Genomic DNA, 72,089 nt, shown 5'->3' with positions numbered 1-72,089 from the left:
CCTATTTCCGTTGTATACACCACAATTGAAACATTTCCTTATCCCTCTTTTTGTTGACTTGCCTAGGCCCGAAAGAAGTTTTAGAGAAAAATTGTTATCTGAATTAAAATCACCGTATGGTAAAGAAGGGTAAATTTGCGTCTTCTTTTCCATATTGTGGTATTGCAGTGCTTAAATTAAAAATAGAATATTTAGGAATGCAATGACCGATAACCTCACTTTTATTTAATAGTCTTCTTTGGAACCGAACTACAATCGAAATACAATTTAATTGTAAAGTAAGCTTTCTTACCATTTACTGAACTTTTCTTCCAAAAAATCCATATTTGAATATAAAGTTAAGTGTAAAAATTAAATAACAAAGAATTAACCAATCGACTTGTTTCTTCTTAGAGAATAAGACAGATGATTGGTTCAATGTTCAATTGTATGATAACGCTTCTATTTCATCCAATTATAATTGCGAAATTGTCAAGAGTGGTTTAGCTGTTTAAGCAAGTTTTTGAAAGTATCTACCCATTCTTTTTTTAATTGATCGAAAATGTTTTTTTTTAAATAATAGAAATATTTGTTAGCGTATCATATAAAACTAATGTTAGCATCAGTTGTGGATTTTATAGGTAAGTTGCAATACTCTAAATTTTTATAACATAAATAACGTAATAAAAATGAAAGAACTGGTAAAAATTATACATTTATTCAATACATCAGTTACATAGGTACAGTTTCACAGAAACATAAACAAGTAGAATTTGTTGTACATTTATTTAGGTACCAACACATATCACCGTGACATGCAGGTGTTTAATTTAACGAAGTCTTAAACAGTCTTTAAAATGTTTACGATTTCTGCAACAGCAGTCTCATCAGTTACGTACAAGGGCCCGTCTCCGATAGTAATTTCACTTTCCTCTTCAGATTTTGAATCACTCGGTGCTTCTTCTTTGACAACCTTGAAAGAACCATGGATTTCGCTTACTCCTGTGTTATCGACTACGAATTTTACGTTATCCTTATTAACTCCTCCTCCAGGCATAATGATGATCCTGTTTCCAACTTGTTCCAACAATTTTTTAATCAGCTTCACCCCCATCTGAGCCGTCTTTTGTTTGCCACTCGTAAGAATTCTTTGGAAACCCAAGTCAATGATCACCTCAACCTCAATAGTGGGCCTTTTACAGAAATCAAATGCTCTGTGGAATGTAACCGGCAGAGGATGGCATACTTTAATTATCTCGCGACAAAATTTCATGTTGACTTCTCCGTTTTCGGTTAGAGCTCCAAAAACAAATCCGTCAGCGCCATGCTTTCTCAAAATCCTAGCATCTTCTTTCATAACCTCTATTTCCTCCAATTTATAAATAAAATTGCCGGGCCGGCATCGCAGTAGACAGTAAACAGGAATATTTCTGGAATTCATATTTTGAATTTGAATGAGTAGGCCAGGAGTGGGAGTCAAACCGCCCTCTATGAGAGAAGAGCACAACTCAAGCCGGTCGGCTCCACCGGTAATCGCATTTTCAGCCGACTCAATACTGTCAACACAAACTTCTAAAACCTTTGACATTTTCTTTAACCTACAACTATTTTTTTCATTATTCACCAAATACGTTGTGTTTTCCGTGAACCTTATTACTTACCCTACAAGTAAAGGAGAGTACACTCTAGGAAGTTATTTAACGGACAGGGGATTTTTTAGAAAGGCTATTTTGTGGAAATTTGTGGCACAGACATTCGAAAACCGCCACCAGTAAATTTCACTTCGTTAGCGTCTCCGCGGCTGCGGTTCAGTTCTCGGCTTGTTGTGACTGCCATGCGCTGCGTTCGATTTGCCTTTTTCTCTTCCAAATATTTCCTCTTCAATTCAGCTAATTCGTCGGTGACCCTCTGGAGATCTGATTTGTACTCTGCTGCTTTTAATTCGGCCATGTTCAATTCAGACACTAAACTCTGTAATTAAACAACCAGGTTATTTTTATCTATACCCCATTCGAGAAGCGTTATCAGTACACGAAATCCTATTTGCCATTCACAAAGGAATGATAAAGCTTTTCGTTCGTTTTTTAGCAAAAATATGAAAATTAGGCGGTACAGGTTTCATTAAACAGAAATTTACTGGTAAGAAAGTAATGTAATAAATGAATAATATAAATTTATATTCAAGTTTGATTATTTTTGTCTATACTCCATTCGTGAAGCGTTATAAGTACATGAAATCCTATTTATTGCTAATCACAAACGATTGTTAAAGCTTTTCCTTCGTTTTTTAACAAAGGTATGAAAATTAGTCGGTACAGATTTCATTAAACAGAAATATACTGGTAAGAAAGTAATGTAATAAATGAATAATATAAATTTATATTCAAGTTTGATTATTTTTGTCTATACTCCATTCGTGAAGCGTTATAAGTACATGAAATCCTATTTATTGCTAATCACAAACGATTGTTAAAGCTTTTCCTTCGTTTTTTAACAAAGGTATGAAAATTAGTCGGTACAGATTTCATTAAACATAAACTTACTGGTAAGAAAGTACCTAATGTATTAAATGGATAATAATAAATTTATATTCATGTTTGGGATGATTAATTCAAGTAATATAATTAAAAAAAAAGACGTAGCTAAGCCAACACAACAAAAAAGGCTAAAAAAAAAACAAAAGATAATATGTAAAGGACTTACTTTGAGTTTGTCGCCTCTAATTTTCAGCGCCCTCTGTGTTTTCAGTAACTGCTCCTGAATTCCCGGCCCCGGTTGTTTCGCTAACACCCCTTTCAGGTTTAAATACAAATGTTGTGCTTCTTTAAGGTGTCTTTCCCTCTCTACGGCTTCAGACGCCTGGTGCAGTAATCGCCTGCGAAGAATTTATATTGATGCATTATTGGAACGTTACATAAGCTCTCTAGTGGGGCGTGCGATCGACGCTGGTAAAAGGGACGGCGGAATAGAGCTTATGACGCGAACTGCATGTATTTTTGAAGTAGTAAGTAATACCTTACTTTATTAAGAAAATTAATTAATATCTTTTGCGGGACATATCAGGTATAGCTATGTGCATGCTATTGTTTTTGATAATCTAGTTCAATAAAAACACTTGAAAGCTAAGCAACGGAAAAAAAAACAGTTCCTACAAAATTTCGTAACTATTTCCAAATACAGGTTTTATCAATTAAGTCGGCATTATCTGGAGGAAGAGTAACAATTTGATATTTTTAAAGCTGTAACCTTAAGAGTTACGGCTTCTTGTATCCTTTGGGTTATATAAGAACGTTTGAAAGTTGTTTTCCTTACACTGTTCTTCACGGAGGCAGGCAATGAGTATGCAAGTGCCATTTCACGAAAAAATACTCATTGCCCTCGTATACGTAACAGTTAAATGAACCCTGTGATTAATGCACGTAACTAGAAAATGTGAAGGTCAGCAGTATTTTTATTTCGAGGGCGTTTTTAATTATTGAGCCTATGTAACTATTCACCGTGTTTATCGATTGATATTGATTGTCACTTCAGGGACAAAATGGCGTTTTTTTCCTCACGGCTGTTAGATACAAATGACAAAGTATTGTATAGTCGATGAAAGTTGAAAATTTAAATTCAATTTTATTGTTAACGATTAAAGAATAACATACACTTTTAATGACAGTGTTATGGTAGTTGTGGTTTTTAAAATGTATACAATTTGTATACAGGGTGGCCAAATGAAAACGAAACAGAGCCATTTTCAGGAACTGCGTCAAGATTGTAGAAAAACGCTCAGACCCGTCGATTTTAGATTAAAGGGGGGCATTTTTTGCTGGTATTTTTGACTCCGCCACTTTCACCCCCAAGCATCGCCCCAAAATATTTAAATGGCATTGGGGGTTGAGTAATATTTCTTTCCAAAGCTCTTACACTTCTCTTTACAACAGACTTTAAATTTTATAATTCCGCCCAATATTTATTAAGAATTTTGATTTTAAAGTTGAAACTTATGTACAAACAATTAGTAACGGTAAAAATGTCAGTCATTCGAGTTTAGTACCTACGCCAATGGTATAAATTTAGTATTTCTTGCGTTACATTGGTTTTTGGCGATTTGTTATCAATTTCGTAAAAAAACACAATTGTAAAAAACCAGAAATGAATGCTATACACACAATGAACGTAAAATTAGGGGTTTCCAAATTATTTTCGTATTATTTGGAAGCGTTGGTTGGTAGTTTATTTAATTGTGTTTTTGAAAATTAAACACTATGGTTTATTCCATTGCGGAAAGGGTAGATATCATTTCGCTTTACTTTATGAACAATACATGTGCGAATAGAACAGCTCAGCTATTTAATGAACAACATCAACATCGACATGTCAGGAGGAAGTATGTTCTAGAGTTAGTAAAAAAATTTCAAGAGACAGAGAACGTAGCCAATAAAAAACGAGAAATTTAAAAACCTGTAGTTAATGGAACTAGCGAAGTTGCAGTTTTGGGACAAGTTCATCTTGATCCTACATTAATTACGAGGCAGCTGGCATCTGTGTCTGGGATCAATCGAACTAGCATACAAACCATTTTGAAGAAGAATATTAGTCCAGGAACTTCATGAGGATGATTATGACCGCCGTTTTCAATTTTGCGAAATAATGAGTGAGCGAGCAGGGAACGATCCACAGTTCCTTTTTAACATCTGTTTTTCATTGGGATTCAAGCCCAAGAGATTTCACGAGATGCATACACAGTAACCGGAAAAATTAAATGTATGAACTGGAATTTTCGGTGACCGGCTGGTGGGTCCTTTTTTTCTACCTGGTAATTTGACTGACCAAATGTATTTGCGATTACTGGAAGACGCTATTGACCCTGCTTCGACTGATATTATTGAAAATGTTTCAGAGTATGATGAAGATCATTTGATTTTTCAACAGGACGGTGCTCCTCCGCATTATGCGTTAATTGTCCGTCAGTATTTGAACCAACGTTTTCTACGGAATTGGATTGGGAGAAGAGGCAGCATTGAGTGGCTTCCACGATAACCGGATTTATAGCCCCTTGATTTTTTTTGTGGGGTTACCTAAAAAGTAAAATCTATAAAACACAGCCAGCGTCGCTGGAAGATTTGCGTCAAAGAATCGTCGACTAATGCCGTCGAATCACTCCGGAATTGCTTCGGAATGTGCGCGAACGTTTCGAACAAAATCTTTACTTTTGTATGAAAGCGGGCGGTCATCAGTTTTAGGCCAGTCATTATAGACATGAAAGAGCCTGTTTCGGGAAAAAAATACTATTAGAAGTTTCTCTGCAGAATAATGTTCGGAAACCTGTTATAAATAAAATATCAAAAAATCAACTTGAGACCAGTTGGGAAACTTTGTTTTAACAGTGGTCAAAGTTATGGAAAAGTGGTTTTTTGACTCACGTAAAAAAGCTATTATTCATAGCGAAAAAAGTTTATACAAAACAGGTAGGTATTAAATAAGCCTATAAAATGAAAAAAGTCCGATTAAATTCCGATAATTTGTTTATGGACAAGAGCTCAAAAATGGTCGAAAATTGCCGTTTTTTTTTCAATTGCTAATAATTAATGCAATTTTCATCGCAGACACTTGTAATTCAGGATTTTTAAGGCTTTTTACACCCTTAATAAGTGGTAAAAATTTCAGCCCGAAAGCTCCATTGGTTTGGCGTTGGCGGAATTTGTTATCTAAGAAGATGCTATTTTTAATTCATTTTTCCCAAGCTCACAGGCGTTGTAGGGTTTTGATCATTAGTTGTTTTTGTACCTAAATAGTTGTATTGACATAGGCATTTACTGAGAATTTAGTTTTTCAAATTTAATTTGTTTAAAATTGACTGAAAAAATGTTAATATTTATTAAATTGTTAAGATAGGTAATTATTATAAAATAAAATAGTAACCTCTACTTTAGTTTTCTTCGAATTTAAAAAAAAAATTGTTGTTGATTAGAAGCTGAGATAATTTTTTTTATTTATTTAATCGCAGTGACCTTAATTATTAATATTAAGAGCCGAAATTTGGAGAGAGTATCTATTAAGAGCTATATTTTCATGTCCTACATTAACATTAAGGTGAATTCAACTATTTAATTTCGAAAAAGTCTCGTCTAGCGAACGAGTGGGGAAGGCGAGGCTTAGCATGCGCGCTTAACGATGTAATAAATATTAACATTTTTTCAGTCATTTTTAAACAAATTAAATTTGAAAAATTAAATTATCGGTAAATGCATATGTCAATACAACTATTTAGGTACAAAAACAACTAATGATCGAAACCCTACAACGCCTGTGAGCTTGGAAAAAATGAATTGAAAATAGCATCTTCTTAGATAACAAATTCCGCCAACGCCAAGCTAATGAAGTTTTTGGGCTGAAATTTTTACCACTTATTAAGGGTGCAAATAGCTTAAAAAATCCTGAATTACAAGTGTCTGCGATGAAAATTGCATTAAATATTAGCAATTGAAAAAAGCGGACAATTTCGACCATTTTTGAGCTTTTGCGCATAAACAAATTATCGGAATTAAATCGGACTTGTCTTATTTTACAGATTTATTTAATATCTACCTTTTTTGTATAAACATTTTTTTCTCTATGAATAACAGTTTTTTTATGCCAGTCGAAAAACTACTTTTCCATAATTTTGATCATTGTTTTAACAAAGTTTCCCAACTAGTCTCGAGTTGATTTTTTGATATTTTGTTTATAACACGTTTCTGAACAATATTCCGCAGAGAAACTTCTAATAGTATTTTTTTCCCGGAAAAAAACTATAATGATTGGCCTATGTGAACATTTAATCAACTAAGTAGTAAGTAAGCAACTAAACATAATTTAAATTTTAAAATATAAATTTTTTTTAAAGTATTGGGCGGAATTATAAAATTTAAAGTCTGTTGTAAAGAGAAGTGTAAGAGCTTTCGAAAGAAATATTACTCAACCCCCAATGCCATTTAAATATTTTGAGATGATGCTTACCCTTGCTTGGGGGTGAAAGTGGCGGAGTCAAAAATACCAGCAAAGAATTATGTCCCCCTTTAATCTAAAATCGACGGGTCTGAGCGTTTTTCTACAATCTTGACGCAGTTCCTGAAAATGGCTCTGTTTCGTTTTCATTTGGCCACCCTGTATATACTTTTGTTGAATTTGAAGTTTTTGCAGTAGGTCCATAAGCTCAGGGTCTGATCCTTCCAATTTTCTCCATCTGTGAATATTCAGAGGATGTTGCGCTTCTTGCTCCAATGCCTTACATTTCAGTCTGCTCTTGGTTAAGTCCCTTTCCAAGTGGAATATTTCTTGACGCAGATCTACCATATTGGACATGTTTTTGGACATGAGAGTTTTTTCCTGTCTCAACCTCTTCACCTCAAGCTTCAGAAGTTTTATGTCATCCAACCTCTGATCGTACTGAGTTTCCCCTGTAAAATAGTTAAATCTGTCAAAATTTCAATACCTTCCATTTTATTATCTTGATTTACCTCTAGCCAGAGTGGTTTGCAAAATACGAATTTTTTCATTCAACAGAGCTATTTCGTCGTTCCTTCTGACCAATTGCGAACCTAATACATCCCTCTCGTTCATAAGTTGTTCCAAGTCCTTTGACTGATCTCTTATCGTTTTTTCGTTTTGCTACGAACAAAGAAAACTTGTATATCTGTTGTCGTTAAATTGAATTCCTCGGTTGGTTTACCATAATAGTTTTATGCAATCTCTTTTCTTCATCCTTGAGTTCCTTTATATCTCCTTTCAAAACCCTGATTTGGTCCAAGCTCGACATTAGTTCTATCCTGAAAATATCTAATCTTTACTGTAATCGATAAAAACGTATCAATTTATACTTTAAGTTTTCTTTTTCTTTGTTTATCTTCCTCATGATGTTCTCGTCCTTTACCAGGAGTTTCTCTTTTACGCTAATGTCTTCTTTCAGTTGCTCTGTCTGGTGCAGGACAATTTTGAGTTTCTTTCTCAATTCTTCGCATTCGGCATTAGATTCTTGCAGATTTTTTTGCAAAGCGTTTCGTTCTGATCTCATTGTTTCGTAGAGAGTATGTTGCTGGCGCACGTTGTCCTCTTGATCCGATACATTTTTCTTTAGTTCCAAAATATAAGCCTACGAAATAAAGAAAAAAATTTATAGAAAAGTAAAAAAATGCGAGAAAATGGCTAATAATGTTGAATAATTAAAAGGTTTGATGTCTTACTTTCTTACTCCTAACGTCTTCGACGTGCTCCTCGATGACTCTAGAGAGATCCAACTGTTCCTCAGCTAATCTATCTCGTTCCCTTTCCAACTGGCTCATGATCTTTTTCAGCTTGCTGTTCTCCAAGAAGAAAGTGTCCAGTTCCACCTCGAGCTTTTTTCTGCTCTGTTCTTGAATCTGGATCAGTTTGTTCAGGTCCTTCTGTATTCCCTGTTGCCTTTGCACTGTTTTGTTTAGGACATCTTTTTCTTTTGTTAACGTTTCAATCGTCCTCTTGTCTTCATCGTAGAATTTCTTGATCTCCTCGATTTGTCTTTCCATCGTCATTAGTCTCACACGTAGATTATTGCGGTCTGCAGCGATTTCGTCTTCCTCGTGTTGAATAGCGCGAATCTTTTTCTCTAATATCACTCGTACCTTCATCAGCTTAGAATTTTCTAATTTCATCTTTGTCGATTGATCTCCAAGGTTCTACAAACAAACGCAACTTTTTATTATAGATATATTAGGCTGTAGTTCGAGCTATTAATACCTTACATTCCATAGATTTTTCATTCAGATTAGTTTTGACTTTATCTCTCTCGAATAGGGCATTGTTATAGTCATCTTGAAGCTTCGTATGTTTCCCTGTTAACTGTTCCAAATCTTTTGCACTTTTCTCGTATGCATTTCTGTACTCCCTCACTTCTTGTTCATAATACTCCATTTGTTTCGTAATGGTATCCACAAGCGTGTTTAAGTCGTTGATGCTCTTATCTTTATCATCTAGTTTCATTCTCAGATCCCCTATGTCCGACTCTAGTTTTTCCATTGCTCTCTTTTGTCTATTGATTTCGCCACCTGAATCCTATAAAAGTAGAAGCAGGTGTACTTACACGTAGTTGCAAATACTTTGTTAACTCTACCTCTAGCTGCCCCGCAATTTCATTCATTTTCAGGTCAGCTTCAGAGTTCTTTCTTTCCAACTCTTCCTGATAACTAAGAGCATTTGCCAATTTTGTGGTCAGTTGGTTCACCTCGTTGACGAGCCTGTCTCTTTCTCTCTCTAATCCATCTTTATGTTTGCTCATTTCCACTTCCCTAAAGCCGAAAGTTTTTTTAATGATAAAATAATACTTAAAATCTACTTACTCCTCGGTGTCCTGGCTCAACATCTTCCTGTTGAACTCGATCTCCTTGTTAAGGTTCTCTACCTGCCTCCTGAGGTTGTCTATGATCTCTTGTGCAAGCTGTTCCCTGGCATGAGCCTCGTCTGCAAGTCGCCAAGCGTGTTGGATTTGTTCCTTGAGATTGTCAATGGTCTTCTTGTCTTCATCTGCTAGTTTCATAGCCAGGTCCAACTTGTTACCTTTGTTCTCTATGTCTTCCTTTTGTTCTGTTGTTACCCCCTCCAACTCTTTTTGTTTAGTGAATGCTTGATAGAAGGCTTCAAAGAGTTTGGTATAATCGCCAGCATATTGGGCAGATTCCGGGCTTTGTTCAATGAGAATGAGGGTCTATATAAGGACAAAATTGTTACCGGAAAGGTTACGCTAAAGGAATATATTTGTGGTTAAAAAGTTTTTTTGCTATCTTTCATTTTATTTGGCAAATCTTATTACGGTATGCTTTAGTACAATTTTTACCCTAGCAAGTCTTTATCACGAGTGTTAAATTGTCTTCCTAGTATGACGAATTTTATGAGAATACCAGCAAATATCTTTTTTTACTTCAAATGAGTTACTTTTTAGACATTAATAACGAATTTTTCTGCCATATAGTCCAACCAAATTACACTTAGAGAGAAAAAAAATTGTTACCTGGACTTTTATAAGTGGATATGGTAAATGGGCTTATAATAAACGTAAAAAAAATAAATGCGTGAGCAGGGGCGGCGGAGGGTTGATTTGGGGGGTTGAAGAGGGGTGAAAAATGGTATCATTGAGATTTCTGGCGAAAGTTGATGTCAAACAAAAAAGTATCCAATACAAAAGTTATAGATCATGAAAAAATCTACAACTCTTGTAGAGGGCACTTTTGAAGATAACCTCAAAATTTCCGAGAAAAATGCGAAAAACAGGTTTTTTTCTTTTTTTTCGTTTTTTATTTCTCATTTCCGCAAAAATAATTTAATTTTGACGAAACTTGGTGAAAGTATACTTTCCTGTGTCTTAAATAACCACAATTTTTTTTAGATAAAAAAATCAAGAAGTTTCCGAGATATTCATATTTTCCGGTCCGAAACACTTTTTTTTCGAAGAAAAATTCTACTTAAAAAAATCATCGTACAGAGTTCTGCCGGTAATTATTTTTTTTTTGTTTTGACATATACTTTTTGGTGAAATAAAAAAAATTGGAATCGCACTTCAAAAACATGCTCAAAAATGCAAAAAAGAAAAATGACTCTTGAAGAAATGAATTTTTCAGTAATTATTGTTGATAGTTTGTTTAAATTTATAGAAAATTCAAAAACTGATTACACCATTCGATTGTACGGAAAAAATACAAAAGAAACTGTGTCTCATTGTTTGACCCGAAATTTTATTTTTGTACAGTATTGCTATGAACATAATTTTTTTTTTTTTTCGTAGGATCGATTAATGTACTTATTTTTTTTAACTTTGAATTGAATTCATAGATGTATAAGCGACTCTTTAATTAAATTATGTAATATTCAGATTTTTGCTTTCAAAATTTAAAAAATATTTACAAAGGATATTTGCAGTTAATAATACTAGGCGAATCTTGATCTTTTTGGCAACTTTTTAAATTGATCTTCATCGTCCTATCCTTCATTAAACTGGGTTTCTTCCTGATCTTCAAACGTTTCTTCGATATCACTTAATTCTTCGGTTAATTGATCTTCCGGGTTCAAGCAAAGACTGGGCTGCTCGATTTCATTTGAAATGTCTTCGGAATCACTGAAATTTTCTGAAATTTTGTCAAGGTTCAAACAATTGTCCGAACCATGACATTTTGTACATAAATCTGTACATCGCAGTCCATGTTTTCGACACCCGCATCTATTACCGTCACAACTGGTTTCGCAGCTGCAAGAGATTGTTTTTATTAAATCTTCAGGAACGACTGAAACTTCTGTAAAGCGAGGCATGAGTATTTTGGAATTATTCGCAATTACTTCTTTCCAGCCCCACTTGGTTGCAGTTATTTTGTTTCCAAGCCACGTCTGAAGCTGAAAGTATGCTCTATAGGAGTGTTGTGTAGCTGCTCCGACAGTTGGTGGTAATTTTTCTAATTTAAAAGTAGACTTTGCAGTTAATACTTTGTATTGCTGAAATCTCAAATCATCCAGAGATAATTTATCATTTGTGCATTTGTAAATAGACGAAATTAATTTACAACCATTTCGAACAATGACTTTTGATTCTGCATTAGTCTCATAAAAAGGTTTTACCAACGGTAATAGATGCGGGTGTCGAAAACATGGAGTGCGATGTACAGATTTATGTACAAAATGTCATGGTTCGGACAATTGTTTGAACGTTGACAAAATTTCGGAAAATTTCAGTGATTCCGAAGACATTTCACATGAAATTGAGAAGCCCAGTCTTTGCTTGAACCCGGAAGATCAATTAAACGAAGAATTAAGTGATATCAAAGAAACGTTTGAAGAACAGGAAGACTGGGTTCTAATGAAGGATCGGACGATGAAGTTCAAGTTAAAAGGCTGCCAAAAAGACCAAGATTCGCCTAGTATTATTAACTGTAAATATCCTTTGTAAATATTTTTTAAATTTTGAAAGCAAAAATCTGAATTTTACATAATTTAATTAAAGAGTCGCTTATACATCTATGAATTCAATTCAAAGTTAAAAAAAATAAGTACATTAATCGATCCTACGAAAAAAAATATTATGTTTATAGCAATACTGTACAAAAATAAAATTTCGGGTCAAACAATGAGACACAGTTTCTTTTGTATTTTTTCCGTACAATCGAATGGTGTAATCAGTTTTTGAATTTTCTTTAAATTTAAACAAACTATCAACAATAATTACTGAAAAACTCATTTCTGCAAGAGTCATTTTTCTTTTTTGCATTTTTGAGCATGTTTTTGAACTGCGATTCCAATTTTTTTTATTTCACCAAAAAGTATATGTCAAAACGAAAAAAATGATTACCGGCAGAACTCTGTACGATGATTTTTTTAAGTAGAATTTTTCTTTGAAAAAAAAGTGTTTCAGACCGGAAAATATGAATATCTCGGAAACTTCTTGATTTTTTTATCTAAAAAAAATTGTGGTTATTTAAGACACAGGAAAGTATACTTTCACCAAGTTTCGTCAAAATTAAATTATTTTTGCGGAAATGAGAAATAAAAAACGAAAAAAAAGAAAAAAACCTGTTTTTCGCATTTTTCTCGGAAATTTTGAGGTTATCTTCAAAAGTGCCCTCTACAAGAGTTGTAGATTTTTTCATGATCTATAACTTTTGTATTGGATACTTTTTTGTTTGACATCAACTTTCGCCAGAAATCTCAATGATACCATTTTTCACCCCTTTTCAACCCCCCAAATCAACCCTCCGCCGCCCCTGCTCACGCATTTATTTTTTTTACGTTTATTATAAGCCCCTTTACCATTTCCACTTATAAAAGTCCAGGTAACAATTTTTTTTTCTCCTATAAATGAGTTATTTTGATCGGTCTAATAAGTATGTGCGCTGAACTAGATTCAATTATTATTAACTTTGTTTTTAAACTTTTCCTTCATGTCTAAAAAGTTACAAATAAAAAACAAGGAATCTATAATTGGACAGTCTCACCATCCCTCGCTCATTGCTTTTAACTTTCTAAATATAAAACGAAATTTATAGGTCACTGTCTGTGACTACACATAGGCACACCTTCATATGCATATATTAATCTTTTAATCTTTTACATAACATTTTTATTCTTCACATAATATGTATGTAATGCTCAGACAAGTTTTTTAAGCTTGTCGTTATATTTTAAGACTAATAAGAAAAACTGCTATTATAATGTAGATTATATTATTTTTTATTAGTCCGTTTCCCTTATTGTGGATACCTGGACATTATCTTCAACGAATTTAATAATGTGCTAATATTAATTTCTAATGTATAACTTGCAGTGTTGTATTTTTACCTTATTAAATTCTGACTCGATTATGGCAAAATAATCTTCTGGATTTCCGGGATCTAGACCTTCTTCTGCTTCTGATTCTTCTTCATTTCCTTCGATAAAATCACTTTCGTCTTCCATCGTGGTAATTTAGTAAAACAAACAGAAAAAGAGTACGTATAGTGCGTTACGGTGACAGGAGCTTCTTTTATGTTCCTTGTCAAATTTTGTACGTCCGCAATTATTGAATGTTTTATTTTTATTTCCATGGCACCTGCGAAAGTATTGCACCAAGTGCTGTAAAGGTTTCCTTGTGATTTCTACTACTACAGCTTTATCACTAATAGCGTATTGATCAAACACATGTAGCTGAGATATACAGGATCTTCCGTTTTTCAGGTTTTAGTAATAATTAGAAATAAAATGTGCATAGATCACAAAAATATTTGCCTATACATTTAAGTTTTTCGCTATTGAAGTAGGTAGTTAGGTGCTACTGTCAGGTTCATGAATTTATAAAACTATTAATTGGACTCTCTTGCGTGTTATTCAGTTGTTTTACAAGTTAACCTTCAATTTTATTTCTGTATGTAAAGTTGTTTAAATTTATTAATTAATTTATAAGAATAGATTTAATGTATTTATCGATCTCGGTTATATGAGTATTTAGTTACACTGTTTATTATTTTCTTACGTGACCATAGCCTTTCTTTTCTCTGGATGAGAACAAAATAAAATTTGATCTAGTTTGAACTTCTTGAAAGTAAAGATGCGAAAATTGCACCAATAGTAATCATAGTATACAGTAAAGTCAGTAAATCACACTACACCACTGAAATTACAGGTATGCATGGATTTTTTATGTGAAAAATAAGTCATACTTAGTTTTGAAGTCGTGGCAGAATGTTAAGGTTTTGATATTTTTTAATAATTACTTTGTTTTAAAGGCATTACATTTTTTTACATCTCATCTCATAAAACAAAACACTTTTAAATAGGATAAAATATGCAAGAGATAATAAAGAATTTTTTTTTTATTTCTCAGGAATCCTATAAATAAGTGTTAAAATGTTAACCACAATACTTAACTCATGAAAAGCAATAACTTTTGTCCAATATTTTTTCTAGAAAACCACTTGATTTTTAAAATAATGTGTTTTCATAAATCAACGAGCAACCTGATTAATAAACAAAAATATATGTACTTAATTAATTAATATTAATTATCTTTTTAGTTAAGTAGGTATATAATTAATAATTAATTCGGTTGCTATTGAAAAATAATAAAATATTTAAGTAAAAATGATCAAAAGTAAAAACTGAACATTTTTTCACTTACCAAAAAGTAATAAGCTTTATTTCCGTAAGTTTTTACACACATTTTATTAAAATATGTGTGAATTCTGCTTTCATTGTTCTGGAGGCATTCTGTATTCGTTCTCGTAGTTCCTCAACAACTGTAGTAACTAGAATAGAATATACTGTTTCAAACGATCCCATAAATAAAAGTCGCATGGAATCAAATTCGGTGATCGGGCGGACCGAGCACGTGGAAAACTTCAACCAATCCACCGACCAGGAAAGTGTTGATTTCTCGAAGACCTCGAATAATTCGCACCATCCTGTAGGTAGCACGTATTTCGACATCATCCAGGTACACTACTTAAAATTGTCGCAATATTCAGAAAAAAGCTGATATCACTGCTCTTTATTTTTTTATCTTCAAAACTGACCCGTTTGGAACATTATGCTGTAAAGCCAGTCTACCGTTGGTTACATAAAGTTCATCCTTAAAAAATCTGCGTTCCCGAACAATATGAACAAATGTGCGTATATTTATTGTATATTAAATGCTATATGGGTGGTCTGAGATAATTCAGAAAATAATCTGTATAAATTCAACGAGGTTTCGAAATGTTCCCATGTGCTTCATCACAAACTAACAGCATGTCAACATGTCCACTATTTGGAAAAATCCGGCATCATGCACAATCACAATTGTTAATACTTCGTCGTGCTTATTACACTTAATACCTATTAGGTCTAGTAAAAACTTTCAAGATAGTGAATCACTGCATTAAAACATTCGTGTATATCACTCACAGCTTGACCAAACTCAACTTGTCCGCAAAATGCGCAGATAAAAAAAAATCTGCAGTAAGAGAAACAAATACAGGAGACCTTACCTTACCTTATGTATAAAAATTTTACGTAGGTCTCTTAAATATTGTTATTTAATAAAGGTTTAATATTGTATATTTAAATATATCAGCAAATTATCGCCGTATATATTCAACGCGTAGATGCTTAAAACTTTGGCACTTATTTCTAGGACACCCTGTATAGATTTGCCTGAAATTCCATACAGTGTGTGAATGAAGAGAAGTCTTCTATTTGGAAGAATTTTAACTCTGTTACCTAATTTAATCAGTTTTTTTTTGTAAAAACTGAGATTTTCTAAAAAGTAATATGTAGCGGGTGATTAAGTTTTTTATTGTAAGTATTCATGTTATAATTAGTTATAGATGTTATAGATAGAATAGGTAGGTACAGGGTGTCAATTATTTTGACGAATCGTTATTTAGAAACGACAAAATTCAGTTGTTTCCGCAGCTGGCTATCATTTTTCAGAATAAAGCTAAGGCAAGTTCGGTATTGACGTTTAGATGCTCTAGACCAGGGGTCGGCAAACTTTTAAGCCGGAAGAGCCATCTGCAATAAAAATATCAATTTCATGAATTTCAAAGAGCCACGAATTTTTATTTCTGCTTTTACATTTTATTTCAAATTTAAATCGGATACGGAAGTTTATACGCGTCTTTATGTGTATCGTTTGCTGCTTGTCTGTCCGCTTTAACTTTTAATTTTTAGAGGAAAAGAGCCGCAATTCTCTCTTGAAAGAGCCGCATGCGGTTCGCGAGCCGCGGTTTGCCGGCCCCTGCTCTAGACATATCTCTTTGTCTTTTCATTTCTTACAATTAGAAAAGAACAAAACACATCTGGAGCGTCTAGATCACAAAATGTCTAGATGTTAATACCGAACTTGCCTCTAGTAGGTTTCATATTTTTTTAAGTCTTTCTAGTAATATTTCTAATGAAACTATAGACTTCCTTATATAGCTGAACGCAGACAAAAAATATTTTCCAAAATTGATAAAAAAATATATAGTGTGTCATTTGAACAAAAACAGTTGACTATAACAATTTGACAATTATGTTACCATGGAGACAATCTAACATATCGTTTGATAGAGTTTGAACGGCAATTTAAAAATATATAGGGTTTGTTATAGCTGTTTGTTAAAATAAAAGAAATACGTGGCCGCGAATATCAAACTGAACCACCCGGTATATTTTTTTCTTATAGTCCATCTAAAAATGTTTGAGAGTTGAATGCCGCGGAAAGATTCAGCTTTTTCCTTAGGCAAAGACATGTGTGTTGTTTTTGGAAAAAGTTTACAAATAATATCAGTATATGGTAAATACGGAGATAAAGACTATTTGTTTTAATAATATATTTAGGAAGATAGATATACATACATATACTTCTGCGCATACTGTCAATGTCCCACTTCTCACCACACCGTTTCGTGGTTCAAGAGCTCAGTTTTACTACAAAATGCCGAGGATCCGTCTCCACAAAAGAAAAAAGAGAAACATGGCTCGTAAACAGGCTTGTTCTCAAAACAATGTAATACTTTTTTATATAGATGCACGTCTTCTTGAGACAAATGTTTATAAAGCAAGTTTTTATGCCAAAACGGACCTCTTACTACTAGTCCAAGCATTATAGAGAAATGCTTACAGAAATTATTACCTGGACAAAAAAAATATGACCGTATAGAAAATTAAATTTTAAATTGAGTTTCTTGGTTTTAAACTCGATCCAATATGGCGAACATGGTTAAAAAAATCGCAAAAACGGTTTTTCTGAAATAACTAAAAAAATATAGCACGGATTGAAAAATTTTAAATGAGAAAGTTGTAGGTTTTAAAAAGATCTATCGACTGATTTTTTGAAAGTATCGATTGCTTTGTTACTTTTCGAGATATATCGAAAAAACCGTTAAAAATATTCTCTTTTCTTCTATAACTCGTTTACATTTACGTGCCCATATTTGCTATTTACTGCAAGCATAGCCCGCGGCAAGCCAAAAAAGTACATTTTTGAAAAATTTAAAAATATTAATTATTTTTCGATATATCGATTTTTTGAAAAAAAGGCGCTCTCGTAAATTGGCTAGATCTTCTCAGCGGATAGCCCTACAGTAACGATTTTCAGTTTATTTTCTTCGTAAAGAGTTATGTTATCATGCTGTTAAAAAATGTTGACGATTTTATTAATTTTAAGGATCAAAAATGGCTGAAAAAGTTGCACTTTTTTTGGGTATGTTTTTTTCAAATAACTATTTCAATTTTTATTATTTTTTTGTACTTAATCTGAGGTAGCTAAATACGAATATTATAGCATTTTCGCCTTAGAACCAAAATAGACCCGTAAATGTTTAGTTTTCTTTCTTTAATAGTCATTTTCATAAAATAAAATTTGAAATAGTAATTTGAAAAAAACATACCCAAAAAAAGTGCAACTTATTCAGTCATTTTTTGATCCTTAAAATTAATAAAATCGTCAAAATTTTTTAACAGCATGATAATATAACTCTTTTCGAAGAAAATAAACCGAAAATCGTTACTGTAGGGCTATCCGCTGAGAAGATCTAGGCAATTTCGAGAGCGTCTTTTTTTAAAAAAATCGATATATCGAAAAATAATTAATATTTTTAAATTTTTCAAAAATGTACTTTTTTGGCTTGCCGCGGGCTATGCTTGCAGTAAATAGCAAATATGGGCACGTAAATGTAAACGAGTTATAGAAGAAAAAGTAACAAAGCAATCGATACTTTCAAAAAATCAGTCGATAGATCTTTTTATAACCTACAACTTTCTCATTTAAAATTTTTCAATCCGTGCTATATTTTTTTAGTTATTTTAGAAAAACCGTTTTTACAACTTTGCGATTTTTTTTAACCATGTTCGCCATATTGGATCGAGTTTAAAGAACAAGAAACTCAATTTAAAATTTAATTTTCTATACGGTCATATTTTTTTTGTCCAGGTAATAATTTCTGCAAATTTAGAATGCTTGGACTATACCCTCTGCCTATGACTAGTGGTGATTTAAAATAATGTCCTTCAGTTTCTACGGAAACGCTAGTGAGAATGAAGTGCACTCTTTATGCAGGTTGTCCCAGAAGTAAGTACCAAAATTTTAACCATGCATTTAACTTATCACAACTTTTGTCAAATAATTTGTTCCGAGAATTTCTTAGTTTGAGATGGTTTTTAAAATTTTAAATTGATGTCGACCACTGAAACATAAGTCAAACACCTTAGTTGAGTGGAACATTCACATACATACTCTGGTATTTCTTTAATTTATAAGTAACTCGTTACTGTTAGTTGAATGGGTATGAAACACCAAATGCTGCTTTCAATGGATTAATTACTTGGTTAAAATTTTGATGTTCATTTCTGGGATACCCCTTAATTAATTATAATTTTTGGTCCTTCAGGCCGGATATAACTAAAAAAAATTGATTGCAAAAATTATTTTCTTAACTTTTTAATATTATTTTGTTAAAGGTAAAGGATCCAGTTATAAATGATTTTTAATTCAGTTTTAAGTAAAATGTGTAAAACAGGAAATTATAAAATATAAATTCATTTAATCTCATTTTGCTGATAGAATAAAGGAAACACGGTATGTTGAAAAATAATTTTTATTGGAGACCTTATTAATCCCATAAACCATATAAATAAAATATACAAGTTTATCACAAAATACTTCAGTACAACAAATTAAAAACTATTGAGAGCAGTTACTTTTAGTAGTTTTTATTTTTGTACTTACTTAGTTTGAATTGTAATATAAACCTCGAAGTAATACTCTCGTTACAGTTAAAAAATCAATACTTCACAAACAAAATTTGGCTACAGTGCTATCAAAAAAAGTCTAGTAATATTAATCTCAGTATATTATTTAGTTAAATCTATAAACATTTCAAAATATCCTGTACTGTATGCAAAACTTCTCACTCATCATCATTAAATTGTCTTACCAATCTCTATTCGATAGAATGAACCGCTAATGTTCCATATGTGAACCTCATAGACATTCTCTCGTAATAAATCTGGCAAAAGCTAAAGGCGCAGTGTACATTACAAAATATTTCGTATTTTCCTAAAACTATGGTATATTAAGGCAAAACTCGAAAATCTTAATAGTAAATAGGAAATGTTGATGTAACATATTTCTTCTTCAAAATATTTTACCAAGAATCCACATATACTACATCAAGTTTTATAAAATTTTATTCATCTAATATAATTTACTAATAATAAAAATATGAAGTACTCTTTCTCTCTCTTCCTCTCTGTTAGCAGCAGAAGCCTGCCAGCTAAATAAAAATCAGCATGGCAAAGAGTCACTCAAGTAAATATGTAGTTAGTAAGTTAAGTCATTTTTATTTTAATGTTCTACTAATGATGTCTTGTCTATAGAAAATTTACTAACTTGGACATTGTTAATTATGCTTAATAGTCGCTAGTAGTCAACACAGCCAGCAGCTTCCTTGGTCAAATCTAGAAGGCCTACAGATGTAAATTTCAGATACTATGCGATAGAACTCAGGAAAGAGTCAGTCAAAGTGGCCTGTCAAATTACCAGATCTGATTCCTCTGGATCATTTTTAAAAGATTTATTCATATAAATTGTAATAGTCTATTGCGTTATTTTCTATGTCCCAGTCATAAATAGTCGATATAATGTAATAACTATGTCCTGTAGGCATCATAATCATTAAGAATAAATATCTCTGAATATCAGAAAAACCTTATGGCTGACCTCATTTGACATTTCATTATTTTATACAAACCAATTATTAAATGTATTATAAATTTGTCAATATCAGACATTGGAATGGCCGCCTAGCTCACCAGAAACGGGGTCGAGATTTCTTTTTTTACAAGCTTTGAGCAACATAATATACGAAATAATCACAGATTAAAAACATGCCAGGATTAGGACTTCCATTTTAAAGTGAAACGTATGACATACAATTCACTCTCTTTCATCATGCTTTTAAGTACAAAGTGGAACAACCATAAAAGTAATCACATGGTAAATGGTGTTAAATTGTATATGAAACATTTATTACAAACCCTGACGGGTTTGACGTGCCCAAATTTGGGCAGAGGTACACTGTTGGATGAACACCTAGCGCAGAATACTTTCCCACAGTTCCTGCAGTGATGCCGTCTCTTGACCACTGTGAAATTAGCACCACAGCTCATGCATTTTGGAGCCTCCACATCCGGAATCCAAACAGGCGGCCTCTCCTGGGCTTCATAGTGGTTGATTTCGGGCTCTTGAGCAACTGCAGGATGAAGGTTGACGAAGTCTTCCCTTAAAGACGCATATCTATAAATGTTAGTGTTGTCAAAAGGGGAAATGTTTAATGGTGATGACAATTACCTGGTAAGGTCCGAAGATAGCGAATGCAGACTGCGTTCGTCTGCTTGGATCTGCCTTGGATGGTTGGAATAATCAGAAACGGGACAGTCCTCGTTATCCAAGTGGAAGTACACATTGGTGTCAAATAAGGCTTCTTGAGCTAGAATGTTGGGGTCCACAGAGAACTCGTTCTCTATGACGTCATGTTCAGAGGGATGGTACTCGATGGAAGCTTCTAATGTGCTGTTTTCCAGACTTTTGGCAGGTTCAGTGGCATCGGAGGCATTTATGAGGAAAACGGACTTGAGGATGTTGCGCAGATCGCATGCAAAATTGGTTTGAAGTTGGTCGGCCACTCCAGCGATGCAGACAAAGAGGCGATGGATGAGATCCTCACTTGACCTGGAACAATGATTTGGTTTATTAAAAAATCAGACACTAATAATACAATCAGAATTTCAATAACAATTTTTTTCTGCAGTAGAGAATACCAAATGCTTTGTTAAAGCAACAATATTGTCTTGATTGTTATTATTTACTCCAGCAGTTAGTCAATCAGTCATACCAGATCAAATTCAGGCTGGTATAGAGCCGTTTGGGTGCATTGGTATGGCAAGGAAGTCAAAACGATATGATTTTAGTATGGGTACCAAGGCATGAGGGACATCGAGGCTGAAGAGTTAGCCAGAGCAGGCTTATCTACAGCCCTTATAGGGTGCATGGCTAGCTATTTTATTAAGATACTTATGCAGGAATGGGTGGAAAATATAGTCCAAAAGCAGTGATAAGAAATCCCTGGACAGAAACAAGCCAAGAAGGTCTTAAAACGACTTCCGATAGAGTTGACTATTGAATCAAAGTAGTATATCAATATAAATAATGGTGTAACTACTGATATTAAATTGGAGACAACCTATGTAGAATCTGTTAAGAGAAAACAAAGAACGCATGTCTGGAGAGATCTAGAAAGGGTACGCTATCTACTGTTCGGAAGAGAACTGGTAGGCATGTGGAGCTGCTGTCGAAACTGTGAATCCAAAATAAGGAGGTAAGGTTTAAGGAATTCCAAGATTGTAGAGGTTCATAGTTGGTCCCAGTGGAAAAGGATGATGTATTCATACATCTTACAATTTACAAACATATGTATTATCTAACAATCAAAATTCTAACAAGTCGACGAGAAGATGATTACATAACCTCAACTACCAGAATTAATTAATATGTGAATGACACAATACCAAGTTAATAAGAAAAATATAGATGTAGGCCTAAATATACAGGGTGTTCCGAAATTCATGCAACAAAATTTGGTCACAGATTCTTAAGACAAATTTAAGAGACCCGTATTTTTTATTTTTGCCAAGTGGCCCTCCTCTTTACATACAGCCCCCTGAAGTCCGCCCCTAAGAATAATCTTTTTTTTATATATTATATTTATATTTTATATCTCAGAACCCTGTTGTACGAGAATCACTGAATTTGATACACAGGGGTTTTATGACATGTGGAATCTGATGGTGATACGTTTTTTGGCGGGGAACCCCCTTAAGACAATTTTTCGTGGGCCCCCTTGTCTTTGGAGCCAAAAAAATTTGGTCGCATATTTAAATTTCTTAAAAATTATCAGTCCACTAGAAAGCCATTAAATTTAGAAACTTTTTGTCTCTTTATACTTTTTTCGTAAAAAGCAATGTTTTCGAGAAGAATGTCAAGATGTGATCAAAATGCATATCGTGATTCGCCATTTTACTCAAAAACATTGCGTTTTACGAAACAAATATCAAGATACAAAAAAGTTTCTAAATTCAATGGCTTTCTAGCTAATAATTAAAAAAAAAATCAAATATGCGACCAAATTTTTCTGGTTCCAGAAACAAGGGGGCCCACGAAAAAGTGTCTTAAGGGGGTTTCTCGCCAAAAAGCGTAGCATTGTGAGATTCCTCATATCATAAATCCCCTGTGTACCAAATTTAGTGATTCTCATACAATATGGTTTTGAGATATAAAAAAGACTTCTTAGAGGCAAATTTCAGGGGGCTGTAACTCCGAAAGAGGGGGCCAGTTGGCAAAAAGAAAAAATACGGGTCCCCTAAATTTGTCTTAAGGATCTATGACCAAATTTTGTTGCATGAATTTCGGGACACCCTGTATACTAAAAACATGTCATCGAACTTTCGAGAGATGTTATTACAGTAAGAAGTATTCTATGCTACAAGTGGGAAGCACTATGTTAAACTTGAATTAAACAAAAATAAAAGTGAAAAAAACTCGGAAAAATGTAGGATTTAAAACTTTTAAAACAGTAACTTTTATTTATTCTTCCGTTTCCAAGAGCAATTATCAACAATCGCTTATACGCAAAAAATAAAATTGTTTAATAATAATACTAAATGAAATTATACATTTCTGCAAAAATAGCTAAATTAATATGGTTTACTTAATTCAGATTTTGACCATTATTATAATGTATATTTCTCAGAAATTTCTTCACATCATATTTTTTTATATTTATGCTTTAGCGGAATGTACTCTTACAATACAAATATTGTTTTAATCAGAAATAACAATGTTGCCAGGTTTTAGATAATACCAATCGATTAAACAGAGGTTATACAAACAATCAACTCCCAATACTCCCACTTATATCAATAAAAAATCGGTTTTAATTTATTTTTGCAATTTTATACCCTTCGGAAATAAATTCAAGTGAGACTAACGCAACTGTCGATTACAATATACATAAATTTCTTTGAATGTTTTCAATTTTAACAGAAGGATTACAATATAAATGAATTTGCATCAAATAGAAATTACGTACCTAGTATTTTAGTGTTTTTTTTTGGTTACTGCTATATTTTTCTCAATTAACCTTATTAAACTACCATCTCGGCAGACCGGGCGGCATTCCAACTCGGACGCGTCGTCCGTCGACCCTGAATTCTGCGATATCTGAATTTCGTATACGGAAGCCCGACCGAAGCTCTGAAAATAAAAGCCGCGCCACAGAGTTCAAGAAGGTTCACACCCCTCCTCCCACAGAGTCACGAATGACGATATGAAAAACGTATAGGGCGTGTAAGAGTACCGAGTATCGTGCGCTTTTATTTAATGTTATACAGATTATCTTATTAACACAGCGAAATTACTGCTGGAAGTGGCGCAAATTGCCTGATTTTGTCGAGAGTAATCATTACTTCAGTCCAAGTGAATCAGTGATAATTTTTATGTAACAAGTTTTTGAAATAAAGCAGTTGCTGCAAAAGTAAATGAATGGCATTAATGAAATACTTGGTAGTAATTAAGTAGTCGGTTACATTTCAACTACAATATAGTCTAAATACGAACGGCAGATCAATAGTTAAAAGTTAGGTTAAATAATAAATTAATGATCAAAACAAACGAAATGTTTACGGTACAAATAGCTGTGTCCATTAACAAGCAAAGCTTCTCTAAAGTGTAATATGCGTACTTAACGAAATTATAGTCCGAGGATATGAAGTAAGTACGTTTTTTGTCGCGGGAAAAGCGTAGGCCGTAACACAAATACATTTCGAGCCCTAGTTTATTGTTGACGGAAAAGTGACAAAAGACAAACTCTGAGTTGGCGGGCCGAGGAAATGAGTTTCCCAGTTCGAAAACTGCCAGAGGTTTTCCAGACAAGCCACTACCCGTTGCCCCGAAAGCGATTAGTTTTCGATGAAACTAAAATCCCATTTCCATTTGATCTGCACTAAATGAATTTGAAATTAAGCAACTGTGAAACTGTAGAAAAATATTCGGTTGGCCGTGATAACGGATATTTTTCTGAAGAAAACAAATGTTTTGCGGTTTGCGAGCCGTAGGATATTCAAAGCTGTTTCAGTGGAATTTTTTCTCAAAATAGGTCATCACTGTTATTTCATAAAAGTAATTAATGCAACCACACGAAAAATAAACATTTTTATCAACATAAATTGTGGTATCCAACTAAGGATCTATTCAGAATTATTTTTATTTATACCAGTTATTCTCACTATTTTTAAGAACCGTATAATTTACGCCTAAGAATTTTCCCTTTGGTGTAGTCTCGTTAATTGCAATCCTATAGTAGTCAGAATTTTATTAGATTCCCACTATTTTCAGTAAATTCTTATTTTTTAAATTTCCGTTCATTGCTAAAATTTATCCAAAACACTTAGATACGGTATTGATAACAAAACGCGATAAAAAATTATACCAAAATCCAATTTTCTATTGCTTTATCTCAAAACGCATGATAATACGGGTTTTCACGCACCCGACCTCAACCCAATAGACTTGGCATCGAAAATCCTAGTCGTTTCAGCGCTCAATTAGCGACAACCGCGAGAAAGGACGTAAAATTCCCAAATAACCGACTTAACTGTTTTATCTCTTAATCTCTTTCATTGTTACAAACCACTTCACGGATTACCTCATGAGCGTCAATTAATTAATTAGCCCTAGACAAGCCAATTACGGACAACAATAGAAACGAATTAAATGTACTAACATCCTATTTGAAACAGTATATGCAAGTTGAACTTTCTCCGCGGCCTTTCAACAAGTGGTGGGGTTAAGCGCGGCCAACTATGATGCGAACTTGTTAAAACGCTTCATATTTCATATACCTTCTTTGCAGTTTCTGTTGTAGTTATGAAACATTCCAAAATGTATTGAATACAAAAATATATTTCCGATTCTCTAAAATAGGAGGACATTTTTGCCGTCGCCTTGAACAATGTAGGCAGACAAAAAAATATTTGTACCTTCGGATATTTGTAGACGTTTATATCGTTGAGTTTCTGTCGCATTTTATCCAGTGAAAGAAGCAAGAACATTAATAAAATTTATACTATTTCCACATTGAGCCAATCATATACACGTTTTGAAGGAAAAGAGGGTCCCGAATTAAAACTACAGTGGGATACGGAACCATCGATCTTCTAGTACTAGATACTGCATAGGCCCAATTTGTTTTGTTCAAGGGGGGTATCTTAAGGTCCTTTACTTCTGATTGGCTGCTTATTCGGGCATGCTCGACATTATTTGTTTACATCGTAGAAAATATATTCTAATTAATGACTTATCTGTTCGTCTAGAGTTTTACTTACAAATTTTGTTGTGTATTATAAATGTTTTGAGTGTGTGAAGTAATTTTGTGACAGTTATTAATACCATATTATCATATCCGTCCGGAAAGTCCTGCTTTATTTGTAGCAAATTTAGAAGAGGATCGGCCATATCGTTTCATACATTAAGTTTGAAAGCATACATGGGCGTAGATTCTTTTAGGTGTAACACACCTTTGAAATACTATTGAACATTAATATAATTTATTTACGATATTACATGATCCGTTTAATGAGCACCCATTACAATTAGTAAAACTAATTTAAAAAAATTATTTCAAGATTTAGAGTGCATCACATTTAAGTTAAAAGATAATGTACAAAACAGAGTCAGAATGCTTACTGACTAAAACAATTTTATTTAAAAATCAATAAACAATTTTTTTTATTGATAGTGTCACAGTATTAATTGCAATTAGAATTATTCAATACTAAATGTAGGTACTAATATATTTATTTTATTTTGTTAATACTTTTATAATATAAGTACAATAACTTACATATGTAGTTTATATCCTTTATTGTGTTATTTATTCATTACTTTATATTAATAGTAGTTCTTAACAATTAATAAAAGTTTTATCTTAATAGGTATATGTTATTTGACACTTATTTGCTTAAAAGCGAGATGTTGGAAGAGCACTGTAAACTTTAACTTTACATTACCATCAAATTTCAAAACTAATAAGTTACTCACATCAGTCTCAGAAACCGTCTGCTACAAAAAATGCTTTTTGAAAAACATATTAATAAAAGTAGGGTGAGATACAGTACATATTTTAACATAATATACGAGTATACTATGTAAACTTAGATGTTGATAAATTAGTCATCAGTAAATAATTATACTAAAATAGTCAAATGAAGATTTAGTCATTCTGTAATTTTCCCCCATAACAAGAATTGTACACTATAATATTGTATAAGTCAAATGAAAAAATTACAATTTTTACAAAAACTGATTTTGCTACAGTTCCTATAACCCCATATCATTTGCAAAAAAATATATATTTTGCTAACCACAGCCTTTATTATGTCAAGATGTACTGCTTTAAAATTAAGTTTGACTCAATTATTTCCGAAGATAAGACTTCTTGCATTTAATACTAAATTGTAATTAAAATTCCTAATGAACCAATCTAATGTACTACGCCACTGGTGTATAGGACTAACGTCAAATATTTGTTCCCCGCCCCATCCCGCAGAGCTCCATGTCCACGACTTTGCGTATCAAAACAAACTCAATGCTGTTAGATAGCCTATGCCGTATCTAGTACTAGAAGATCGATGTACGGAACGGTTGATCGCCGCACAATAGGGACAGATGCGAGAAAACGGAGCAATCTGTACCATCTGCCTACTAGACGTGCACCTTGTCTTCTTCTCCAGACTAATTTTTTATCTACCTCCGCTGCTGAATAAAGATACCCTTACTTTATAGAGTTGTAGGCGCGACATGAAAATGTATTTTTTTTTTTCAAAGCAGCTGTAAATGATTTTAAACTATCTGGAGATCAACTGATAATGTATACCTACGTGCTTGGATTAAAACAGGGACAATAAGGAATTAAAAATATCAATTATACTTTTCCTAACATTTGTGACCGTCAACATTATTTGATTTATTTATTCAAATAACTGATAAAATTCTATGGAAATGAGACGATAACGTAATTACGTCATAACAAGTGCACATATCAATTAGAATTGTTTGAACAGTTGAAACAACAAATCAAATTTCGTTGAATTTGTATAGAATGTCCCATTTAAACTGTAAACTAGCAATTTTGTTAACACATAAAACTTTTCAGTATAGAATAATTTTATTGATGTCTGTTAATTTAAATATGCTTTTATCAATATATTTAAATTTCAAAATTCCCGGTTCATCTTAAGGAGGTTTATCTGATATGGAATTGGCAAACAAATATTCATAAAAAATTAATATAAACTTATTAATATGAAGAAAATCCTCAAAAAAAAAAAATGACTAGTTGGATACCTAAGAGACGAGATATTAATAAAATAATTTTTCACGATTTAGTACGAAGTCTTATGAGAATGTAGATTTTTTTGGTCTTTCCACTTACAATGCGCAATAACTGACGAACAGCAACTTGTATAAATAGGAAACCGATATCTAAGGAACCGTATGACAGCTCGTTGAAATCGATTAGGTACTTGTAAGATACATAATTTATAATAATTCTCGGTCGGCAACGCCGCGGTCTCGACGTAGCGTATTATTTGAAATTCGCAGATGTGACATATGATGCATATTTCTAGCTTAGTCATCCAAACAGAAATAACAGAATGATCGAACGCGAGCGAACGAACGCCGAGCTGAGCGCGCCAGCCAAGTGCAACGTTGTCAAATCTAAATCTATCCGATAAACCTCCTTAAGTAAGGCATCCTCACCAGCAGAGTTGGAGAGAGAAGGAAAAAATGGATGGTAAAGAGTTAAAATAAATTGGCTTTGCTTACCTGTACTTAGCCCGAACTTCATTCCTACTTGCGAATTCGGCGGCTTGCAGCGCCAACGCTATCTCCTCGTCATCGGCACAATTGCTGTTAAACGAAGAGGTCTCCGAACTGCCAGTGCTCGAGGAATCCTCGTCTGCAATGCTGTCTGTCGTCCTTTTTATCACTTTTTTCTTCCTCACGGGAAAGGCCGACCTGGGGATTAATCTGCTTCCCACAGGGGAAAGATCCGTTTGAGCGTGTAGGGCTTTCCTGCCACCAGCAGTATCTGCGGGTATCTTGGAGTAACACCTGCACATCGCCGAAGAGGAGTTCCCAGCGCATTGGCAGTTCTTCGTCTCGTTCAGGTCTAGGCTTGGTGATCTGTCTAAGCTGGTGGTTTCAGTGCATATCCCCGAATCGTTGGGCGATTCTAAGTCCTCGGCGTTCAACTTGACTTTGGACGTTTTGGAAGCGACCACCTCCTCGGTGGTGAGGATCGAAGACAGTGTTGCCGCTGCTTCGGATATCACCTCCAGGGAGTCGTGATCTGGAGGCGAGTCCCCTCTTACAGCGTTAGCCAAAAGATTGGGTACGCAACTGTGCGCCACGCTGTTTGCGATTAAATAGCCCGATGTGGAGGGTACATCCACTGTTACAGTGGTAGGGCTTCGTTGTATAGTTCCCTGATGAACACTTATTTCCTCCTTAGGAGGTCTTTCGTCTTTACCAAAAGTAGAAATGTAATCATTACAGAGGGGATAGTCGTTATAAAACTGTCCTATGAAGTAGTCCAAGTCACTCTGCACGTCTACGTCACTCACCGCCTTCACGTCACTAATCTGTTCGTTATCACACAGCAATTTCTCTAGCATGTACAATTCCCTCTTGTTTAAGGTCCACAACAACTCGCGTATCTTATGAAGCAAAGTCCTAAACGGTCGGAACATCTCGCTCATCTCCTCCACGGATTTGTCGATGCACAGGGGCCCGTTCGGGAAGATGAGAAGGCCGCTAACTATCGCCAATCGGGGGATGGTGAACATCAGCGCGGGATCACAATCGTCGACCATCTCCTGAGTCAGCAGCCTCATCTTCAGGGCCCGTTGGAGGGTCTCTGAGAAGAGTACGCCGATGAGCTCCTGGAGCTCGTACTCCTGGGTGGATTTCACAGGCACCATAGCACTCACGTAGGCCAGTTCGAATTCCGCGAAAAGTTTATCGAAAATCTTGAGGCTCTCGAGCAGCATCTCTGTGACTAGTTCGTTGGAGTCGAGCTTGATGGGGCCGTTGGGGGTGTTATTTCGAAGGCAGGCGGCCCGCAGGAGATTCCGTACATTCTCCAGGCTCTTGGTGACGGCCTTGGCAAGGGGACGCATGGCGGTGCTCTCCGCTTCTCGGTTCATTATAGAGGAACCGGCGGCGAGACACTGCAACAATTTTATGATTAAATTAAGTGTAAAAACTGTAGAGATTGAAATATGGAATAACAAAGAAGTCGCAGTAAGAAATATTAACAAGATTGCCCAGTTGTTTTTAAAACGCTTAGACCAATGGTATTCTATCTATAAGATTTATAACTAGAAAATGGTATACCTACATTTTTAAGCTAATTGAAGATTATTTTTTAATCGATTTAAATCGAGTTTAATTTTAAGAGCGACTATAAAGTACATGGAGGTCCAGAACTGATTGGCCCTTATAGGCTATTGACTATGTCAAAAAAAGAGGGTACAAAGGAACTACAACGTATCAGAAATTTTATTGTTTGATATGTTCAATTGACCCTAAAAAATGATAAAACCGCGGAGTGCTACCTTTTAAAGGGGTGCGTTTTTGAGAACGAAGTAAAAAGGTGGTATTTTCAGTTTTTTGAGTTTTCAAAAGGTCTCATTTCGATTGGAAATTCAATTTGCTACAACTTTTCTGTTGACAACTATAGTGAAAAAAATGAATAGTTTCCGAGTAAAACTCAAAAAACTGGTGTAAAATTTTGTTACTTACATATTGTTTCTTGTGTATTTTTTTTTAAATTGGAGAGCACTTGCAAATTATGAACAACTAATTGAAAAGTTTATTTCGGACAAAAGCAGAAGAATGGACTTACACAATAAAAAATAATGTGGAGTACATTCAATAGTACTTAAAATTAAACTACCCAATTATATTTGATTTTTTTTCAATACTTTGTCCATAAATTTTTTCGCCCTGCCTGGTATGGAAGTCAAAGCCGCCACGGAATCTAAACGCAAATAAGTAAAAATAAGGTTATACATAGTCTTAAAGTTTGAAAGAAGCGATATTATACATATTAAAAATTATCTATGGATATTTAAATTGAACATAAAGCGAATTCTTAGGCAAATGTCAATGAATACCTCGCAGCGCTCTGGTATTTATAAAATGCAGGAGTAATTTTCCACCTAATCCCACGGTTATTAATTACCTAATAAATTTCCAATATCGGAAATATTTACATTGACGTAGAACTCCCAAGTTTAATGTCTAAGTTGACCTTTAATGGTTCATAGAGATAACAATATCTGACCTATGAAGTGGACGTGCCACCTACTGATACGGCTGCTGGATGAAAAACCTAACCCAGCCGCTGAAGGACATATCGAGGCATACGTTAAATGTTAAAGGGTACCATTTTTGTAGCGATAAAATATAATTACGTCAAGATATAGAGTTAATTCATCAACAATTTTCCACGAATTTCCACGTTAAAATGTAGATAGGGGAAGTGCGGCAACAGAGGAAACGTCTCGATTTCTTTTCTAAATTCATTTCAGTTAGTGATAGAGGTTTATTTACGTATGTTATTTAAAGTTTGTTGAAGAACTAAATATTTAGCATTAAAAAGTATGTTTTTCTAATATAAAAGTTAAAATTTTACTTCTTGAAACAATGGACTCATTCCGCAACACTTAGTTTACAATTTAGTTGAGAATGGTGACAAAATCAAGTCAATAGTTTTAATATTAGTCGCGATAAATAATTTATATTCGTAAAATATCTTGAAACTGTCCAAACCTCAGAGCATATACGTGAAGAAAGCACCGCGTATTAAAAAGTGTAGACGCTGTAGAGAGAAAGGCCGATAGTTTGGGTACTCGCTGTCTCTCTCACGTTAATTTATCACGTGCCTGCGTGAGAGAGAAAGATAGTACCCAAGCTATATCTTTCTCTCTCTGTCACTCGTCTACACTGTCGCCGTACACGTGCTTCCTACATTTAGTGTAGGCTCTAAGCAAGAGGCTTTTAGCTTTTTGTCTCAAGCTATTTACTTGTAAAAGTTTTTTTCATTATTTGTCGTAAGTTTAAATTTTTCCATGTTTATTGATAGAAGGATCAGTTAGTGATTATTTTCCTTAAACTATTTTTACCTAACCAAAAATCGCATATTCAAAACAGAAGATTTATATACGGTTATATTTAGAAAAAATGGCAACATTCTGTTACGTATTACGTGAGAAAAGGGACAATATGATGTACGTGAGGCCAAGACTATGTGGGATAACTGCTAACGCGTGGCATGACGTCACAAGTTTCTGTGCGTTTTCATTAATTAATTTGAGGGAGAAATTGTTGAAAACATATTCTAATTTTTTGCACATAAATTAACTACGATATATATTTTCTGATTATGGATTAAAAAACATGTTGAATGATTCCAGTGGCTGCTAATGTATAATGTATGTCACATCTTGTGGCAGTAACATAACCTATATCCCAGGACCAAACCGCTAGGGCATTGCGTGTATAATATTCAGGCATTGTTGGGAATTACAGGTCATTAGAATTGTAAAGTATTAATAGACATAAATAGGTATTTAATATGTGTAGTGGGCTTGTCTAGGTACTGTACCAATCTTAATGTAACACCGTTACATTGTTAACAATGTCGTTGTCAGTTTTTTTAAAAATTATTATAGCATTTCAGCAGGAGAACGATTTTTTTTTTCTAAAAAAAGGGGTGATCCAAAAGTAACCCACGATTTGAATTGTGGGCCATTTCTATTTCGAATGAATTTTCACAAACTTCACTCGCTCATTCGTCGTATAGCGCTCAATGTTGTCTAACTGCAACGGGTTTACTACAACACGGACCCTGACAATGCTGCCGATTCTTAAGGCGGGTATCCACTTGTGGCAATGCTCCGTAACGTAACACGAACATGTTACGGCCTGTTGCAAAAGGCGACACGGTTCGCTGCGAAAGTATGTGTGGTTTTGGTCGTATCATTCATTCCGTAACGTAACAAAATAAGGTTATGAGACGACACAGAAACATAAACTCGCAGTATGAACCTGACTGCAATAATGGATACCCTGCAAAGGGATGCTAACAGGTTCTCCATTTTCATCTTGCAATGCTCCACAGGTCGTCCTACTTCGTCTGCGATTTCCGCCCCTGCTTTCTAATTTTATGATCGGGATCTTAAGGATCCCAAAATATAGACTTTTTATGATACAGTTCTATGAGGTTTTGAATATTTTCTTTACTCCACTCCATGGCACAAACACAGAAAAACACACTCTTCCTAGTCACTGCATAAAACAGACCATATACAAAAGACTGACGAAACAAAAAATAAGACAAAATCACATGTACAATAGGCAACATGTGGCAGAAAGTACTGTTGCATCCCTTTGATGCGACGACTAAAAACCGACAACTGATGGTTTGTCCCGGATTAGTTACGCATGTCAAATTGGTTACACGTCCCATGCAACAATTTCCCGTCTCGACTAGCTGTAACGTAACATGTTGGGTGTTACGTTACGGGGCATTTGACACAAATGGATACCCGCCTTTAGGAATGCAAATGGCGCACAATTCAAATCTTGCGTTACTTTTGGGACACCCTATATATATATATTTTTAACAAAATCTATTCAGTTATGTTGAAGAGAATATTTTTAAAACTGGATATTTAGATCATTTTCAATTAAAACCATTTGTGTCGACAACTTGGTTCGTGAAATCCATCATTCAAAAANTATATATATATATATATACATTTCAAAGTATGTATATCAAGCAAATGGAATCTGCATCAAAGTTAATAGTAATATTTGTTTCTCAGGTCACTAAGAACAAAAAACTGTAACACTGTTGCCTCATTTCTCCTATGTGTAGCACTTTCAAGATATTGGACGAAAGAAATGAAATTGAATTGTTTGTGATTATATACCATGTCTCAAAAAATAGGTGCATAATGTGAAACTTTTTTAATATACTTACATGAAATTTCTCTTTAGAAGTAATTCCTTCATTAGAAACTTCAATTAAATGCAACAATAAAAAAAGTTCCACATTATATTCCCGAGGCGTAGACCAAGAACTTTATGTAGGTACCTTTTTATCTATACTCTGTTTGGAAATGAAAGAGAGTAATAAAACCCCGAGATAAGAACCGGCCATGGGCGTGGTAATATTTCGTTTCAGGTAATTATCGGGTAACACTAATGCTAACAAAAATGACAGGGATTGGAAAATCGACTATCTACAGACTTTTAAAGGAAACAAAAAATGAACAAGATACTGTAAATCCCCCAAAATCATCTACAGGGAGGTCAAAAGTCGTTATAGATGATTTCTTCAAAAATGTCATTCGCAGAAAAGTACACTCATTTTATTTTAAAAAAGAAATACCAACGCTAAACAAAATTTTAAGTGAACTTTCAGAGGACAACGATTTGCCAAAAATCAGTAGAAGCAAATTATGGGCCGTCTTACGAGAGTTGAATTTTTGCTGGGAAAAGCAGAACAGGAAGTCAGTTCTTATCGATAAAGATGAAATTATTTGTTGGCGAAGATCCTACTTAAGATCAATTAGAAAATTCCGTGACGAAGGGAGGAATATTTATTATCTAGACGAAACTTGGGTCAACGAGGGATATACTGTAACAAAAGTATGGCAAGATAAAAATGTAAAAAGTTTTCGACAAGCATTTTTGGATGGACTTTCAACAGGGTTCAAGGCACCTTCAGGTAAAGGGCGAAGATTAATAGTGACACATATAGGTAGTGCCAGTGGTTTTGTAGATGGCGGTTTACTTTTATTTGAATCTAAAAATACAGGTGACTATCACGAAGACATGAACGCAGATGTTTTCGAAGAGTATTTTACACAGATGTTGGATCTTATTCCTCCGGGGTCTGTAATTGTCATGGATAATGCCAGTTACCATTCACGGCAGACCGAGCGGACGCCTACGACTGCTTGGAGGAAAGCCGATATAATTCAATGGTTATCCGGAAAAAACATTTCTTTTGAAACAAATATGGTGAAAAAGGAACTTTTGACACTTGTCAATCTTAATAAAGATCAGAAAAAATATGTTATCGATGAAATGGCAACAAATCGCCAAATAACGGTACTACGGTTACCACCTTATCACTGTGAACTTAACCCAATCGAATTAGTCTGGGCGCAGGTAAAAGGAGATGTAGCGCGAAATAATACGACGTTTAAATTAAGTGACGTGAAAATTTTGTTAAAAAATTCCTTGGAACGAGTAACTGCAGATAACTGGCAAAGATGTATACATCATGTACAAAAAGAAGAGGAGAAAATGTGGGAACTCGATAATTTAATTGACGTTACTGTGGAACCTATCGTTATCAATCTAGGAGACGAAGATAATTCATCAGAATATTCAGAGGATGAATTTTAATATACCTACTTTTTTATTTTCTTTATTGTACATTTATACAACACTACATTTACTCACCATAATTTGAATTTTCAAAATACATATATTTTTGTGTGGAATAAAAGTCTATTCATTAAATTTAAATAAATATTTTGATAATAATATTGAATAATTTTATTTGAATTACTAAAAACCCTCTTAACCCGGTTATGATGCTTAAAGTAGCCTCATGTTTTGAAATGCTGTTTTTATATTGTTTACTTATAAGAGAAATGGACCGAGAAATTGAAGCGGCATAGACAAAGACGGATTGTCGGGGATTAAATTTTAGCTACCTGCTACAATTTAGTACAACCCGGTCACACAAAGTTTTTTTAAAAGTACACCTCATCTATACCGATAATACATAATATAAAAATATTGAATATAAGCACCAGTACTACATTTATTTACGATTTGCATACATAATAAGTTTTTATTACTCTCTTTCATTTCTAAACAGACTATAGGGAGGTAATTTTTTTTCTCATATTTGACAAACACATTTTAAGATGGTCTACCCCCCAGGTAAACCCTCTCACCTCAGCTCCAAACCACAGCTGCCCTGCCAGGTTTTCCTGGAGGACGTCTTCTGGGAACTTAACCCGAAAGTCCCTGTTAGCCCGCTCGTCACCTATCAGCACGTCCATGATGGCGTTGGTGACGGTGAGAACCTTGTCCTGGGCCTGGCGCAGCTGGTTGACCAACGTGGTGCAGCGTTCAGGATCTTTGCGACCGTCGAAGCTGTCCAGTTCGTTGGCCACGATGTTCAGGTCTTCGTCTGCGTAGAAAAACTGGGCCAGCAGGGATTTGTCGTCCCTCTGGAAAGAAATAATTATGTATATTAAAAATTCAAGCTACTTAATATATTTTGTCACATAATGCGGAAAGTGGAACTTTCATATTTATTTATAGTGATTACTAAAGAATGGGCCAAATTTTATCAACAGTTTTTACAATAGGGGTATTTGGGTGGCCAAGCAAAAATGCTTCCACGGCTTGAAGAAGTTCCACTTTATTTAAGAAGAGACACGTGGTTCATGCACAGCGGAGCTCCGCCGCATTTTTCTCGGCCAGTACGTGCATATTTAAATGCAATGCTAAATCAATATGTTGTTTCAAACTCGAAGATCTCCCAGAAAACGTGTGTGTCACTGTCAACGGTGCATTCTTCGAACAATTACTTTAGATCATAATTACGTATTTTATTTGTTTTATTGTTGTAATAACACGAAAAAACTCTTGATTTGTATGGCTTTTAATTTCTCGTATTATCAAATTATTAAAAACAGTTTATCAAAATGGAAAATTTACGTAGCAAAATTTCAATGTTGTATGCTTTAGATACGTTAAAAAAAATCTAGTCAAGCAAAATATCAAAGCAGGACTGGCAAAATTTGTTTCTCAACAAGTAAGGCCAAACCCATAAGGAAATTTTTCAACACTAACATTTTTTTTTTAGTTACTTATTTAATAACGAAAATATAACTTGTAATAACTTCTTGAATTTAATTTACGTTATACTTAATGTTATCTGTATTCATATATTTCTACCAAAATTATTAGATACCTAATTCTTATTGATATTACTCCAAAAGGAATTTGAAATCGGTGTTGTATTAATATGTTGTATTAATTAATATACGTTTCAATTAAACAATATTCCAATATCAATTTACAATCGGTAAAAAATGACATCGTTCGATAACGTCACCGAAATACGAGTAATCACTTCCTCGATTTTACAGGTAGATCGATTTCGACATAAACGTGCAATTAAAAAAACACAAACCGCTTGACCAATCAATAATTCAATTGGCATTGTTCGCATGAGAGTTGCATCGCCAATCCGTAGTAGGCCGTGAAATCGCCAAATTCGTTAAAATTTTTTTCACGGAGCCGCGTGCGGATCGTAACCTTGCTGGCAATGCCGGGGCAGCATTGAAAGGCTTCCTCGTAGCCCACTTCGACGCGCTGCCTCCGAAAACTATCAATCTTCGGGTGTTATTGCGCTACCACGGGATCGAAAATAAGCCCGCAACGGTTGGTCGATTTTAGTCAAAGTTTAGTCATTTGTTAATTTTCAATTAATCATTTTCTGTATAGGAAGTAGATGGTGCCAATGAATGCTTAATTACTTGATAATTAATTTTGTAATATAATGGTAACGTCCTACTATACAGAGCATTTTTTTTAATAAGTTAAAATCGAGCGTATGTTTTAAAGATCTATCGTAATGAATGAGGATGCCCCACCAGCGAGGGGTGGACAACTCCCTTAAATTCGTGTACATTCTTAGCTCAGATCAAATTAAATCTCTATAAATTTTATTAAATCACAACAGTTGTCTTTAAATTAATTTATATAATTTTAGATCTATTTAAATCACCTTCGGAGGCGTTAAATCTATTAAAATTCCTTTAAATTCCTATAAATCATTATAAATCGCCAAAAAATATTTATAAATCTATTAAATCGTGATTTAAATTTTCATAAGACCATAAACTTCCTCCTTAATACGCAATAGCCAAAACAAGCATAAGCAAAGTTAACGAAATTCGCTAGCTTTAAGTGCTTTCAGCTCTAAGCACTTTTCACATTGTACATTACAATGATGACATATCAAAATTCATAGTGGTATTTTTGGTATCCAAGAAAAAAATTTTTAATTTTATTAAGGTAATGTAATGAAATGCTTAAATCCACTTTCTCTACAAATTTTTGTAGAGGAAGTGAAGTTCATTATACGTTGGCATCTGAATTTGAAAATTTCGACAAGTAAAAAAATTGGGGCAAATTTTAGCCAACGACCCTCCCAATTGGGACGCCCCTGACTAATATTTTTCAAAAATTTTATCATAATCTATTTCGACTTTTAATGCACGTTGATGGTGTCAGAATGCATAATTATCCTTCAACCCGTTTCGGAAATATTTAAAAAAAATTTCTTGAGGTCCCATTTAGGGGCTATCTTAGGAAGCATTTATCGACCCATATTTATATGTATGAAAACATATTTTTATTGTTGGCAATAGAATTAAGTAGTAAATTATTGGACACTAATTATGAGACACCCTGTATATGGCTAAAAAAGAAGACGTTCAGGACGTAGAGAGATTTTATTTTTTATGGACCAATTCTCATATGTGGAAACGAACCTTTTACAAATAAAAGATATGATACAGTACAGATTGAGAAAATGTATAAAGATTTTAAAAATATATAGAAATATAACATAAACTTTTATTAAACATTATTTTATATTTGCAGCTTATTTTCACGCGTATAGTGTAAGTAAGCAAATATCAAAAAAAAAACATTGATAATTGGAAGTTGCTTCCACTTTGGTAATTTACATTAGTAAAATCATTTTAACTGAGGCAAAAACAATGTCAGTAATATTGACTTGTGTTAAATTTCTGGTCCAATCACTTTTAAATCAATATAAATCACCATCCAGTACCTTAAATCTAACTAAATCTCCTTAAATCCAAAGAAATGTCCTTAAATCAAATTTAATAACTTTTTAGTTCTCAATTTAAATCTCTTAATTTCTCAATTAAATCATGTTAAATCTGGATAATTGAAAAATAGGACTTAAATCAGTCCTAATTAATTGGGATTTAAAATCTGTGTACAAATTTGTATTGAGTTATCCACCCCTCGCCCACCAGTCTATCATAATATGTCCTAAATATTGCAAAGTTTTTCAATTCGTGGGAGAGAATCCAGCTTGACAAGACCACGTTTCACTGTCTATTGCTATTGGATAAAAAATAATGCACTAGTTACCAAATATACAGGATATCCGACAAGTATCTACAGACCGACATGAATAAGTTTGCATCTGAGATAGCTCCGTCCACAAATATGCACTGGACACGGCAAGCGAAACGCTCCAGAAACCGCTATCCCAAATCGCCACGCCTATGTCTTATTCCTTTTAGCCGAATGCGTTCTTTCTCAATCCCGAGCAGCTCTGCCAGATAAAAACAAACTTATTTGTGTCGGTTTGTACTAATCTCTCGGAACCGTATAAGGGATGTCAAAATAACACTAGCATTTGTTTTTCTAATAGTTGCTCCTATCGGGCTCCAAATGAGTATCTAGAAATTTTCTCCTGGCATTATATATTTTTTTCAAATTTTGTTGTACTGGTTTTTTACCATTAGAAGATATCCACAAACTGATTATTTTTGACAGATATGCTATCGAACAGTAACAATTTTTAGATGCTCTGAATATTTTTCTTTAAAAAAGGTACTCTTCACTTATGTCGATAAAATGAAGGGTTCTTAAGATAAATCAGTTTTTGAAACAATAATAACAACAATTAGTAGGTATAGTGTTTACGAAGATAGTTGAAGCCGTATAAAAACTAATTTTAGGGGTGAGTCATCCCCAATGAATACCTTGCAGTGCTTCAATTAGCTTTAAATCAGAGTCAAAGAAGACCACTAATAAACCGAGGGGTGTGCCACAAGTAATATTTGGTGTACGTTTGAGATATTATAATTTAAAATTACTTTAAAAGTATAGAAATTATTTATTAAAGTATAAAAATTACCAAATTTTTTGGTAAATTACAAAAATTACAAAAAGTATGTATGAAATTACAAAAAGTACAAAAATTATCTGATAGAGTACAAAGATTTTTAAAATTATTCTTTAAAATTACTGAACTTAATATTTCATTCAGTTTTCGTGAAAACATCGTAGAGATACGGACTAACTTCTGTTGCTTTGTCTACATTTACCTACCTAGGTACTGTTGAAAAAACAGTCTAGTTTGTTCATAGTGAAAATTTGTGTGGTAAAAAAAAACCTAAATCATGTACCAAATTTGGTTCTTCTGCGATAAAGTATTGCAGAGATATTAATTTTTTTCGAAATTTAGGACTCCACTTTGGGGGCTAATAACTGCTCAGGGGTGCAACTTTGTATATAGGTGTTTAGTTAAATTACAATATTTTGGACACCCCTACATGCATCTGCCCTGTGTCGGTTCTTATGCGAAACACCCTGTACTTCGAAAATCGTTTATTTTATAGAAATAAATGAAGAATGCTTTTTCTTTTAAAAAAATCTTCAGAGTATCTAAAAATTATATGTATTTTTAGTGTAATAGCACATCTGTGAAAATTGAAAAAAAGTGTTGTAAAATTAAATCAAGACACCTTATCTGTAAAACACTACCTACGTCGAAATTTTATCAAATTGTATAAGGTATGGTTTCAAAGTTAGATGGAAAAAAATTATAGGAAGTTTTACTATTATTTTGATCTCTATACTGAACATCTTATATACAAAATAAATGCACAACAACAACGCTATCCAAAAACATTTTAAAAATACAAACATTTTAGAGGCGCCATACGTGAACTTTAAACTTGTAGTATCAGTTAGATTAAGAACTAAGTGACAAAAGCAAAAGCAACGTTGTACTAGAACTTTTTAATGAACTTCTATTTCATTGGCTGATGTGATCAAGACAAATGATGTACTCCATAAATTTTTATCTTTACGAATTCTTTTAAAGACTTTCGGCATCTGAAAATTAAAAAAAACCTGCACCCTATTTTTTCTGGACTATCGAATAAGCAAATAAAAAAAATATAGGACGTTACTTTTTACGACGACACTGGCTGTTTGTCATCAAATTATTGTTAGTAATACGTTCCTGGAAGCAAATAGTTTATTTTATGTTGTTATTTTAAATAAAATTTGGGAAAAAGCCAATACTTCTGTAAACTGCGAAAAAAATATTTTCCGCTTGTGAATATATTTTTGAGATACACAGAAGTGAAGTACAATAATATTTCTCGAAATTACTAAAGTTTTTAAATACTTGCGTTGTTGCATTTTTGCTACCTGTAACTTAAAAAGAATTACAAATTTGAAAATAAAAAAAATACTATAACAAAAACAAATAATTAATACATATTTACTATATACAAAACAAAAACAAAAGAAACAATACATTAATAGATATTTTTGTTCTGTTAAAAATCACAAATATAGACGCAATAAAACAATCAAAATTCTTTTATTCAGATATCTCCTATAACATTTCGTGTGCACATGTAGAAAAAATCAATTTTTTTATCTGCCGGAATGGGGCGCAATATCGTTAATGGGAATTCAAGGATGGAGGTTATCGACCTCAGCCAGGCCCTTTAACAACAAATTGTCAGATAGTGACCATAATTTATTCTAGACATGTCCTAGTTTTATTCACCTCAATCTGTGAGGGCAATAGGCTGAAAATTGGAAAACCAGCGAGCATTCAGATGCTTTTTTCTTGGACATCAATCTTCAAATGAATCCTAGAATTTAAAATTCAAGGAAATAAAATTTTAAAATTATAGTTTTGCAAAAACACAAATAATTAAAATTAAACTAGATAAAAAAATCGCACTTCGATGAACGGTCGAATTTAGAGGAGGAATATTTCAAAAAATCAGTTTTCCTAAGATATAATTTATTAGAAGTAAATAGAATAAACAAAATGTATATACGAACAGTGACTCATTCGTATTTTTTTATAGATATAAAATTACTTATATCTATGAATCATATTATGCACATCTATCTCTTTCTAAGAGAAAATTGAGGAATATTATACATAAAATACAAATATCAAAACCTTAGATTATTTCAGATAATTCCTATAAACTCATTTGCTCCAATGGCTTTATGATACTTACTACCTGACATTTCTGACCTGGATTTGTGTTACAATAAATATAATAATAATAAACACATTGTCAATAAATACTTTGATGAAGGTATCTAATTTTGTGGAATATCTTATTTGTAAATAAAAGCAAATAAGTTTACTTTTAAACAAAGGATCAAATAACTTTATCCTCGACTATATTGCAGACGATACTTTCTAAACCCTAGGCTGTAACTCATAAAAATATAAATTGTTACAAAATGATTCATGGTAAGTATAGAATTATTTCACAGCATAGTCATGGCGTCAATAAACAACGAAATATAAATAAATCTGTTCTATTTCCAAAAACAAGCCTCTAAAACAATGTTTTTGTTTTTTTTTGACACATTGCCAACCCAAATAAAATAAATACTATTTTCGCTTGTGTAATTTTCGTTTACCATCTTACGTAATTTTTTAATACGTAATTTACGTTAAAAATTAAAAATATTTGCAAGCAACACTACGGGGTCGTGGATTCCAGACTTCTGAAATTTTTTCCGATCAATTTTCATATATATGTCTCAGAAAGTAATCGAGATGCGTAAAGGTCAAGTTTTTTGTACAGTCTTACAGTTTGAAAGTGAAAAAAATGTTTTGCGAAAAACGATTTCGATTTTATCCAAATTTGTTATATTTTACAAGAATATTTTCATTCAGCCCTAGATCCTGCACTTGAAAATTATAAAAAGATTCTGGTAGACAGGTTTCGGAACTCTGTAATTCTTTCCGATGAAATTAAATGATATGGGGTCAAATCGAGGTCATTTTCGAGTTTCCCTTACTTAGTTTGTCATGTCAAAATTCCCTGATTTTTCTCTATTTTACGTCTAGGTACGTGCAAAGATTGTATTATTTTGACCAAACATATTTAAAAATCTGTGAAATTCATTAGGATTGACTAAAAAGATTATACACATTGGAAATATCCATTTACTTAATTTTATGACCAAATTTTCCATTTGTTTGGACCCATTAAAATAATTGGGAGGAACAAATACATATTTCACGACCAAAAATGTAAACGATTTATAAAAATACTGCTGATATTCTGACAAAGATAAATATAGAGTAAATTTGCAATATTAATTATAACCTCGATTATAACCATTGTGTAAATTTTACTTATGTACATATACAGGATGTCTCGCATAAGAACAGGGAGGAGCATGTAGGGGTGTCCAAAATATTGTAATTTAACCAAACTTACCTATATACAAAGTTGCACCCCTGAGGATTTATTAGCCCCCAAAGTGGGTACTTTACCGCAGAAGAACCACATTTGGTACATGATTTAGTCTTTAGTCTTTTTTGACTATGATTTAAACTTAATTGAAGCACTACAAGGTGTTCATTGGAGATGACTCACCCCTAAAATAGTACCGAACTTTTTTTTCATTGACCCAATTGAAAAATAATAATATTTATTCACAGCAAAATTTAATTTAAAAAATTTTTTTACTCATGTTAAATTTAAAAAAACTATGGATTTCAAGAAAAACCGTATTAACTGAAACAAGATTTTATCAGTGTTTATTAGAAAATAATCGAAAAGTCAGTAGTAGGCAATGAATTTACCTTTCAAACTTGTCAGTTAGTAATAAAATTATTTTATTTCAACAATTGCCTCTGATTGTTGAAAAAACAGCAATTATTATTTTTATTATTTATTTGTGTTTTTTACTTAATACAATATTCGCTTATTTAAAAACTCCCTAGGTACTTGTTTTCTTTTTGTTAGGGTTTCTGGTCGAGACTCCTCGAAGCGAGAATTCCCGGGAAATCTGGCCTTACTCGAGACGAGAAAAAAGTGTCCAGTAATCGAGAAATTTAAAAATCACGCGCGTCTTAAGTTCTTGTCTGGAGTTCGTTTCGTTCATACGTTCAATTCGTTTCTCGACAAATAACTGAGCGGTTAAAGCGGTTTCTCGACTAGCTCATGATTTATTTATTAAGTTTTTAAGGCCTTAGTTGACTTTGATGATTCTTATTTTTTTAATGTACCTACCTAGTTATAAGTCTGTGTAGAAATTTTATTATAAGCAGATACCTAATGTTGATGTTGATTCAGAAAATATTTAGTTCCTGTTCCTTTAGTTGATTATTTTATTTTTGTTTGTTAATTAAAAGATTGTGATTATAAGTCATAAATTAATAGCAAGAACGCTTCTGTATCTTTAAATTAAAGCTTGTTTTTTTTTATTTCTTCAGTTAAATTAGTTATCAACTGTTTGTTTAATTAAAAGATGCAGTCTTTCAATTAATGACTGCTAATAATTATTGGAAGAAAGCTACGATTCAAAAACATTGAAATAAACATAAGTATATTGAGTGTTTAATAAAAAAACAAGTTAAAGGTTTTCAAGAAGAAGATATTCAAAGTTTAATTTAGTTTTGTTAGTAGAAATAGAAACAAAATTAATAACTATACTTACTGAATAAATAATAAATGTTAATGATGATTGTTAAGTCTAATAGCATGTTTATATTTCGCATTGCAATACCAAAATTATGACTTTTTTAAGTTTTAGAAATTTCTCGAGAATTCGAGAATTCCCGGGAATTCCTAGTCAGAAACCCTACTGTTTGTAGAATAAGGAGAGAAGTGAAGTAAAATTTGGCCAATTGTCAAATTTGAAAGATAAAGCCTACTACTGACTTTTTGATTATTTTCTAATGAACACTGCTAAAATCTTGTGTCAGTTAATACGGCTTTTCTTGAAAACCATAAAGTTTTTTAAAATCTAACACGAGTAAAAGAAAATTTAAAATTAAATTCTGCTGTAAATTAATATATCTATTTTTCAATTCGGTCAATGAAAAAAAAGTTCGGTACAATTTTAGGGGTGTCATCCCCAATGGTCATCTTGTAGTGCTTCAATTAATTTTAAATCAAAGTCAAAGAAGGCCAGTAATAAATCTAAATCATGTACCAAATTTGGTTTTTCTACGGTAAAGTGTTGCAGAGATATTAATTTTTTTCGAAATTTAGGGCCTCACTTTGGGGGTTAATAACTCCTCAGGGGTGCAATTTTGTATATAGGTAAGTTTGGTTAAATTACAATATTTTGGACAGACCTACATGCACCTGCCCTGTGTCGGTTCTTATGCCGGACACCCTGTATATTTTCTGGAAATTTCCTTGGAATACCTATATTACAAACCTGAATTACGCTTTGTTTATACAGGATGTTCCGAATTGCAAACACCAAACTTTGTACCTGTTTATAGATCACTTCAACATACAGAAAATTGTTCATATAATTATTGAACGTAGAATATTTCGTTTTTGAGGTACAGTGTGTACTGTGTTAATACAGAAATCTGTGAACCAATAGCGGAGATGCTAGGAGATAATGTCACTGAGAACCTTACTACGCCAATGAATATTCGCATTTAATTTTGATTGGTATTTCTAAAAAAATATGTTTCAGTTTATTCGAAAAACGTGAAATTTTTGAGCAATAATTTTATTAATTATTTTAAATTCGTACTTAATTGAACAAATTGAAAATAATTCCAAATCTATTTGTTTCACAAACAAATATAGGAAGTTTTTGTTAGTTAATAAATTTTAAATATAAGTAATTATGAGAAGTATAAAAAAATCATTAGCGTAGGAAAGTTTTCTGAGGGATAATCTGTAAAAAAATAAAATTTTTATGCCAATGATTTTTCTTTTCTTCTGACGGTTACATTGTTTTTAAGAAAAAAATCCCATAACTTTTTTGTGATACTAAGAGTTTTGAAAATATTATCGATTTAGTCAACAAATATCTAATGCTTGAACCAATGCTTATACTAATTTTAAAAAAAAATAAAATAACTCAAAAATGTCTCGTTTTTTCAAATATATCTTTTTTTCTTAGAAACACCAGGATTCAATGCACTTATCTAATTTCCAAAATATTCATTCAGTGGCGTCGAAATTTTGTGGTTTTCAATTACCGCATCTAGGCTACATTTGACAATTCAGCAGATATTTGAAGTCATCACCATCAATCTACGTCAAATATTTAAAAAAACTTCACCTCGGAAATGAAGAATGAAGTGTTCTAAGGTCTATGTTCATATGAAATTTTTTTCTTACTTTGGGGTGTTTTGTCATCAAGCAAAATTAACGTGAGCAATTGGGGACTCCCCTAGGGTCACCCTAAAGTTTGTAAAGTAGTAAGTATCAAATCCAATAAGGAGATTGATTTTCCAAATGAAACTAATTTGGCCTTCAGTTTGGCAACCAATCGACCTTGCGCCGAGAATCGTCGCTTCCTTCGATTGCACAAATAACAAACAAACGCTAATGAGATAGTGCGTGAGTCTGACGAAAAAGGTGGTAACATTTAAGTTAATGCAATTATCACAAAACACTTCGCGCAAAACGAATAGCGCTATCGCCACCTCGTTATCTTTATTGCGGCGAACCTACAGATAAAAATTACATAAAAATAATATGGTAGAGCATCCAATAATAAGTGAACGTAATATGAGATACACCAGGGGACACGAGTATACTTTTTTATCATTACCCAGGAGAAATTTATCATAATTAATTTATGTATTGTTCACACGTACAGTCACCATGCCTGGTTTTCACAACTTCCAGTGACACACGGAATATTTGAGATACAGGGTGTTCCTAAACTAGGCGAAATTGAATTGAGAAACTTTTAATAGGCACGGTCTGGTTAAAGTGCGAAAAGAGTCACATCAAAAATGCAAATATATGTACCAGATGGCAACATCTCGGTCAATATTCCGAGAAAAATGCCGCAGCACTAATAATAGGTGCATTACAGACACTGTCTTCGTTGTAAAAATAGCGGACTGAAACAAAAACGCCAGCTCTTCGTTGGAGGCGTAGGCGAACCCAATCGGATCAAGAAAACGTCTGTATTGACTGTATAAAATCGAGTAAAACAAATGTTCGTTTTCGTATCCGATATAGGTGGTATTGGAAGTAGGTTTTCCGGTCATATCATTAAATTGTTGCCAAGGTTAATCCGATTTTAGGAGCTGGTATAATCGGTTTTGTAGAAGACTGACTAGAACCAAACTATTAAGTTTTCGCTATGTAAATGATAAATATAACCAAGAACAAAAGAGAAACCTTAATTTGCTACTTAAAAACCCCCACAAAACCACCAGATTTGGAATGAAAGTCTAGAATTTAAAATTATAGCCCGGTTAAATTCATTATAAACTTTTCTCTTGAAATTTTTAAGTCGTTTTAGAACGGCCCCTTTTGATTTTTTTACAAAATTGTATTTGTAAGAGTCCCCTGTACATACATTAAATTCTTTTTTGATAAGTTTTGCATCACCCTGTAGTATTAATACACTCAACGAAATTAATTAACTTACTTAAAAATGACATAATTACTAGTATTTAAAAATCTGTATTTAATTATATTTGCTAGTAAATAACTTGTCTGCATTGTGCATTATTATGACAAATGTCAATGAATTTTCATCATAAATAGCTTAGATCTGCAAGAGTTTTAAGAAAATAATATATTTTGATAGAAATTATTCTACAGCCCTTCAACCAAATTGATTTTTAAATATGTAGGTAGGTACTGCCCAAAATGTATTTATTTAACTTCTTTTTGGAGATACAGATATACATTCCTTGATATTTTTCATAAGAATCACCTACACTACTTTTTATTTACGCAAGAAGTAAAAGAACTTATCCAGTATAGGTAGGTACCTATTTAAATAATCAATTATACGTTACAAAATAACAAAAATAAGTTCATAAAGTTCATTTGTACATAAAATTCCCGTTTTTTTTTTGGCCGGATTGTTCAACAAAACGAATAAGAGACAGGTTATTCCAAATTGCAAAAACAGTTAAGCGTAGTTATATAAATAATATTTTTTTCATTCATAAATTACATATGTGATCAATCATAATTAACTTAGGATTATAATTTTTTTTAGTCTTGCCTATGTTTTCATTTAAAATGACCCTATTGACCACCTTAAAATGACAAACGTCTGTAGACATATGTATTTTATATGATAGAACTCGTTTTAAACTCGGTTTTAAATTTTGAGCAATTTTATTTCACCCTGTACAGTAAAAACATTCTATTGGCAAACATTACTTGCACTCGATATTTTTTTGCTAGATATCAAAATGAGAATATTACTAATTGATCAAGACTTATGTGGGTATGTTAAAAAATGGTACAAATTTACAGAAAAAAAATAAACATTGAAACTTTAGCTATGCTAATGTTGTCCATATGGGTAGTTTTTCTATAAAAAAATAATAAAATAAAATAAATTTCATATAAATACTAACTAAAATTACACTACAAATAAATATATTCAGACAAGAATATCACTTACACTTGTAGCTCAATAATTTCCATTGTTTAAAATTATTTCGTTCATATTTTAGTAAAACGTTTTCCACAAAATTTTTATTTGTAACGTGAAATTGATAAGCGGCTGACATCAACCATATCATAACCTCAACTGACTTGTCATCGCTTCCATCAGACTCCGAATCCGATGGATTTGATGAACAATTGCATGGAAATGGAAAAACAGTTCTATGGAATTCACTGTTATAATATACGTATAATTCAAAAACGTTTTAATGAAATTTTAATGGATGGGCTTTTTACAACATCGATAAATTTAAAAACTTGCTCTATCTTTACCGCTCTTTCTAATTGTCATCTCTACAGAATCTCTCCTGAAATGAAACATGCATGAAAACATGCAAAGAATACCTGGTGATTTCATCATTGGTTTTATGTTTTATATGCTACACATTGTATAAGTTGTCTTGTAACATTAACATTAGATAAACCGATGGCATTTTCTGAAGTTGTTTATGATGGCCTTTAAAACTGTTGGTAAGCCTACGTCAACAATGAATATAAAACACCTTCAGATCCATGGCAATTCCGTTAATATCAGAAACCACTAGATTTTCAACATATCTAAAATAGTCTAAAATGGAAAGTCCTCCAAAATGCAAGCACCAAGTAATTATAAAAAGTGTTCGGTTAAATGGAAGAAATGTAGATCATCTGCATAAATAGATAATTTTAAAAATATTGGCAAAAGTGCTTGAAATACCTTGATAATAAATTTTTTAGCATATTTCTATCTCTATCTATTTTAATAATTTCATAGAATAAGTACAATTGATAACTGTCGGATATTAATAATTCAGTTAATAACCTGGTTAGTAACAATAACTACCTGGATCTTGCTTTCTGATGTTGATGTTTTCTAACCAATCTACATTTTCTACAATACAAGTAACGTTTTCTATTCAGCTTTCTGAAATTAAATTTTAAGTAGCAAAAGTAGTTAACAAAACAAAAACATGTTTTATGGCTAATAGAGGTACAATAATGACTGGAAAATCGGGAATATACCTACTTTTATTAACATATAACCTGCATAAAATCACAAAGCTATAGTTTATGCTTTCTGCAACAAAAATGTAACATGAAAACCCCCTCCCAAAGAGTGAGCAAGTGTCCATGTTCCGGACAGCTTAGGTGCCAGATATCTGGATTATAAAGTAATACTGGAAAATAAATGGCTTGGATAACCAAGAAATCGGAAATTCGGATTATAAAAACATTACTCTAGTAATAAATTTTATCTTTGTTTGTCTAAGGAGATTGTTTTACATCGATAATAGACAGGTACTCGGGCAGGTATAGGAAGTTTTTCTGAAATAACGATTGCTTAAATCAGTTCTGTTAACTTTATTTTCCTAGGTCTTCTACCGTTCTTAAACTTGGCGTTTTCGAATTTTTTTTTTGTATGTATTTAGGTAACATGCCTATAATTCCTTGTGCTTATTTCTTGCACTGGTCTGGTATACATACATTTTTCGCGAGACCTCATTTGGATGCCATAAAATTCGTCTTTACACTTTCTAATGTCCTCATGTTAATTGTCCGTTCATGAAAAGATCTGCGTCAAATAAACAACATCCCACTTAGCTTTGCTCGTTCACCTGAGCTATGCTCCAAATACATCCAAGAAAAATACAACAAATTAACTCCACTAACTACCTTGTTTACTTGTTCGAATTACCATCAGTTAGAATTTAAACGCTGGTGCGTTTTCTAATGTCTTTCAAGTCTATGTCAACCCAACCTCCCACAAATTGCGAAACCTCCGATATGGATAAACAGATGACTTGAATTGTGACCTTCTATTATTATGAGTATTATCCGCAAATAGCTCTTCGCTGTACGACTCTATGTATTGTGTTCCTGGTAAAGTAAAATTGATTCTTGGACGTGTTTTCATACAATCGATTTATAATTAGTGTGCATGGAGTGTGTGCCACACATATGATAATTTTATAACAAATTCTGACGTCATACAAGTAGAAAGCGAAACAGTCATTGAAATCTCGATTTTCAAATTTGATTTAGAAATTCAGGATGCGTAAAACGTAATCACAACCTGATTAGAGTACACCATATTTGCTTGAACTTAGGTAGGTATTTTTAAATAATTCTAAATATGAATAATAAAGGCGTGTGCAAATTTGCAAGAAATATTCCAATAAACAAACAAATACGCCTTTGGCGATATAAATTTCAAGAAATAAAACCTACCTTTGGCTTGTACAACCATTTTCTGATGGAATCCATCTTAAATAGCAAGCACGCTGCCTTGGTTTGGGCACTATAATGGCATTATCTTGTTCAAATAAACCTCGCAAAATTATTGTTTAAATATGTACAACTAATTAGAGCACTACAAGAAACCATGTTGTTCGCTTGGTAACGGGTATTTCAGAACACGTTTTCGTAGGGAATCTCGAGAGGGGTTGCTCTCTATCGACTCGCACAGATCATTTTTTTTATTTCATTCTTGCAATCTGGGAACTAGGAACCGATGTCACATGAAGTACAACCACTTTGACACAACAAAACGTCTGTTAAAAACAAGTGACTCACGACATACTGATTAATTTTGACAGCGTGTTTTACTGTAGCGTCCTCTGCTACAAAAAAAATAAATTGAAATTGGTGAATGTGCGCCATCTTTGAGTTGTTAGCTTAAAGTTTTATAAATATGATGGAGAAATCTTTAAGAAATATCGTTGGCAGCGACATCTAGCAAACGATAGTTCTTTGACAGGAATCTTCTTCGGTAGAAGCTCCATCTAGTAAGTGTTTTGTTTAGGAATCATAATAGATTTCTGTAAGATGTAGTGCGCCATCTCTAAATTAATAGTAACAGCTATTATGTTAAACAAATGTGGCATTTAAAGTTGACTGTATTATCGAATCAGTATGTCGACATTTTAAAAATTGAACCTTATTTGTCTAAATTATTTCTGTTCAACATGCATTGTAAATGATATTTAATAAATAAAATGGATGCATATTTTATTATATTTATCAAAACTGTAAATAAACATTGTCTAGGTATAAAAAATAGAATTACAATGTACAGGATGTTTTTTAGGAAGTCTATGTAATGTAACCTTAAGATTTTAAACGAGGCATTTCGGAGTTATTTTTTTCCTCTGACGGGGAAAAAAGATAAACTTTTTTCCTTGGGTAAAAATATATCACATTTTTTACCAGGAAAAATTTATTTCTTTATCGATTTTTTAAGTTTTTAATATTTTACAACGATTATACTGTTTATCAGATAGGTAAAGTTATTATGAAACTGAATTCTTTTAATATATAACGTGACTTATGCACCGATCCTCATGAAAATTTTAGGATTTCTAGCAACAGTGTTATGCTTACAATAATTAGACATTTAACAGTTAAAAAAGATACGAAAAATAATGTAAAAACACTGCTTTTTTGTTTTTGTTTTCGAGGTATAAAATTGGTAAATATTGTAAAAGTGGAAAAATATGAAAAAAAATCATGAACCTCGAGATAAAACGACTTAAAAAAATACTTTTTCGAGGTAATTATAATATATTATTTAGAACAACGAAAACAAGTGAAATATTAATTTTTCACAATTAATTAATGGAAAGAAAGAACAATCGTTTCTCTACAACTAAAAAACTAAGTGTTTTTAAACAATTTTCTATACAGGGTGGGTCGCCAATATCGCCTCGGTCGCTAGTGACCAAACGGCAAATGTTATAGAAACCTGTTTAGGTCGGTATGTGTACGTTGATTACGACTACATTTTAAAAATATTTTGAAATATACAGAGTGTTCAGGAAAAGCGTACCATATCAAAGTTTTGTTTTTTTAAATGGAACACCCTATATTTTACTGCATTTTGAAAGCACCATAAAAAATAGGTGAACTTTACGAAAGGTTCTGCATACCTAGGACTTATAGTTTGTAAGATATTTCAATTTTAGTCAAAATGCAAGCATAGCGTAGAAATTTAATATTAGCAATAAAAAAATAATTTTAAGGAAGCAGCTTTGGAGGGTCTATTTTAGATCCTTGAAGTTATAAATTGTTATATTTGTCGTCACTTAGTATTATACAGGGTGTTCAAAAAACTGCTGAATACTTCTCTCAACTTTAAACAGCAATAACTTGGTTATTTTAAATGGGACACCCAGTATATTTTTACTTTGGGAGTTGGGAAATCTAAAACATTAAGGCTATTTGATCTTATCCTAAGGCATAACTTTTAGAAAATAGTCTATAAAGTATGCTGCAAAAATGTAGATATGATGAAAATGAAAATATAATTTTAAACATAACAATACTGCGTGGAATAAAAAATGTTCCAGTAACGTTTTAGTTAGTTTTGAAGAGTACTGGTTAAATGGAATCGATTTGTGGGTAATCATGTCAAAAATTTCAAATTCTGTCCCATTTCTGTCCCATTTCTGTCCCAATAAAATAAACAGGACCGGGGACCTGTCCGTCGCCAACGTAGACATCAAAACTCACCCAATTAACACAATTGAGAAACAATCGTGTTCCTTTTTTCGACCAAATAACAAACTAATTTCTCCGTCTGACTGTTATCGCGTGACAAATGCCTGTCGCCAGACCAAGAAAAACAAAAAAAACTACAATCTAAGCCCGCTGCGCTGTAATCAATATAAGTATAGATAGGCCCTCGAATAAGTCGAAATACCTTTAAAATAACTTGTAAATGCCTTCAATTTTCGTGATAGGCGCCGGGATAGAGCTACTAATGTAAAGAGCCAGTTAGCTGTATCTTTTTTATTTATTGCCACAGATATTATAATACTTTCATTTAATTTTCGGATGAATTTTTGTTGATGGACTCAGCTGTTATTTATTGATCGTCAGGCCACTTCTGGGGACGTAAATGGGTTTTAATTGGGGAAAATATGCTTTTAACAACATTTATTTACATATAAGTGGGGTTGGCTATCGTCAACTGTGATACACATTTGATTTATATGCAAAATAGGCCCGAGTCCAAATGCGTATACACATATTTTAATATCTTAAAAGCATTATGACGTTTTTTTCTTATTTCTATTTTAATAATTCAGAACTACCCAATCCTTTAATGGTTTTATACAAGGTGTCCGGTAATTATAAAAAATATTTTGTCGGAGACTCAGTTTTAACGAAATTACATTACATAACCTCAAAATTATATTTTTTAATAGACATTTTGTCATAACTTCCTTTTAGTTAAGCTGTTAAAAAAATAAGTACATTTATTGTTGGTAACAAAATGCACCTTCAAAAATGAGCAAATTATGATTAGAAATTAAAAAAAAATGATTTTAATATTTGAGTTAAAAAATCTTCAAAAATTCCAAAAATTCCCAAAAACTTAATCGGTTTAATGTTTAATGTAGTAAAACTAGTGAAAAGTTATACTATAAATAAAAGCTTTTTCATAATTGTTTTGTTGCTTGAAAAAAGCATTAATTAATTATGATTTTATTTCTCTATTATTTTAAAAATTGACAGCATTGGAAAACTGTTATTTTTGTGTTTTTTAAGAACTTATATCTAATTATTTCAGAAAATTATTGATATAGCTATAATTAAAAAATAAATAAATAAATAATAAAAATAAAATAATTTACTTTATTCTAATCATGCACAAATATACTACCATACAAAATGGTAGAAACATTACTAAGGTTATCTTTTTAAAACAAAATTCAGTTGAAGAGGAAACTAATTCAGTAAGTAATACTTACAAAATTTTTAATTTTGCATGTGCGTTATATTCTATCATTGAAAAATCGACTGTCAGTGACTTAACACCTTCGTTTTATATAGAAATTTATACAGGATGAGTCAAAATCAACATTGCATCCGAGAGTACCTACTTCTGAAAACATATAGGTTGTAGGTACAATTCAGTACTGGTACGGTTCATCAGTTAACATTTTTTGGTGCGCCTAGTTAGCGATAGGTCGTGCTTTGCTTAGTTAAAACCTTAAAAACAGTCGACAATTCTACGGTTGTCTCACCAAAACCGGTATATGTCTGGTGGTTCAACTGACGGACGATCCTCTCCGTTTACTAGATATTGCAAGATCAAGGCAATACCGGTTGGCGTATGTAATTCGTAGAGTAGTTGTTCCCTGTAATATAATTAGTTTGAATAGGATTTTTCATGTGAACATTTTCGAGAAATGTTCCATTTTCACGGTGACCTGAAGTCGTTTTTAAAAAAGCTCTTTCTATTTTTCAATTGGAAACACAATTTTCAAAAATTCAGACAAGGAACTACTGTGATGACAAATAAAAAATCGAATTTTTCGTGAAACTGATAAATATCAAAAAGTATTAAGATAAGAGACATTTTTCATTGAAATTTAAAAGTTTCATGGATAAGTGTGAATTATTTTTAATTGATACAAGTCTGTACTTACTACTTTTTTTATTAAATCAGTTATCCATGTCTCCGCCACTGGTGCTTTAGGGGACTTAATATTACCCCATGTAAGGGAAACATAACATATCCAGATATGTGTAACACATTTTGTGTTAATATCCCCTTTAGTTTGAGAAACACAAGAGATAGATTTTTTTAACATTATTTCGCTGAAATAATGTGAAAAAAAACATGTGAGTATATACTTCTATATAAGTATTCATTCTCAACCGTATCCAGTATAACATAAATCTGACTTGCCCTGTATATATATTTTTTTCAATCATTTTTTTAACTTTTCTCCTGTTACTTTCCTGTTTTATTTTAGCTTCATTTTCTAGGAACGATCGAACCGAATCAACCAACAAACAGGCGAACCAATAGACAATCAATCAAACAAATAAACAAACAAACAAACAAACAAACAAACAAACAAGAAAACGAACAAACCAACTAATTAACTAACGAAAAAAGAAACAAACGACAAACAAACAAACAAACAAGAAAACGAACAAACCGACTAATTAACTAACAGAAAAACAAACAAACAATTATATAAATACATACCTAAATAAAATAAAGTAGGTAAATATGGCTGATAATAAATTATGTATCAACAAAAAAATAGTGGTAAATATTTGATGTTCCACAAGAACAAAGATAATACGCCTATATGTTCCGGTAAAATAAACCTAGGCTCAAATAGACAACCTCATATGAATCCCTTGTTTGCCTTCGTTTGTTTAACGTTTTTAATACTTACAACATGAATTTAATCCATCCCTTTGAATTATACTGCCATAATCCTCACTCAAACAGGTTGATTAACCCCGAAAACAGCTCGATGTACCCGCATGCAGCGATATCATTTCGAGGTCCGAAGATGCTAATTCCCTGCAGAGATGACATATTCAGGAGACAAGCAGTATTAATCCTGCAGCCGTTCCCACCCAGGCCGGTACTCGAGAGAGGCTTTGTAACTAAATACTCGTGGGCGAGCGCATGCAGGGAGGGTGCCTGGCTCTTAACTCGACGTTTCGCACCCGCCCCAATCATCAGGGATCAATTAAGCCGGCGGGTCCCGCGGGGAACCGAAACCGACGCATCTCTGTTATGGTAGCTGCTTTTCTGCGGTTACACTGAGAGAAGAAGATATTCAATTGTTTATTTGAAGTGACGAACGCTCGCCCCGACAACATTTCTTTTCACTGCATTTTTATTATTATCTACCTTTTATTTAACGTTGAGCGAGAGTATCATTTTGCTGCACACTCAAAGCAACCCTCAAGTGGTCACCCCGAATGATACTTAAAATGGGTCACACTATTTTGTGAAATTTTTTAATAATTTGACAGTGTTTATCGCGAAACAATTTCGGTCATTCCCTCATAGGACTTTTTTTACTTTGATCACCAATTATTCCTAAAACATCCTATTTTATAGAGAATGTTTACAAATTTAGAGATAATTTTTTAGTGGTAGAATGCAATAATAATCAAAATTATTAAAACTTATTGAGAATCTCTGGAATCGTCCCCGATTTACGTACTGCTTAAGAGAGGATATTTGTGGTCATAAATGCCATGTTGTTAACTTCTCCAATCTATTTTTACTGTAAAAAAATTGCTAGTTCAATTTTAGGCAATCAGCAGATTGCAATACATTACATTACAAAAACGTACGTCTTTTATTTCGAAAATTACCAGTATACGAGTGAATAAGTGAAGTACATAATTTATTTTATTTAGATTTTTATTTTGACTGTGTTTTCTTTTTGTCTAGAGACTGTGCTTGTAGTATATACAGCGTGGCAAAAAAGTTCTGCATAAAATTCATATTTTCGTTAAACAATTTTTTTTTCGAAAAACGGTGAGACCCGTCGATTTTTATTTGATCCAGGGCACCTTGTNTTCTATATAAGTATTCATTCTCAACCGTATCCAGTATAACATAAATCTGACTTGCCCTGTATATATATTTTTTTCAATCATTTTTTTAACTTTTCTCCTGTTAACAAACTAACAAATAAACAAAAAAATAAACAAACAAACAAACAAGAAAACGAACAAACCGACTAATTAACTAACAGAAAAACAAACAAACAATTATATAAATACATACCTAAATAAAATAAAGTAGGTAAATATGGCTGATAATAAATTATGTATCAACAAAAAAATAGTGGTAAATATTTGATGTTCCACAAGAACAAAGATAATACGCCTATATTTTCCGGTAAAATGAACCTAGGCTCAAATAGACAACCTCCTATGTACCCTTGTTTGCCTTCGTTTGTTTAACGTTTTTAATACTTACAACATGAATTTAATCCATCCCTTTGAATTATACTGCCATAATCCTCACTCAAACAGGTTGATTAACCCCGAAAACAGCTCGATGTACCCGCATGCAGCGATATCATTTCGAGGTCCGAAGATGCTAATTCCCTGCAGAGATGACATATTCAGGAGACAAGCAGTATTAATCCTGCAGCCGTTCCCACCCAGGCCGGTACTCGAGAGAGGCTTTGTAACTAAATACTCGTGGGCGAGCGCATGCAGGGAGGGTGCCTGGCTCTTAACTCGACGTTTCGCACCCGCCCCAATCATCAGGGATCAATTAAGCCGGCGGGTCCCGCGGGGAACCGAAACCGACGCATCTCTGTTACGGTAGCTGCTTTTCTGCGGTTACACCGAGAGAAGAACATTTTTAGAATTTATTAACGGAATTAAAAAAACGGAATGTTAGTTACCTCTAAAATCCACTTTCAGTTGTTTATTTGAAGTGACGAACGCTCGCTCCGACAACATTTGTTTTCACTGCACTTTTATTTTCAATAAAAAATATTAATTTACCGTCGAGAAAGTTTCATTTTGCTGCACACTCAAAGCAACCCTCAAGTGGTGACTCAGACGTGATACTTAAACTGGGGCACATGCAGATATGTATACCCACACTATTTTGTGAAATTTTTTAATAATTTAATACTGTGTTTATCACGAAACAATTTTGGTCATTCCCTCGCAGGACTTTTTTTAATTTTGATCACCATTACATTTTAAGTTTAGCCAATTCCTAAAACATCTTGTACATCATGTTGTTATCCTACGTACAGTTTCCAACAGTGTCACGACATTTACAAATTTGGAGATAATTTTCTAATGGTAGAACGTAATAATAATCAAAATTTTTAAAACTTATTGAGAATCTCTGGAATCGTCCCTGACATACGTACTACATAAGAAGAGGTGAATAATTGTGGTCATAAATTGCATGTTGTCAATGTCTCTAATCTATCTTTACTGTAAAAAAAATGCTAGGTTAATTTTAGGTAATCATCAGATTGCAATACATTACATTACAAAAACGTACGTCTTTTATTACGAAAATTAGCAGTATACGAATGTTAAAATGGCTAATAGAGCAACAATGAATTAATGGGCATGGTGACAATCGTTGCAGTCAGCGGTTCCAAAACAGTTTGTAGCGTATCAGTGTGAAGTTAGTAGGTATTAAAAAGAATTGCCCCTTTTTTGTTCATTCAAGGACATTTCCTGTTAAATTTAAACGAACCTTGTTCTCGGTGTATAACGAATCGTTCCGCTATCAATTCTCTCACACATTGCATCTGGTGCAAGCAGCATCGCGTCATTCTGTTTGTCTTCATTCACTTTTGATGATGTCGCTGGGGTGTATCTGATTGAATAATTGTTGGGGTCGAGGGTGATTTATTGATATGTTTGCCTGATTGCGAGAACTATCAACTGGATGGGGCTCGGATGACATTGTGGGCTTTGTCAGTATATTCAGAAAACGATTGCTTGGAGTAGAATGATACCAATACGTATTAGCCTTGTTTATGCACGTACGTAAACAATGATTCTAATGAAAAATAGAATATAAAGAAACATTTTTGATGTGGTAAAATGTGAATGTGAGATTGTCCTTTGTCCAAAAATTGGGTCCAAAATGAAAAAACAAAAATTTAATTTTTACTTCATCTTCAATTGTGAATAACTTTTAAAGGAGTAAATTTATACAAAAATGTTAAGTGACCTTTTTTGTAGAGCATTAAAATTTCATTTGAAAATCTATATTGTTCTTTTTCAGATATTAATGTGTTGGTTATTTACAAAATTCCAAAGTTAAAAAGTCAAATCGAAAAAACATATCAATTTTCAAGGCATGGAAACGGCTCGTCTGCCGAAAATTTTCAATCAGACCTTTTTTGTAGGGCATTCAATTTCTTTCAAAAATATATGTAGATCATTTTTTTACCGCTATGGTTTGGCAGTTTTGACGCAAAAATGGGATCAGGAATAAAAAAATCGAAACTAGCGATGATAGACCTCTTAAAACTAATATTAAGGGCTCAAACTCTTATGATATTTTTTTTCGTCATTCTGAATAATATTCTCGATATATCTTTCAAAAAAAAATAGTCGATTTTTTGGCCCAGTTTAACGTATATGTTATCCCCATTTTGAGGAGGTACGATCGTCTCAAAGGTCACTTCATCAAATCGATCTGGAACTTGCGACCAATCCTCTCCGAGCTAATATAGCTGCTTGCCGATGGCAGCGTGGAAGTCACGGGTGAGATCCGGTAAACGTAACAGACAGTTAACTTAATCCAAACCGAAAAGCGCTGATCGCCTCAGTAATCGCTTGTCCACCACCATTTTCTTTCCAATACCTCACCACCCTGTCCGCTAACGGCCCGGCGCTGTGCTGCGATAGTTGCTGCAAGCACTTCTTCCTTAAAATGCACTAAAATACATGTTGACATCAGAATAAACACGATCGGTTTCTCTGTCACTTTTGCAAAAATAAAAAATTAAATGAATCATTTCTAGCAATCATTATTCTTTAAATGCATGGGTAAGTTTTCTTATAATTTTTCTCTTTTCATTATTTTTTCTTTAAAATGGTATAATTTTCCAATAAATAAACATGTGGAACTAGAGGAAAGTGTGGCATTCGTGTATACAACTCAAATGGAAGTTCTGTTAGAATAAGTATACAGGGTGATTCAGTCATAACGTCATTAATTGTAACCTCTTAAAATATAAGCAAATTAACTCTTAACTTCAGTTAATTGTAGCGCAAAAACGTTGCCACATCGGAACCACATAAATAACAATAAAATATTCAAATCTACCACCTTTAACCGTATCTTCCGCATTGTTAAAAATTTCAGGCAAGTTCCCTATTATTATTGTCTACCAGGATCGTAGAATCAATTGTATATTTGAGGAGGTGATATTCAAAACGCAATTTTTGAAACATAACACATTTTGAGATTATTACGTAATAATCATATGTGAAAAATTGTTGGTGCTATAATGATAATAATAATTAAGTGCATTAATCACCTGACATTAGAAAATATTTTTTGTGGTATTTTGTTTAAAACTTTTTTGAAGAAATGTATTTTGAAAACCAAAATCGAAAACTGCGTTTTGAAAATCAACTCCTTATTTAAAATATAAGCAAATTAACTCTTAACTCCAGTTAATTGTAGCGCAAAAACGTTGCCACAACGGAACCATATAAATAACAATAAAATATTCAAATCTACCACCGTTAACCGTATCTTCCGCATTGTTTTCCCGCAAATTTGGGTATCACGTCATACATGGATATGTAGGGGAATAGAAAATATTTTTATTTCGGATTGTTTCGCATGTCGGTTATAATAGTCAATTTTGCGAATTTTGAATATGCGGACATGGTGGTTTTATATGGAGAATGTTTACGAAATGCGAATGCCGCTGCAGCAGAATGTAGGAGGTGCTTCCTTCACAGACAACATTTTCCGAGTTTTTGATACCGCGACAAGAACTTGCAGAGCATTGGCAAAATGACTTGAATGTGATAGAAGCTGTTTTAAATTTAGTTGAAGAGCAATCTACCATTTCGACAAGAATCATTTCAAGGCGGTTGGGGACATCTCAAAGCAAGGTCTGGAGAATATTAAGAGAAAACTGTTTTTGCTCATACTTCCTCGAGGTCCTTGCTAAGCAACAATGGAAATTTAATATGTTAGTTGCATACTTTTCGTATCATTCATTACATATTTTAACATTTTAAATTATTATTGGCTGAAGTGAGCAAGAGAAAACATGAGTTTCTAAAATAGTCAATACAACCGTTTGTTTATGTCTAATACTAGGAAAATGTTTAAATTTGGCAATATCGCTTAAGGCCCTGAATCGAATTGACTTGGGAGCCAAAATGGGGTTTAAATAATGATTTGGAAATCTTTTTTTTTTCAGCGTAAATATGGATTTTCAAATTTTTTTAACTGCGTAGGTATTCGTATTTTATTCATTTTCCCCTATTTCTCCTTAAAATCAATGGCATTATGACTGAATGATCATGTCTGCACTGATATTGTCAGTGTTACCATAAAAAACTAGATGCTTTCACTGATACGTTTTTATCAATTTTTTTTCTGCACATTTATCAAAGAAATGAATACTCAATGAAAAAGTAGATTTTATACTAATTTTTGAGCTACATTGGAAAAATTTGAATTTAGTAATAGGGGTTTATAAATACATGCGATTTATGTCAATGAATATAAATTTTGTGACTTATTTACCAAGAAAAACACTGATAAAAACCTTTGACAGAAATGATCAAATCAGTTTTTTTCGCTATACGTATCATTTTATTTCTTTTAATCGAGAAGCGACAACAACAAAGATTTAAAAATGGGATATTAAACAACTTTTTCAATAAAAGTTGTTAACAATAAGAACTTTCATTTGATACAATAAAATATATGTGAAATTAGCCCTAAAGACGGTAAACTTAACAAGGCAGAATTCAAATACTTCATTATGCCATTAAAATTCCCGCTTCTGGTTTACAATTTGATCTATTCGGATTCCTGTACAATGCAAAAAATGTGAGTGAAATTTCACATCACACTCAATAATGTATCAATTTCTGTTCACAGTGGATTAGGTGAAATTTTCACTTCGTTAACACTAGCAAAAGAGCAATTTATGAAAAAAAAAACAATTAAAGCAATAATGACGGATTTTACACAAATACGAATTTCTGTTACTCCTCAGACTTTTTAAGATTAAGAGTTAAATTTCTAGTAGGATACAAATTTAACTGTTATTGAGTTAATATTTAATTTTGTTTAGAATTGATTGTTGTAAATTTAATTGTACCATATAATTACCAATTTCATTATTTGTCAATACATCTGACATAGTTGAAAAACTTAATTTTAAGCCTCTAGTAAAATTATAACTAATTATTTGTCTATGCAAAGACAACAAATGCAATTACCATAAACAAATGCAATTAAACATGCAATTAAATTATTTGAGTTTTACACATATTTTTAAATCGAAAATTAAAATTAAAATTTTGCTACAAATCGAACATTTTCCACCAAATTACAAAAGAAGTATTTAATGAAGTTTATGAAACTATTTCTTGTTAGCACAATAGAAATGAAATGCAGATTGGTAAACGACAATGCAACATGTTACTGCTGTGACATGTCGGTGTCGATAAAACAATAAACGAAAAAACGTTTTGCGGCACGTGACAAATTTTGAATTTGGTACTGATTTTGGTAACTAATATTTTAAAATTTCATATAAATTTTGTTTTTTATATTGTTTTTGCTCTACAGGGTGTAAGAATTGCCATTTCTTTAGCATGAGACAGAGAAATCATAAATGAACAAGAAAGTTGTTAAATATTAACGTAAGATTAACAGTTTTCAAAATACAGCAAGTATTAATATTGGGGAGTTTCATCGCAATGTGACAACAGCGTTTAACCTAACGCTACACATCTGATGCATACCATGTGTGCACGCCGCAGACTTGTCCTGCGGAAAAAATGTAAACAACTATTATTGTAAAACATTTAGTAAATTTCATGACAATCGTTTTCCAGTTTTTAAATAAATAAAATAAAAATAAAATGTATCAATTTTGTAGTACGAAGATAGTGTTGTGCTTAAATTTTAGCTCGACTTTTAGTAATTATGAATCTCTTAAAACAGAAAATTAACTTTTAATCAAATTATGAATTTGAAAAATATGTGATTCAAGTATCCTAAAAATAATTTAGGTACTTATCAAAAAGCAAAATTCAGTAATTTTTAAACGCACAAGTACAAAACAACTACAACATATGCTCAAAACGTCCACACTACCATTTTCGATGCACGCACGATACCTTCGAATCCAATTTTTGCGCACTCGCTGGAAAACACCTCAAGAAAAGGAAATAATGGTACGCAAAAAACACTCAGACATGGTTCAATTCCAGATACAACTGAATTGCGTATTGCTGGACAGCTGACAGGTTAGTACCTCGTGTTGACACATTGCTCTATATGAATTTTATCGAATTTTAAATTTATTACAACCCTAATAATTTTTTAGAATTAAGCATAAAGAAGTTCAAAAAAGTGATAAACATTGTATTTTATGGTATTCTATACACCCAGTTATGTCAATATTCCTTAATTAATCGAACTTTTATACATCAAGTTGGAGATTTTGATAATTTTTTGTTCGGAAATGGTTCAGTTTAGGACCCGTCATATACGGTTTTTTGATTATTTTATTGTATTCTATCTATCGTCTGTTAAAATTAAGGAAGTCAAACTTCTAACACCTTGTATATCATTTTTATCGAACTTTTGTAGTGGAGCTAAAATTTCAGGCAAGTTCCCTGTTGTTATTGTCTACCAGGATCGTAGATTCAATTGTATATTTGAGGAGGTGATTTTCAAAACGCAGTTTTTGAAACAACACATTTTGAAATAATTACGTAATAATCATATGTGAAAAATTGTTGGTGCTATAAAGATAATAATAATTATAATAAGTGCATTAATCACCTGACATTAGAAAGTATTTTTTGTGGTATTTTGTTTAAAACTTTTTTGAATACGAAAGAAATGCCAAAATCGAAAACTGCGTTTTGAAAATCAACTCCTCATTTGTCTTTATAACAAAATATTTTGAGCCTGTTGCTTTTGCAAACAGTGGCGGCCCGTGGATTTGAATACAGGGGGGGGGGCGCATTTTGAAAAGAGGACGTACATCATAAGAGCTGCGGGGGGTGTGGGGGGCGGTAGCTCCCCGTTTAGCGCCGCAGGCGAAAATTTTTAAGGAATTTGAAGGTCATTGTGTTTTGCAAGTACTCCAAAATGAATACTGTCAGTGTGTACAGTAGCTACTTAGATACAATGCGAGAAATAAAATTCCAACGTNTTCATGCAATAAAATTGCTTGAACGTCATAGTTCCTTTGAATCCTGTTTTTTGGATATAATCAATAGCCTACACTGTAATTAAACACAATTTTCACCAAAATAACCGGATAAACGGATACTTGTCCAGCACTACACGCCATACACCACGCTACGAGATGACCTATTGGGGACGGTGGGAATAGACAAAGACAGCGCACAACAACCATAGAATGGGGTGGGGTCACTCAATAATGAGGAGATTTACTCCGCTTTAGGTACAAGTGTACCAAATATGAGTTTATCTGTTTATTTATTTAGGAGAGTAGTAGTGGGTACCTATATTTGAGTTTTAGTTCAAATATCATTGCAAATGAGTAAAATTATCAAAATGCTCAATACTGAGTGAAAATGTACTCAATCATTTCACTCAGTGGATTCACTCCGTACTTTTACTGTTTTCACTCCCAATGATTTTTTTACAGTGTATGCAATAGCTGTATGAAAAAGACTTTTTGTTCCAGTCAACTAAAGTTACCACAAATCAGAACCAGCGATTTTATGTAAAAAAATAGCGCTGGAGATCCCGCACGTCTTGCAAAACAAACTGCTCACTTCATTACCCCCATCCAGCTCATCTGTCAAGCATTAGCCCAAACGTAATTTTCCAGAAACCTCTTACATTAATCCGCATATAATGCAGGAACGATTTATCGCTGGTGCACTGAAATTAAAGAGGGGTTGCGGCAACTACGAACACGACTCCCACGTTACGCAGCACGGGAACAACAAAACAGTTCACAAAGCGAGCGAGTTTATCTGCCGCTTAGCTGATTGACTTCTAATAAAGTTATGGTGTCCAAAAACCCTCGAGGGGCCGGTGCCATAAAATTAGTTCCACCCCTACGTGCTCTATTGAAGTAAATTTGATTGTGTCTCGTACATTACCGGATAGTTCTGTGAAGTGCTTCTGACGAGCTATTAAAAAAGCGATAGGGCAAGATCAAGATGAAATTTATTGATTGTCTTTAATTACACAGACCCGCAAAAAAAGTTGAAAATACCAGAGACTAGACCCACCTATCCTTATGTATTTTGACGCGCTGAAATCGAATCCGGAGTCAAAACTGCTCCATCGCCCTCCATTTTTTTTTAAATCACGAAAAACTACCCCAAAAACACGGAAAATCTTCAAATTCTCGCTTGAGGACGGGTCCGAAGGTTGAGATAAACCTGGGAACCAGCACAATAAGACTATTTTATATGTATTTTGACTAGCTAAAACCGAATCCGGAGCCAAAATTGCTCTATCACCCTCCAGTTTTTTTTAAATCGCGAAAATCGTCCCAAAAATACGGAAAATCGCGTGTTATTGTCTCGGATCTTAGCATTCTCTCTTTTTTTTATCGTACTCTTTTATCTTCAAAAGATCTGTGTAGTGGATACCTTTTTCTTTTTCTGCTATCTGGCTCGGATTCCCTTTTAAGCATCCAACAAAAATCTGTCATCATATTAACATCCCATCGTCCTTGGTACCGGCGTTCCATTTCCTTAATGTCTTAAATAAAGATGACTTATGCTACATTTATGGTAAATTTGAATTTTCTAAACAGGGGATGTATCAGAGGATTCGGTTATAGCTCGTCAAAATACATATACAATAGTCTTATTGTGCTGGTTCTCACGTTTATCTCAACCTTCGGACCCATGCTCAAGTGAGAATTTGAAGATTTTCCGTGTTTTTGGGGTAGTTTTTCGTGATTTAAAAAAAACTGGAGGGTGATGGAGCAGTTTTAACTCCGGATTCGATTTCAGCGCGTCAAAATACATAAGGATAGGTGGGTCTAGTCTCTGGTATTTTCATCTTTTTTTTGTGGGTTTGTGTTATTGAAAAAAAAAACAGCTATTGCAGTTTTGGTTTCAGGAACTAAAGTTTTAATACTAAGAAATGTTATCCATTTTGTATTGTTTCACTCCATCGACTACGAANGTAAAAAACGACAAAAAATACGTTTTAGTTCTCATTTTTTTTTGCAAAAAAGGAAGGATTCAAGGATTTTCATTACATGACTTGTTCGAAGGGTCATTAAAAATGAAAAAACCGCGGGGTGCTATTAAATTACAGGGTTGAAATTGAAGATAGGGGTGAAAAAGCACTTTTGCAGTTTTTTAAATATAGCACGAAAACGAAGCAAAATTTCGGTATAGTTCATAGGAAAAATTTTTTAGAGAATTGAATTTCTCATCGCAATTGCTTATTTAAAAAATGTAAAAGGAAAATTTTATACGAAAAATCGTTAATAAACAATTTTAAAGAAAGCAACAAATAAGATTTTTTGATTTTTTTTTACTTTTTTAATAAAATAATTTAGTAAAAACTAGAGAATTTAAGTACAATAAAGTTTATTAATAATGTATATACAGTGTGTCCACGGATGGCGTTGACAAGAGGAGAAACTTTTGTTTTTAACTTTATCGAAAAATGTCACTCTCTATAAAACTTTCTGCCCCTCGAAAAAATGAGACTGTCATACAAACATCTTAGATTAGATATACAGGGTGCTCATAAATTAAAAAAACACGAAAATACTCAAGGGAGAAGTACCATTATTTATTATTTTACACAATATTTTTATAAAATAACCTCAAATAATGTCCTAATACAAATTTTAAAATAAAAAATTCTCTAAAATGACCCTTTGAACGATTCATGCAATAAAATTGCTTGAACGTCATAGTTCCTTTGAATCCTGTTTTTTTGATATAATCAATAGCCTACACTGTAATTAAACACAATTTTCACCAAAATAACCGGATAAACGGATACTTGTCCAGCACTACACGCCATACACCACGCTACGAGATGACCTAATGGGGACGGTGGGAATAGACAAAGACAGCGCACAACAACCATAGAATGGGGTGGGGTCACTCAATAATGAGGAGATTTACTCCGCTTTAGGTACAAGTGTACCAAATATGAGTTTATCTGTAGAATTTATTTAGCGAGTACCTATATTTGAGTTTTAGTTCAAATATTATCGCAAATGAGTAAAATTATCAAAATGCTCAATATTGAGTGAAAATGTACTCAATCATTTTACTCAATGGATTCACTTCGTACCTATATTGTTTTCACTTCCACAGATTTTTTTACAGTGTATGCAATAGCTGTATGAAAAAGACTTCCAGTCAACTAAAGTTACCACAAATCAAAACCAGCGATTTTATGTAAAAAATAGCGCTGGAGATCCCGCACGTCTTGCAAAACAAACTGCTCACTTCATTACCCCCATCCAGCTCATCTGTCAAGCATTAGCCCAAACGTAATTTTCCAGAAACCTCTTACATTAATCCGCATATAATGCAGGAACGATTTATCGCTGGTGCACTGAAATTAAAGAGGGGTTGCGGCAACTACGAGCACGACTCCCACGTTACGCAGCACGGGAACAACAAAACAGTTCACAAAGCGAGCGAGTTTATCTGCCGCTTAGCTGATTGACTTCTAATAAAGTTATGGTGTCCAAAAACCCTCGAGGGGCCGGTGCCATAAAATTAGTTCCACCCCTACGCGCTCTATTGAAGTAAATTTGATTGTGTCTCGTACATTACCGGATAGTTCTGTGAAGTGCTTCAGACGAGCTATTAAAAAAGCGATAGGGCAGCAAGATCAAGATCAAATTTATTGACTGTCTTTAATTACTGAAAAAAAAAAACAGCTATTGCAGTTTTGGTTTCAGGAACTAAAGTTTTAATACTAAGAAATGTTATCCATTTTGTATTGTTTCACTCCATCGACTACGAAAATTGCATGGATGTGTACCACAGGACTAAAGTAGTTTTAAATATTGCAATAGATTAAATGTGATATTTTAGTCGTTATTGTGAAAGACTGTTAGATTGTTAAAGAGAATTATATTCATAAACATAGATTCATAAACAAATGAACAAGTATTTTAATTTCAGTCTACGGACTTATCTTGGTCTAGAGCAAGGGTCGGCAAGTAATTTTAGGCGGGGTCCGGATACTTTTGAAAATATTTAACGAGGTCCAGGTTTTTATTTTAATTTGGACTCAAATTTAATCTGCTTACTAACCATTAAGAACTCAAAACACTCACACAATTGTAAAATACTAGAAAAAATGATAAGGTTGGCACTCAAACGTAAAAAATCATTTTTTAAATAATTTATTTAAGTAATTTATACTTTCAAAATATTTTACCTTCCGCGGTCCGGATCTGGACCGCGGTCCGCCAGTTGCCGACCCCTGGTTTAGAGGCTTCCGTAGCAGTTTTCTGGTTTATGCTGTTCCTGTGCTTTCCTCCTATCAGAATCCCGATTTTTAGTTAGGTCCGTCGCTTGTCCTGTATCTGCCCCGTGTTTCGTAACTACTGATTTTTCTAAGTTATCATTCAAGTGACACTTGTGCGTGCTTCTTTAGCCTTGTAATGAAGTGTCGTTCTGTTTATCCAATATACAGGGCTATCCAGAAGTCCCGGTACGGCAGAAAAACTTTCGAAGAATGCATTTTGGGAAAAAATGTTCCAGACAAAGGTGTAAGGATTTTTGCCTGGCTATCTGATGATGACCTTGAATTTGACCTTGACGTTGACCTTCAAGATCATTTGAAGTTCAAGTTAAGTTTTTGGGACCCCCTATTTTTCATTGCGGATTTGGAAAGAGCAGGAAATTTTACATCCAAAACTTGTCTTGACCATGACTTTGACATTAACTTCAAGGTCATTCCAAGGTCAAAATTGTTTTTTCATTGGTAACCCCTATTATTTATTACGGACTTGGAAAGAGCTGAAATTTAACCTTCAATCTTGACTACGACTTTGACAATGACCCCCAAGATCATGTCAAAGTCAGGTTAATTTATTTACATTAACTTTTATTTTTTTAATAGTTAGGAACGGAAAATCAAATGTGCGAATATGACCATAATCAAGCTCTTGGCCTTGAGAACCAGTATTTGAAGGTAATTTTAAAAAGATTTTTTTCACGATCACGGACAGATCTATCAACATTTTGGCAGATTCCTAGAAGAACATAGGAATTGGTCGAGTATACAGACCACCTTGCCTTAATTGGTCGGGACTACACGCTACCTTGCCTTAATTGATCGGATATACACACCACCTTGCCTTAATTGATCGGATATACACACCACTTTGCCTTAATTGGTCGAGACTAAACGTTACCTTGCGTTAATTGGTCGGGCGTACTACCGTACCGGGACTTTTGGAACTACACCCACATTTGACCTTGAAGATTATGGTAAAGGAATTGGTTAAGGTCATAGTTAAACGTAAAATTTCCTGTTCTTTCCAAATCCACAATAAAAAATAGGGGTTCCCATTTAAAAAACTTAACTTGACCTTCAAATTACCTTGAAGGTCAAAATCAAGGTCAAATTCAAGGTCACCATCGGATGGCCAGGGAAAAATCCTTACACTTTTTCCCAAAATGCATTCTTCGAAAGTTTTTCTGCCGTACCGGGACTTTTGGATAGCCCTGTATAATTTGAGGTTCTTAGATGGCCTTGTCACGACAAAATCACATAGATCCCTAGGATACAGAGTTCACAGAAAGAAAACTCACATGAATGAACACCGGTCTCATCACCACCAATGTTGTCAACACATTAGTACATCGAGCACGTGCCAGCTACCAGCTGGAACACCTAAACGAGGAACTACAGCACCTACGACCTGCCCTTAAAGGAAATGAATATACTAAAGGGAACGCGGCAACAGAAAGACACGTAGAGACAAGGAAAAAGAGAAATATTTGGCAAGGACATATTTGGAAATATAATATGTATATTAATTTCGAGTAATTTGAATAGCCGTGAAGATGGCACCACGTACATATTGCTTCTGTAATCTCGACCACAGTTGATAGGGGCCCCTGTTAGATGCTACAAAAAAGCGTGATTGACAGGAGAAAAGACCTTAGCCGGCTACGGCAGGTCTCAGCCAGGACAGGAGGAGGCTCCGCGAAGTGAATTAATTTCAATTAGTTAATTAATTAATCATTTATGAGTGATTTATTTTTGCACTCAATATTTAGTCAATTAAAAACCAAGTCTGAGTAAAATTGACTCAATAATAGTTAAGTTTAAATCATATTAGAGAAAAAGTCAACTCTAAATTGGTTTTATATACTCAGAAGAGTCAAAAGTCATTCAATTGAGAGTTAGCAGTAATTCGGATTTGAGTCAAACTCACTCATTTCTGACGCAATAATTTCACTCATACTAATAGAGTGAAAATTTCACTCAATCGGGTGTGGACAGAAATTGATACATTATTGAGTAAAATTGTGTGAAATTTGAGTGAAATTTTTTTACAGTGTACCGTCTTGGTAGAATCTCCATATTTTCGGATCCGCTGAACATTGAAGACGAATTTATATCGTGAGATGGAAAGAAACATCCACAAACGTTTCATCAGTGTGAATTAAATGATCTTATTCGTAACAGAGATTTACCAAAAGACGGGGCTAGAGAATTGAAAGCAATCAAATTTTTTGTGTATCAATCGCGTGAAACTGATTTTCGGAAATATTTTTCACATTAGTGTATTATTCCGGCATTATAGATCTAATTAAAGACGTTTATAAAGACTGACTACCGACTGTACTGAATTGAAAGAAAGTTATAATAGTTTGAAGTATGTCTTAGGGCGGCAAGTAGGATCTACTAAGTATCTCGGTTTTCTGTCTCCATGGGGATAATAGATAAGGAAGAATCACTATGAGCAAAAAACTTGGAGACCAGAATTCAGGATCTTTTAAAAATACTCAAACACCTTTTTTACATTCCTCCAGAAAGGAGGAAGCAGAATCTTGTATGTGTTGTAAATTAGATTAATGAAACAATTCGTTAAGGTTTTGGACAAGACAGAGAAGTTGAATCTTACAAATACTTGGGTGGTAAATTTTACTTCACCGGACTTCAAATTTGCAAAATGTCATGTGAGATGAAGATTTTCTATTGAAATGGGACTGAGGAAAACATGGCAAAATCTCAAAAATGTTATAACAATTTTTTTTGGTAAAGTCACAATTATAAAACTCAGAGAACTCGGATTACCTACGCGGATTACACTATTACCCTAAATCGCATACCTACTGGTTATATTAGTGGAAACACCATTTTATATTTATTGAGTAGACATTATTTCGAAAATGATGGGAACTGGTATAAAATTGACTTCATATTTGGTCCGAAAACACAGCAATTGCAGCATCTGACATACATAAGAACATACCACTTATTTTATTTTGTGTAGGTACCTCGGTTTTTAGGAATAAAATGTGTCAAAAATATTCAAAATACTCAGTGGCATCGAAACTTTGGAGTTCTTAGAGGAGTGTCGTCCCGTATCTCCACTACTGGTTGACATAATCCTACAAATATCGACAAATTTTTACTTTTACTTAGTGAAGTAATTAGCTCAAGTTTCGTCAGTGTATATCAGATATATTCAAAGATATCTACGTAAATGTTTTTCAAAAGGTAGGAACACTCTATATCTCGAAAACTAAGCTGCTGCATATCGTCCTGTATTGTGGCAGTGCCTAAAATCACGCGAAACCCGCTAAGGTGTCGCAATGATTTACATATATATGCAGATAAAAAGTATTTTTATTGTTATTGGCTGGGAGTAATTCTCAAATTAAGTGAAAATCGCAGTTAAAATTTGCATAGGAATGCGCTTATTCTATATTCGGTACCACAGCACTTCCAAGGTCTGATTAAATAACAATTAGCAGTCGCGTGACATATATAATAATTTTAGTTTGTTACAAAAAAAATCCGACGACCTATAATAAATTAAATACTAATATGGTAGAAGAAAAATTTCCTTTAAACTCTTGAACAATAAGGTGGGAGTTAATGTTTCGGCAAGTTTTCGTCATCCTCAGGCTAGGATTGCTCAGCTATATCTATCTGAAAATTATTTACCTACAATTAAGAATTAGTCTCCTATACTTCCTAATAATGATATCGGTGATAGTAAATGAACATGAGAGGTATATTAACCAGCCTATTCTTATGCAAATGTTAACTGCTGAACATTAATTAAAATTTAGTGCCCAATAAAGATAAAAAGTTTTAAAAATAACAAATTGCTATCTTTCCGATAACTAGTTAAAAACTGGTGGAACTTCTTTGTTTTAATGGGATAAGGGAATAATTTATACTTCTTCTTCATTAT

At 33.2% G+C, this 72,089-nt stretch overlaps 4 protein-coding genes across 5 annotated transcripts in view; all 4 read right to left on the bottom strand.

Annotated features, from left to right (window-relative positions):
• Nucleotides 1-162, bottom strand: part of LOC108903693 (uncharacterized protein C2orf42 homolog) — a 4,000-nt gene extending 3,838 nt beyond the window's left edge. The window contains exon 1 of the mRNA XM_018705952.1: nt 1-162. This exon is cut by the window's left edge and continues 595 nt beyond it. Within this exon, the coding sequence (XP_018561468.1) occupies nt 1-153 (153 nt within the window). The 5' untranslated portion in view covers nt 154-162.
• Nucleotides 163-820: 658 nt separating this feature from the next.
• LOC108903680 (copper homeostasis protein cutC homolog) lies at nt 821-1,567 on the bottom strand. Its single transcript, XM_018705932.1, has one exon. It carries the CDS (start codon nt 1,565-1,567, stop codon nt 821-823), a length of 747 nt encoding a protein of 248 aa, XP_018561448.1.
• Nucleotides 1,491-13,413, bottom strand: LOC108903679 (cilia- and flagella-associated protein 58-like). The gene is made up of 12 exons (XM_018705931.1): nt 13,297-13,413; nt 9,321-9,685; nt 9,095-9,269; nt 8,722-9,036; nt 8,190-8,660; nt 7,827-8,098; nt 7,679-7,775; nt 7,467-7,617; nt 7,124-7,406; nt 2,683-2,854; nt 1,641-1,950; nt 1,491-1,583 (listed from the first exon to the last, which is right to left on the bottom strand). The coding sequence occupies exons 1-11, from the start codon at nt 13,411-13,413 to the stop codon at nt 1,705-1,707; spliced, it is 2,664 nt and encodes an 887-aa protein (XP_018561447.1). The 3' UTR covers nt 1,491-1,583; nt 1,641-1,704.
• A 5,623-nt stretch (nt 13,414-19,036) lies between these two features.
• Nucleotides 19,037-50,754, bottom strand: LOC108903696 (lateral signaling target protein 2 homolog). 2 transcript variants are annotated; one of them, XM_018705961.1, is made up of 5 exons: nt 50,410-50,754; nt 35,623-35,901; nt 28,400-29,805; nt 20,807-21,187; nt 19,037-20,752 (listed from the first exon to the last, which is right to left on the bottom strand). In XM_018705961.1, exons 1-5 carry the CDS (start codon nt 50,443-50,445, stop codon nt 20,446-20,448), a joined length of 2,409 nt encoding a protein of 802 aa, XP_018561477.1. In that variant the 5' UTR covers nt 50,446-50,754; the 3' UTR covers nt 19,037-20,445. The 2 variants fall into 2 exon arrangements, with proteins under 2 accessions (XP_018561477.1, XP_018561478.1); XM_018705962.1 differs by having other exon boundaries at nt 19,037-20,737.
• Between the last annotated feature and the right edge of the window lie 21,335 nt (nt 50,755-72,089).

This window comes from Anoplophora glabripennis, unplaced genomic scaffold, assembly GCF_000390285.2.
Source record: "Anoplophora glabripennis isolate ALB-LARVAE unplaced genomic scaffold, Agla_2.0 scaffold70, whole genome shotgun sequence".
Taxonomy (NCBI): Eukaryota; Metazoa; Arthropoda; class Insecta; order Coleoptera; family Cerambycidae; genus Anoplophora; species Anoplophora glabripennis.
This window is presented reverse-complemented; position numbering and strand designations above follow the sequence as displayed.

Bases quoted from the DNA above. Each gene is read 5' to 3' on its own strand.
- LOC108903680 (XM_018705932.1), bottom strand. From the start codon at position 1,567: ATGTCAAAGGTTTTAGAAGTTTGTGTTGACAGTATTGAGTCGGCTGAA.
- LOC108903679 (XM_018705931.1), bottom strand. From the start codon at position 13,413: ATGGAAGACGAAAGTGATTTTATCGAAGGAAATGAAGAAGAATCAGAA. The intron at 9,270-9,320 runs GTAAGTAGATTT...TTTCGGCTTTAG, and splicing joins TTGAGCCAGGACACCGAGGA to GGAAGTGGAAATGAGCAAAC. The intron at 2,855-7,123 runs GTATATACAGGG...AATTCTTCGCAG, and splicing joins AAACTTCAAATTCAACAAAA to GCGATTACTGCACCAGGCGT.
- LOC108903696 (XM_018705961.1), bottom strand. From the start codon at position 50,445: ATGGATTCCATCAGAAAATGGTTGTACAAGCCAAAG. The intron at 35,902-50,409 runs GTAGGTTTTATT...ATTTCTTTCCAG, and splicing joins AATGGTTGTACAAGCCAAAG to AGGGACGACAAATCCCTGCT. The intron at 21,188-28,399 runs GTAAGCAAAGCC...TCATTGTTCCAG, and splicing joins GAAGTTCGGGCTAAGTACAG to GTCAAGTGAGGATCTCATCC.